The 72,089-nt window shown below is 45.7% G+C and overlaps 2 protein-coding genes across 2 annotated transcripts in view; both read right to left on the reverse strand.

Moving 5' to 3' along the window:
• Positions 1–2,219, reverse strand: part of LOC137540912 (keratin, type I cytoskeletal 47 kDa-like) — a 33,615-nt gene extending 31,396 nt beyond the window's left edge. Inside the window, exon 1 of the mRNA XM_068262093.1 lies at positions 1,965–2,219. Within this exon, the coding sequence (XP_068118194.1) occupies positions 1,965–2,219 (255 nt within the window). The remainder of the gene's footprint in view (positions 1–1,964) is intronic.
• A 26,098-nt stretch (positions 2,220–28,317) lies between these two features.
• LOC137540772 (keratin, type I cytoskeletal 47 kDa-like) lies at positions 28,318–55,543 on the reverse strand. Its single transcript, XM_068261925.1, has 8 exons — positions 54,972–55,543; positions 41,723–41,805; positions 38,297–38,453; positions 37,853–38,011; positions 37,359–37,484; positions 35,999–36,216; positions 29,625–29,680; positions 28,318–29,036 (listed from the first exon to the last, which is right to left on the reverse strand). The coding sequence occupies exons 1-8, from the start codon at positions 55,449–55,451 to the stop codon at positions 28,936–28,938; spliced, it is 1,380 nt and encodes a 459-aa protein (XP_068118026.1). The 5' UTR covers positions 55,452–55,543; the 3' UTR covers positions 28,318–28,935.
• Positions 55,544–72,089: the final 16,546 nt, after the last annotated feature.

Genomic DNA, 72,089 nt, shown 5'->3' on the forward strand with positions numbered 1-72,089 from the left:
GCATCCGAACACCCGATGCACGCACGCACTCGACCGCCCAGTGCACACGCGCGCCTGCCGCCAGCCACGCCCAGCTCCATGGCCCATCCTCCTGTCTGAACGGTTGACTGTACTGTGCACATGCGTAGTACAGAAAACCACAGACACACAGACAGGGAAGGATGATGACGCAGGGACAGTTAGGTTTTATTATAGAGGATTGCATACTTTTGTATGTTTGCAATGTAAATTCCAAGCAGGGAAAAGTACAGGAGCCCTTTCGCCGTCATAGTCATTTATTATAAGCCGCGATTAACAGTAGGAAAATCTGGGCACATGGGGGTGGAAGCTATTGGGCGCTGAAATGTACTTTCTTTTCTACAAATTGCGGCTTTTATAATGGCCGCGACATGCGGAAAACAAGGTTAAATTATGTTGCCCGATTAGCAGTAATGATAAGTAGGTACATTTCGGCACCCGGAGGTGCACACAATTACCGACATTCATTTTAAATATTGGCGCCAACACAGGATGTCTGCGGGGGACCGTTAGAAGCCCCGGGTAAGTTCAACTCATTTTCCCCCGACCCCCCCTACAGTATCCCTTTAAGCACTGTGTTGTGATAATGGGTTGTTATGAGGGAATGGAGACTTAGCGTAATATTCTATGCAGCAGTGCCCAGAGGGCCCTCACCCCCTCCCACGGCTGTAAACTGCCTCCAGATAATGTGAGTCCATGCCATCAGCTAGGTAGTCACAGTAGTACGCTGTCTCCTCTCAACCTCATTCCCCGCCAGTCTATTCAGCGTCCGCATTGTCCGGATCAGTGTTCCGTGATGTGGATGACGTCACCCCAGGCTCACTTTCGTAACTAGCATCACCCGCCCTTCGGGCTTCGTCAGACGGTCACTGGTGAGATGGATATGGAACTGCCATATTTTTTTCCTTTGAAACAATACCAGTTGCCTGGCATCTTGCTGATCTTACTGCTTCAGTGCAGGGGCGTAACAATAGACTCTGCAAGGGATGCAGCCGCAGGGGGGCCCAGAAGCCACAGGGGCCCCGTGTGGTGGGAAGTTTATTTTTCCCTGTCCTGAGAGACTGACAACTAGGGGTGTGCAGAGAAAAAGCTTTCTGCTCTCTGCACATCTGTTCTAATGACTGCATCTGCTCAGCCACTGATAAGGAATCATGCAAAGTTTTGTAGACACCGATTTGTAGACCGTCCCGATTTAGTGTGGAGAAGGGTCATGTGTACAGCTTCAAAACCCCAAACTCTCTACCCCTCCCCAAGTGCTCTGTACTGTAGTGATGCTGGAGAAGTCTGCAGAGCAAGTTCTGCTCCATCAGAGGTGGACAAGAGTGAATGTAATAAGACAAGACAAGTCAAGACAAATAACATTTATATTGCGCTTTTCTCCTTGCGGACTCAAAGCACCAGAGCAGAGCAGCAGCCACTAGGGCGCGCTCTATTGGCAGTAGCAGTGTAAGGGAGACTTGCCAAAGGTCTCCTACTGAATTAGTGCTGGCTTACTGAACAGGCAGAGCCGAGATTCGAACCCTGGTTTCCTGTGATAGAGGCAGAGCCCTTAACCATTACACCATCAGCCAACTGCTGATAATAAGCTGAGGCTGGAAGCAGAAAAATGCTAGTGACTATCTCTAGCTTTTTGCCACAGTGTTTTTTTTTTCCACGATTATTGCATTTTTTTACTGTACATTTTCATGATTTTTGAGCAATTGCAATTTGCATTTTAAAAACATTGCAATCTTGATCGGTCTAAAATCACAAAAAAATGCTGCATGTTTGCATTTACCGCGAACTGACGGCGATCGCGGCAGTGGGATCACTGCCATATTGTTTACATTACACTAGCACTTTATAAAGCGCTAGTGATTCCCAGCGATTGCGGTAAACGGCGCCTCATCGCCACAATGTTAATGGACCCTTAGTGTTGCCCCATCAAACTTAAAACAAAGTCGTACCTTCTTCTTTTCCTCCTTTATGATGACAAAGTAGCTGCCGTAGTCTTCGGTTTCTGGGTCAACAATACCCACCGCTTGCTTCTGAGACCACTCAGAGATTTTGTTCTCAAGGTCACATTTGGCTTCCTCAAGTTTTCTCACTTTTTCCAGGTAGACGGCCAGACGGCCATTAAGACCTTGCATGATCTTCTGATCATTTGCACCAAAGTAAGAAGGAAGCAAACCCATCTGTGGATTGGGCGAGTAGAACTCCATGGTGGATTTGCTGATGAAGTCACTCTCTGTCCGACAAATGGGAGGAAGGGAGAAACGGTGGAGTGAATGTGGACGATCACTGGTTTCAACTATTTATATATATAATCAGAATTGACGTGGGCGTTTTAAAGTAAAAAAAAAATTGTTGAGAGAAGCGGTGTACCCACTTGTGGGGCCTAAGTCAAAATAAGCAGTTCTTGCTTATGGCAAGTTATGTTTTCCTTAGGCTTATTCTACAGAAATGGGGAAGGGTAGCATTCTTCTTTTCATTTTTATGCTTTATTCTAAAAAATGTGTTGTATCTGTTGCTTTACCCTTGGCTTCCTTATATGCTGCAGATAGTATGACTGCCTCCTCCAGGCACTCTAGGCAATATATCACAAAAAGCCTTGGTTTGACATGCATGTTAGAGCATTGCATGTGCAGGTGACCACAGAGCATCAGAAGAGTGACAGCCAGGGCTGTTTTTCAGCAGCTGTAATGTGGATGTTTTTGACAAGTAATTTAGAAACCGTTTCGCTCTGGGCTTTCGAGTGTTTCTTGCTTGCCAAAACCGGATTTATTGTTTAGAAAAAGCTCAGCAATGTGTGACTGCAGCAAATAGCACACATTTTAGGCAGAAATTATGGGAAGGGCTTTGGACTAGAGTTGGGCCGAACCTCCGATTTTAGGTTCGCGAACTTCCGCGGAAGGTTCGGTTCGCGTTAAAGTTCACGAACCGCAATAGACTTCAATGGGGATGCGAACTTTGAAAAAAAAAAAAATTATGCTGGCCACAAAAGTGATGGAAAAGATGTTTCAAGGGGTCTAACACCTGGAGGGGGGTATGGCGGAGTGGGATACACGCCAAAAGTCCCCGGGAAAAATCTGGATTTGACGTTTTAAGGGCAGAAATCATATTGAATGCTAAATGACAGGCCTAAAGTGCTTTAAAACATCTTGCATGTGTATACATCAATCAGGTAGTGTAATTAAGGTACTGCTTCACACTGACACACCAAACTGTTCACTGAACAGAACAGGTATGCAGTGGCGGGTTCACTGAACAGAACAGGTATGCAGTGGCAGGTTCACTGAACAGAACAGGTATGCAGTGGTGGGTTCACTGAACAGAACAGGTATACAGTGGCGGGTTCACTGAACAGTACAGGTATGCAGTGGCGGGTTCACTGAACAGAACAGGTATGCAGTGGTGGGTTCACTGAACAGAACAGGTATACAGTGGCGGGTTCACTGAACAGTACAGGTATGCAGTGGTGGGTTCACAGTACAGGTATGCAGTGGTGGGTTCACAGAACAGGTATGCAGTGGTGGGTTCACTGAACAGGTATGCAGTGGTGGGTTCACTGAACAGGTATGCAGTGGTGGGTTCACAGTACAGGTATGCAGTGGTGGGTTCACAGAACAGGTATGCAGTGGTAGGTTCACAGAACAGGTATGCAGTGGTGTGTTCACAGTACAGGTATGCAGTGGTGGGTTCACAGGACAGGTATGCAGTGGTGGGTTCACAGAACAGGTATGCAGTGGTGGGTTCACAGAACAGGTATGCAGTGGCGGGTTCACAGAACAGGTATGCAGTGGTGGGTTCACAGAACAGGTATGCAGTAGGGGGTTCACTGAACAGGTATGCAGTGGTGGGTTCACAGAACAGGTATGCAGTGTTGGGTTCACAGAACAGGTATGCAGTGGTTAGTTCACAGAACAGGTATGCAGCCAGGGACAAGCTAAGCCTAACTAATCTTTCCCTATGAGAGAGAGTGTGCAGCAGCTCGCCCTACTCTCACTAATGCAGGCACACGAGTGACCGTAATGGTCGCCGCTGCCTGCCTTTTAGTAGGGGGGAGTGGCTCCAGGGGCTAGTGTAGCCTAATTGGCTACACTGTGCCTGCTGACTGTGATGTAGAGGGTCAAAGTTGACCCTCCATGGTGCATTATGGGGCGAACCGAACTTCCGCAAAGGTTCGCCTGCGGGAGGCGAACGCGAACCACGGAAGTTCGCATGGAACCGTTCGCAGGCGAACCGTTCGGCCCAACTCTACTTTGGACGAGAAAAGTCTATTTCTTACCCACTTGAATGAGGACCACAGTGTTAAACCCCCCAAAAGACCAGCCTGTTTTTTCTCTAATTGGCCACTGCAGCTTTAAGGCCAAGCTGCAGGACCGCACAACACAACACACGAGTGATCCCCCCCCCCCTTTTCCCCCCACCAACAGAGCTCTCTGTTGGTGGGGTTTGATCGCTCCACATTTGTTTATTTTTTTTAATATAAATATTTATTACCTTTGTTAAAAAATAAAAATGCCTTTTTTTTTAATTTGTTCTACCCTGCTCCCTCCCTCCCTCCGCCAGCAAATCAGGGTGATCAGCTGTCATAGGCTTCAGCCTATGACAGCCGATCACTGTGCAGCCTCAGGAGGGGACAGCCTGCTGCCGATCGCAGTGCTGTAGCATGTAAATAGACGGTGATCACGCCGTCTAACAGTCTCCCGAGCGGCAATTGCCGCTCGGAGGCTGAAGAGGGGGCGGAGCTCCTCCCTGAGCAGGAGGTGTGTGCGCAGCGTGCGCGCGATCTCAAGCAAAGTAGAGTCTCAGGACTTGACGCCAATTGGCGTTAGGCGGTCCAAGGGCTGCCGCCGCGTCCACGCCCATTGGCGGGGGGCGGTCTTTAGGTAGTTAAATAGATCTATTTTTATTTCCAAATGTTAATAAGACGGAAAACTAATGATGTTAGGAAGGACCAGTTTTAATGATAAAAACCACTTCTTTTGTTTAAAAATTCTTAATGGTATGTGTGACTAGGGGTGAAATTACGTGCATACCGCCCAGTGAGGGGATGTCATACCCACTCCTGGCGGTGCGGCAATGTCCAGGTCCTGCTTGCCCAAGTTCCTACCGTTTATTTAAAGCAGCCTCTGCAAACATCTTGAAGGCACACAAGGCTATTCCTGCCTCTTTGATAAGTAAGTTCTTTTCACCTTCTTATGGTGAGGACTCTAGCTCATTTTAGTTTATGGTGAAACATGCAGTCAGTCTACACTACCATTTTTTACCAATACATTATGCATGCATATACCATGTGGCTCAGCCCACCACTAGAGATGTAGGCGTACAGCTCGCAAGCTGCTCACTGCGAACTGCTGGCCCTGTACTACTTCCGGGTCGCAATGTCTCGGAGTAGTACGCATGCCCGGGCCTGGTGTTAGTACGCATGCCCTGGCCCGTCCTTGATTGCGTGTCTGTGGCCGGGTACACTTCGTGGAAATCCGGGACACACATCATCGGGCTACGGCCAGGGCTGTATTTAGGGTTGGGGCTCCCCTAGGCACCCCAAACCTATGGCGCCCCCTCAGGAGAATGTTGGCGGCGCGCGAAGCGCGCCGCGGCGAAAAATGGGCGTGGCCACAGAATGCAGTGGGCGTGTCCATAACACAGTGGGTGTGGCCAATTAAAATATCCTAGTAAGAGTGCAGCCCAAAGTCAGTGGGACCATGGTTTCTCCCTGGGTATAAGTAAAGTGACCTTAAAAAAGCAAGTAGGAAATGTTCCCCCCTCCCCAAACCCCCCCCACACCCACACACACACACACACACACACACACACACACACATTAGCCAGTGTTCTCTCGCACAAAATAGTGGTAGGTATTAGTGTGAGCTCCCCTGAGAAAAGTCAGTAACATGACTATGTTCTCTGCAAAGTGCTGCAGAAGATGCCAGTGCTATATAAATACATAATAATATGGTAGGACATTAGACTATGGGAGAATTAGATTGTAAGCTCCTCAGAGGATTGTTAGTGACATGACTACGTACTCCGTGAAGTACTGCTAAAGATGTAAGTGCAATATAGTACAGTGGTATGGCAGCATGATGGCGTAGTGGTTAGCACTCTCGCCTTGCAGCGCTGGGTTCCTGGTTCGAATCCTAGCCAGGTCAACATCTGCAAGGAGTTTGTATGTTCTCCCTTTGTCTGTGTGGGTTTCCTTAAGACACTCTGGTTTCCTCCCACATCCCAACAACATACGATACAGATAAGTATAATGTTAATTGGCTTCCCCTAAAAATTGGCCCTAGACTACGATACATACATAGACATATGACTATGGTAGGGATTAGATTGTGAGCCCCTCTGTGGGACAGTTATATGACAAACCAATACATACTCTGTACAGCGCTGCGTAATATGTTGGCGCTATATAAATAATTAGTATAAGTACAGTAGCCAGGTCTATAGGTGTCCAAATGTAGACATACTATAGGTGTCCCCAGTATAGATATCCAGGTCTATAGGTATCCCCAGTTTAGGTAGTAGTCAGGGGCGTAACTAGAAATCACTGGGCCCCCTTGCGAGAATTTGGATGCCCCCCCATAGGTGCCAAATAATCATAATGGGGCAGCGTTTCACCATAAAATAATCGTAATGTGTGCAGCATTTCAGCAGAGAATAATCACGAGTGCAACATTTCAGCAAAGAATAATCGCAATGTGGGCAACATTTCACCAGAAAATAATCGCAATGTGGGCAACATTTCACCAGAAAATAATCGCAATGTGGGCAACATTTCAGCAAAGAATAATCGCAATGATTGCAACATTTCAGCAAAGAATAATCGCAATGTGGGCAACATTTCACCAGAAAATAATCGCAATGAGTGCAACATTTCAGCAAAGAATAATCGCAATGTGGGCAACATTTCACCAGAAAATAATCGCAATGTGGGCAACATTTCAGCAAAGAATAATCGCAATGATTGCAACATTTCAGCAAAGAATAATCGCAATGTGGGCAACATTTCACCAGAAAATAATCGCAATGAGTGCAACATTTCAGCAAAGAATAATCGCAATGTGGGCAACATTTCACCAGAAAATAATCGCAATGTGGGCAACATTTCAGCAAAGAATAATCGCAATGATTGCAACATTTCAGCAAAGAATAATCGCAATGTGGGCAACATTTCACCAGAAAATAATCGCAATGAGTGCAACATTTCAGCAAAGAATAATCGCAATGTGGGCAACATTTCACCAGAAAATAATCGCAATGAGTGCAACATTTCAGAAAAGAATAATCGCAATGTGGGCAACATTTCACCAGAAAATAATCGCAATGAGTGCAACATTTCAGCAGAGAATAATTGCAATGTGGGCAACATTTCACCAGAAAATAATCGCAATGTGGGCAACATTGCACCAGAAAATAATCGCAATGAGTGCAACATTTCAGCAGAGAATAATTGCAATGTGGGCAACATTTCACCAGAAAATAATCGCAATGTGGGCAACATTGCACCAGAAAATAATCGCAATGTGGGCAACATTGCACCAGAAAATAATCGCAATGAGTGCAACATTTCAGCAGAGAATAATTGCAATGTGGGCAACATTTCACCAGAAAATAATCACAATGTGGGCAGCATTTCAGCAGTAAATCACACAGTGGGCAGCATAACACCAGTGGGCTGGCTGAGTACCTGGCTGGGTGAGCGGGTAGTGGGCTGGCTGGGTAGCTGGGTGAGCAAGCAGTGGGCTGGCTGAGTAATTAATTGCAGTATTTGTATAGCGCCTTTCTCCTGTTGGACTCAAAGCACTTGCGAGGCAGCCACTAGAGCGCACTCAGTAGGCAGTAGCAGTGTTAAGGAGACTTGCCCAAGAAACTTCTTACTGAATAGGTGCTGGCTTACTGAACAGGCAGAGCCGAGATTTGAACCAAGGTCTCCTGTGTCAGAGGCAGAGCCCTTAACCATTACACTTTCCAGCCACTGCCTGGCTAAGCGAGCGGGCAGTGGGCTGGGTACCTGGCTGGGCAGCGGGCTGGCTGGGTACTTGGCTGGGCATGCGGGCTGGCTGGGTACCTGGCTGGCCATGCGGGCTGGCTGGGTACCTGGCTGGCCATGCGGGCTGGCTGGGTACCTGGCTGGCCATGCGGGCTGGCTGGGTACCTGGCTGGCCATGCGGGCTGGCTGGGTACCTGGCTGGCCATGCGGGCTGGCTGGGTACCTGGCTGGCCATGCGGGCTGGCTGGGTACCTGGCTGGGCATGCGGGCTGGCTGGGTACCTGGCTGGGCATGCTGGCTGGCTGGGTACCTGGCTGGGCATGCGGGCTGGCTGGGTACCTGGCTGGGCATGCGGGCTGGCTGGGTACCTGGCTGGGCATGCGGGCTGGCTGGGTACCTGGCTGGGCATGCGGGCTGGCTGGGTACCTGGCTGGGCAGCGGGCTGGCTGGGTACCTGGCTAGGCAGCGGGCTGGCTGGGTACCTGGCTGGGCAGCGGGCTGGCTGGGTACCTGGCTGGGCAGCGGGCTGGCTGGGTACCTGGCTGGGCAGCGGGCTGGCTGGGTACCTGGCTGGGCATGCGGGCTGGCTGGGTACCTGGCTGGGCATGCTGGCTGGCTGGGTACCTGGCTGGGCATGCTGGCTGGCTGGGTACCTGGCTGGGCATGCGGGCTGGCTGGGTACCTGGCTGGGCCATGCGGGCTGGCTGGGTACCTGGCTGGCCATGCGGGCTGGCTGGGTACCTGGCTGGGCATGCGGGCTGGCTGGGTACCTGGCTGGGCATGCTGGCTGGCTGGGTACCTGGCTGGGCATGCGGGCTGGCTGGGTACCTGGCTGGGCATGCGGGCTGGCTGGGTACCTGGCTGGGCATGCGGGCTGGCTGGGTACCTGGCTGGGCATGCGGGCTGGCTGGGTACCTGGCTGGCCATGCGGGCTGGCTGGGTACCTGGCTGGCCATGCGGGCTGGCTGGGTACCTGGCTGGCCATGCGGGCTGGCTGGGTACCTGGCTGGCCATGCGGGCTGGCTGGGTACCTGGCTGGCCATGCGGGCTGGCTGGGTACCTGGCTGGGCATGCGGGCTGGCTGGGTACCTGGCTGGGCATGCGGGCTGGCTGGGTACCTGGCTGGGCATGCTGGCTGGCTGGGTACCTGGCTGGGCATGCGGGCTGGCTGGGTACCTGGCTGGGCATGCGGGCTGGCTGGGTACCTGGCTGGGCATGCGGGCTGGCTGGGTACCTGGCTGGGCATGCGGGCTGGCTGGGTACCTGGCTGGCCATGCGGGCTGGCTGGGTACCTGGCTGGCCATGCGGGCTGGCTGGGTACCTGGCTGGCCATGCGGGCTGGCTGGGTACCTGGCTGGCCATGCGGGCTGGCTGGGTACCTGGCTGGCCATGCGGGCTGGCTGGGTACCTGGCTGGGCATGCGGGCTGGCTGGGTACCTGGCTGGGCATGCGGGCTGGCTGGGTACCTGGCTGGGCATGCTGGCTGGCTGGGTACCTGGCTGGGCATGCGGGCTGGCTGGGTACCTGGCTGGGCATGCGGGCTGGCTGGGTACCTGGCTGGGCATGCGGGCTGGCTGGGTACCTGGCTGGGCATGCGGGCTGGCTGGGTACCTGGCTGGCCATGCGGGCTGGCTGGGTACCTGGCTGGCCATGCGGGCTGGCTGGGTACCTGGCTGGCCATGCGGGCTGGCTGGGTACCTGGCTGGCCATGCGGGCTGGCTGGGTACCTGGCTGGCCATGCGGGCTGGCTGGGTACCTGGCTGGCCATGCGGGCTGGCTGGGCAGCGTGCTGGCTGGGTACCTGGCTGGGCAGCGGGCTGGCTGGGTACCTGGCTGGGCATGCTGGCTGGCTGGGTACCTGGCTGGGCATGCTGGCTGGCTGGGTACCTGGCTGGGCATGCTGGCTGGCTGGGTACCTGGCTGGGCATGCTGGCTGGGTACCTGGCTGGGCATGCTGGCTGGCTGGGTACCTGGCTGGGCATGCTGGCTGGCTGGGTACCTGGCTGGGAAGCGGGCTGGCTGGGTACCTGGCTGGGCATGCGGGCTGGCTGGGTACCTGGCTGGGCAGCGGGCTGGCTGGATACCTGGCTGGGCAGCGGGCTGGCTGGGTACCTGGCTGGGCAGCGGGCTGGCTGGGTACCTGGCTGGGCAGCGGGCTGGCTGGGTACCTGGCTGGGCAGCGGGCTGGCTGGGTACCTGGCTGGGCAGCGGGCTGGCTGGGTACCTGGCTGGGCATGCGGGCTGGCTGGGTACCTGGCTGGGCATGCGGGCTGGCTGGGTACCTGGCTGGGCAGCGGGCTGGCTGGGTACCTGGCTGGGCATGCTGGCTGGCTGGGTACCTGGCTGGGCATGCTGGCTGGGTACCTGGCTGGGCATGCGGGCTGGCTGGGTACCTGGCTGGGCATGCGGGCTGGCTGGGTACCTGGCTGGGAAGCGGGCTGGCTGGGTACCTGGCTGGGCAGCAGGCTGGCTGGGTACCTGGCTGGGCATGCGGGCTGGCTGGGTACCTGGCTGGGAAGCAGGCTGGCTGGGTACCTGGCTGGGCAGCAGGCTGGCTGGGTACCTGGCTGGGCATGCAGGCTGGCTGGGTACCTGGCTGGGCATGCGGGCTGGCTGGGTACCTGGCTGGGCAGCGGGCTGGCTGGGTACCTGGCTGGGCATGCGGGCTGGCTGGGTACCTGGCTGGGCATGCGGGCTGGCTGGGTACCTACCTGGCTGGGCGAGCTGGCTCCTGGCTGGGTAGCTGGGCTGCAGTTGCCAGCGGCGCGTGTCTCCCGGGCTCCTGCCCTCCAGCAGAGTGGCAGCTGTTGGCCAGGCCCAGGACGAGATCCTTAACTCTGCATGCCCCCTCCTGGTCTAGTGACGTCACTAGACCAGGCGGCGGCATGCAGAGTTAAGGATTATGTCCTGGCCGGCCGCAGCCACTCTGCTGGAGGGCGGGGGTGAGCGAGCTCCCCTTATCTGTAAGTGCCCTCTCCGCCGCTCGCCTGCCCCCCCCCCCCCCCCCCCCGCTCAGCAAAAAAAAAAAAATTAAATTTTTTTTTTATGAATAGAAAAAAAAAAAAATAAAAAAAAAAAATAAATGAACTATAGGTGGCCGCCCCCCCCGAGGACCCGCCCATGGCACCGGCCCACGGGTGCCTCTTAGTAGATACGGCCCTGGCTACGGCATGCGTACTGTTCGCCAATATCTCTACCCACCACATATAGTTAATACACTTTCTGCAGTCCTGCACTCCTGATTACTGAGGCCCTGTCATTTGGATATTTTTGATATTTGCAAAACTTATTTTAAAACTTAGAAAAAATAATGAGGAGCGTCAGGAGGGACAGAGTGATTGTGTAGAGGCTTGGTGTTCCTCTTTAACCTCTTATGTGTCCGGCGCCAGTATATCTCTTTTTTTAGTTCGGTTTACAAACTCAGCACCCATTTATAACAGGGTGACTTCACAGCTCTGTTTTTTGTAAAAGGTGTGCGGACCTCTTTTGTAAAAAAAATCCAGTATCCAGTATCTATGCCCCTGAGACTTCATCTAAGCTCCCGGGGTCGAAGACATACATTGCCATGATCATTCTCGTTGCCGCCTGTTGGTACACGGATCCATGAATGGGATGTAATGATCTGGGGGCGATTTCCACAGTCAGCGCACACCAAGTGCGCTGAAGCAGATGGAAATCCCCACAATCACAGAAGCAGAGTACCCAGTATATATTTGTAGAGAGGAATTCCAACCAGCAGGTGGAGCAGAAGAGTACAGAGGAACAAGTCATCTGTACATCCACAGATGCCAGATTAAAATTGCACGATGAAGCAACACAGGGCAATATAAACAAGGTAGCAACTAAAAAGAGAATAAGAACAGAGACAGACTATATGAAGGTCTACCAATCTAGTCGCCACCCGGCGACGGTAGACATATCACAATAGAGCAGACCAGCAGGCCCGGCCCGCCCATGAGGCGGGGTGAAACTTTTGCCTCAGGCGGCACTTCTGGGGGGGGGGGGGGCGGCACCCACCCGTCCGTGGGTATGGGGGGCCGCCCGAGTTGGAGGGGATAGCGGGCAGGAAGGGGGTATTGGGCCTAGCGGCGGGGAGGGGGGACGGACCCCCCCTTCCTCGCCTGGGTCCCCCGTCCTCCGCTCCCCTCCAGCTTTAAAAAGTTACGTTGCTGCAGCTATTGTAAGAGGCACGGGCGGGGATCACTCACCTTTTCCGCGTTCCAACGTGCGCTTTACTGACGTCACTTCCTGCTACGCCGTCCACTCACAATACAGCGGGCGGCGTAGCAGGAAGTGACGTCAGTGGAGCGCACGCTGGAATGAGGAAGAGGTGAGTGATCCCCGCCCGTGCCTCTTACAATAGCTGCAGCAACGTAATTTTTTAAAGCTGGAGGGGAGCGGAGGATGGGAGACCCAGACGAGGGAGGGGGGGTCCGACCCCCTCCCCGCCGCTAGGCCCAATACCCCCTTCCTGCCTGCTATCCCCTCCAGCTCGGCGGCCCCTTACACACACGGCTTGGGGGGGGGGAGATTTCTGGGTAATGAAAGACACAGCAAACAACCACAATCCGAACGCCAAGGAAAATAAAACCACAACCACAATCTGGAAAAAAACAACGATTCCTCAGTATCAGGTTCACACAACCAAAGTTCTGTATCACCCTTTAACTCGGCTAACAATGTCGAATCAGGGGAGACAGAACGCAAAATTTGCGGATCCCACATCGCCTTCGGTTGTGGAGCTGAAGCTTCAAAAGAGCTGGATTCCGAAATCTGTGCACCAAATTGTGGAATGTCAAGGAAAGAAAAATTGGAACAATTTTCATCTGGCAGTGTGTTTTCACAGGTGTCCACAGAGTGAGGCATAGGTTTCTTTGCAGAAGAAGTTGAGACAGAAACACGAGGAAATTTATTTGGCACATTAACATTGTTCTTAAAGTTGCATCATTTAGGAATTTTCCCCATAGCAAGTTCATAAATGGAAGATCTTAAAAGAGTACTCGGGGGGGGGGGGGGGGGGGGGGGGGTAAGATCTGTTTTTATTTGACGAGGGGACCCATATATCTTTGGTAAAAATAACACATTAATTTTGATCATAATTTGCAGGAACACCTGAGATAAAGGCATCAGATCGCACAGATTCAAACTCCACACAAGCAGTTGCCATGGGAAACAGACTTTCAGAATTCACACATTCTTGTAATGATCTGCTCTGCTGTCTGTACAGGCAGGCAGCTTTTTGACCATTTTTCAGGTCTGTATGCTGCAGGTCCCTGGAAAGAAGACCTGTCTTCACTCTGCAAGTTTCAGACTTGCTGTTCTGGTGAGGGATTTGCATTCACTTATCTGGCTATTGATAGCTCTGCCTCTCTTGAAGGCTTGCAGTATAAATACCATTTCCTCCCAGAATTCCCTGCTGCTCATAAAGGTTTGGTTCTGCTGGACTTACCTTGAGTTTCAGCCCCTCTGCTGATTGTTTGCTAATATTGTTTTAGAGTAGTTATCCTTGGGAGTGCACTAGCATTCCTTGTAGTGCAGTCAGATTGTTAATTATTTGTATGTTCTGTCTTGTCTTATCTGTTGCGATTGCACTTTCTCCAACAGCGGCTGATAGTGAATCGCTCTGTCTGTTTGGATCGCATTCGCCCTAGCGGTAGAGGCGGTGGATCCTTCTAACCTATGTTCCTGGAGTGTGGGCCTGAGCTTTTGTCTGGTGTGAACGCTTGCTGTTGTCTGGTGTTAGGCAACCGATTAGCAAAGCGTTCTCGCCATCTGTTTGTCTTTTTGTTCTATGTTCAATAGTTAGTTAGGGTTGGTACGCTTTGTCGCTGTTGCGCTTAACGTCCGGCGACCGTGCCTTGAACGCGCTTTGTCGCTATTATGCTTAACGTGTGGTGACCACGTTTAGCTAGTCCTGTCAGTTCCTTCATGTTGGATTGCAGTTTGCTAATGGTTCTGTCTTTATTCATTGTATGTTCTGTCTTTACTCCGTCTTGTGTCTCTGCTAGCAATCGCCATTCTTGCGATTGCTTTCTCACTTTAGTCTTCACTGTTGTATGTCAACCGTCGCTGGGTGGTGACTAGATTGGTGGACATACATACATCCTGTTTCGGTGCTCACTCTCTCTTGAGAGGCTATCTTGCCTTGTATCGCTTCACTTCGTACAATTTCTATCTGGCATCTTTGGTTGTGCAGAGGGTTTATTCCTCTTCACTCCACAGCACCATCTGCCGGTTGAAATTCCTCTCTACAGGTGCATTTGCACCAAAGCTGGGTTTCCTTATCTAAACGCTTGTGGAGGGTTTCCGCAGTGTCGGCGCACATGTTGTGCGCTGACCACGGAGATAATTCCACATTCGTTACAATTCTGTTGCTTTGGGGAATGAAACACACTCAAAAGTTGCTTCAGGGAAATTGGAACAATCGCCCGCTGACGATGTGTTTTTACAGGAGTTAACTGATTGGTGTGTATGTAGTTCAGACAATATCGTTTGCCACACACAAATCACCGGATTCACCAAATGCTCCTCACACTCACCAGATTCAATCAAGGTGTGCATAGAGTCAATACAGGCATTCAAACACAGCTCATCTTTTCCAAAATAGAAATCACAAAACGACTTCCAATCAGTGTCAAACTCTTCAATCAGAGCCCCGATTTCCCAGGAAGCAAATGGAGGTTCCCACAAACTTGTATCCACAAAACACTCATACGGATTAGGGTCAGGAACATAAAGAGAATTTTTTACACCTTTAATATAGCAAATGACACTGCATATATTACATTAACCTTCCTGGCGGTAACACACTGATCGCCGCCGCCCCGCGCCCGATTGCCGCTATCCGTTGCGGCGCGCGCCCCCCCCCCCAGACCCCGTGCACTGCCTGGCCAATCAGTGCCAGGCAGCGCCGAGGGGTGGATCGGGACTCCCAATGACGTCACGACGTCGCTGACGTCGGAGACGTCATCCCGCCCCGTCGCCATGGCGACAGGGGAAGCCCTCCAGGAAATCCCGTTCTCTGAAAGGGATTTCCTGATCGGAGATCGCCGAAGGCGATCAAAGAGGGCGGGGGGATGCCGCTGAGCAGTGGCTATCATGTAGCGAGCCCTGGGCTCGCTACATGATTTAAAAAAAAGAAAAAAAAACCCGCGCTGCCTCCTGGCCGAATTTTTCATACCGCCAGGAGGGTTAAGATGTGTTGGTAAATTCCATCAGATTTTACTGGAGCAAACTTTTCACTTGTAACAGCTACAGGAAGCGTCTCTTTCAGGTGAGTACGTTTCTTAGACTTTTTCTTTTTACTCTTTACAGCTTTAGATTGCTGCTGGCCAGATGAAAAATAACCTTTGGAACTTTCTCTTGCAAACTGAATAGTTTTGCAGGAAATTACTGGATCAACAGATTGAGCCATTAACTCATTGGAATATGGTAATGACTGAGTGGTGCTGCATGAACCAATTGAATCAGCAGTTTGCACTGTAGGAAAAAACTCATTGAAATAGCGTGGCATTGGAATTTCAAGCTTACAAGAAAATAAATGAACAAGAAATCTGCGAGGGTTATGTATCAGATTCCAGTGTTTAGTCCATTTATCAGCCCACACAAACAGATCCCCTTGTAGAAGATTTTAAGCAATCTGAGCACCCCAAGTGGAGATTTTAGTAGCCTGAAATTCAGGATTCGCCAGAAATCTCGAACACTCTGCTATAAAATTGTCTCTGGTTTCAGAGTTCAGCGTCTTAAATCTTTTAAAGACACAAGAACCATAATGTACAAAATCGTACAATTCAGAGATTCCCTCTACACTGGGAATTTTGGTTTGGCTCGTCATAATGTAATAATCTGTGGGCGATTTCCACAGTCAGCGCACACCAAGTGCGCTGAAGCAGATGGAAATCCCCACAATCACAGAAGCAGAGTACCCAGTATATATTTGTAGAGGGGAATTCCAACCAGCAGATGGAGCTGTGAAGTACAGAGGAACAAGTCCTCTGTACATCCACAGATGCCAGATTGAAATTGCACGATGAAGCAACACATGGCAATATAAACAAGGTAGCAACTAAAAAGAGAATAAGAACAGAGACAGACTATGTGAATGTCTACCAATCTAGTCGCCACCCGGCGACAGTAGACATATCACAATAGAACAGACCAGAGTGAGAAAGCCAATCGCAACAGAGGCGATTGCTATCAGCAACACAAGACAGAGAAAAGACAGAGCATGAATGAGTAATGAAAGACACAGCAAACAACCACAATCCGAATGCCAAGGAAAATAACAAATGAACTAACTAAATGCGGTCAGCGCAAGTTATGCGCAACAGTGACAAGCGTGTTATTACCACGGTCACCACACGTTAAGCGCAACGGTGACAAAATGTACCAACCCTAACTAACAAATGAACATGGAGAACAAAGACAAAGAGATAGCGGGAATGCTTGCTAATCGGTTGTCTAACACCAGACAACAGCAAGCGTTCGTTCCAGACCAAACAGACTGAAGGAGCAACCAGTAGCAACCGCTGCCAAGGTTATACTCCAAGACACAGACAGGAAAGATCCACCACCTCTAGGGCTAGGGCGAATGCGATCTAGGAACAGGACTGAACGATTCACTTTCAGCCACCGCAGGACAAGCAGATTGCAAGATAAGTGGATGCAAATCAGTCACTACAGCAGCAAGCCTCCCGAATCTTGCAAACTGACAAAAAGGCCTCTTTTCCCTGGACTGAACTATGTAACCTGCATAGGAAAGCAACAAACTGTCCAGGGAATCAAGGCCAGCGGAGCGGATTCTGACATGGGAACACATGTTCCCATTCACCGATCAAAGTGCCTGTGATCAATGATCAATGATCACCAGCATCAGTGAGATGCCGGTGGTCAGTAGTGAAAGTAAAAACATGCACACAACACTTCCTGTGTACTGGAATAAAGACCCCTACATACTTTAAATTAAAGTAAAAAAATAAAAAAATAAAAAGTAGATACCCCATTAATTAACTCCATAGTTACCAAAATAAAAGTCTGTAAAAAAGAAAGTGACATAAAAAATACATAGTTACCTTAGGGACACAACTTTTTTATATGTATATCATGGGGTATATTACTGTTATTTTGGCTAATAAGGGCTTGCAATTAGTGTTATAGTGTACACGAACAACTGAAAATATACGCCTTTATTTCCCCGAAAAATATCATCACCATACATTGTACTAGCAATATAATTTACACTTTGTAATAGCTGGGACAAATGGGCAAATAAAATGTGTGGGTTATATCCACAGTAGCATGGTTTATTTTAAAACTATAATGGCTAAAAACACAAATATTTTAAAACACGAATGGCTAAAAAAAGAAATAATATTACCCCCCCCCCCCCCCTTACTCCCATTAAAATGCAATTAGAATAAAATAATTCTTATCAAAAAGTACCACCCAAAGAAAACCTAATTGGTGGTGAAAAAAAACTATATCTATATATATATATATATATATATATATATATATATATATATATATATATATGTGTGTGTATATATATAATTTTGGTGTGATAAGTAGTGGTAAAGTTATTAGCAAATGAATGGGAGGAACATTGAAAGGTAATCTATCTTAAAACAAATCACACAAATGGAACCCATCATGATAGGTCTAGCAGCCAGGACAAGCTCTCTTAGTTGACATGATTGGCTTTTATCATCATTAGTACTGTCCGCATTACATGCTGTCTCATTCCATATCGTGCAACAGTCTTTTAATTCAATGTGAACACAAGGAGATCACCATAAATAGCATGACACCCTTCAGGCTGCATTATGCTCTTCACATCAGTGTCACTTCTTAATTAAACCTAACCCTATGTGTCCCCTATGATTAACTTTTTAACCTCTAACTAGAGATGCTCATTCGGATTCAGCGGAATTGAAATTTCCGAATTTCCGATTGGAAATCCAAATTTCCGATCAGAACTCTGAAATCGGATTTCTGCAGAAATACTGCATGACCGCAATTCAGTAATTTTTAGCCCAATTAGAGAACTCGAAATCAATGGACCAATCAGAGAATGCAGAAATAACTAGGAAGTATTTGGCTAATCATAGATTGCAAAAAATGACCAAAAAAAAAACCTATTCGGAAATCAGAAATCCGAACTCGGAAATCGGATTTCTATAGAAATACTGCATTACCACAACTCGGAACTCGGAAGTATTTGGCCAATCAGAGAACGCAAAAAAATGACCCAAAACAACACTACTCGGGAATCCGAACTCGAAAAACCGGAAATCTGTGGAATCGGTAATTGTCATTGGCGGAAATCAGAATTTCTGCGGAATCGGAAATTGACATTTGACCATCCCTAGTAGCAATTTAGGAAAGTTAGAAGAGTGTAGCGCGGTAAGGGGGAAACAATCTTTACAACTGTAATGGAATCCCTGTGGCTCTTATCACTATAGATTCCAGGCCAGTGACCGTAAAGGCTCACTGACTATGAGCACGACTTTCCCATAAACGTAATTTTGCATAGTCATTCGCAATCAAGATGTGAAATTGTAGTTGCAAAATTTGGGGGAAAATTGTAAATAATTTTGTTTCAAACCGTAATCAGGAGCTGTGATTTTGCGTAATTTTTGCATAATTTTGTGCCGATGTTAGCTGTAATAGCAAAGCCCCCATACATGCTATCGTTCAAGAAAACCTGTAATGAAAAAAACTCTGCTGGGGGGTACTCACCTCGGGTGGGGGAAGCCTCCGGATCCTATTGAGGCTTCCCCCATCCTCCTCGGTCCCACGGCAGCGGAGAAAATCCTCCCGGAGCGGCGGTGTAACGATCGGTGTAACACAGAGAGGATCTGATTACCGGTGATCTGCAGTATCACCGAGAATACAGATATATACCCGATTATTGATGATCTGCAGTATCACCGATAATGAGATATATCTCTAACCTCTGGACACCTGAGTAATATGAGTGTTTGGTGCAACAGTAATACTTTGAGGAGGGTCCCCGTAAAGGGGATAGAAGGACAGGCTCCTTCCTCGGCCTGAGGCTCCAAAAAGGGGGGGAGTCAGGCTGAGTGAAGGAAGGACCAGAGTGTGAGTGACACCAAGGGTGGGGTGTCACTGACAGATCTGTGAACTATCTCTAAACAGAGGAGATAGTTCTCGAGGTCGGACAGACAGACAGATAAGGTACAAAGACAGAAGACTGATTCGGTATCCAAGACAGGCAGGATTTGGCAACGTGATATCAGATATGCGTGGTACCGAATCAGAAAGCAGAGGGATGGTCAGGAAAGCAGAAGGTCATAACAGATAATATACAATGCCTAGTCTCGTTGTGAGCTCCGTGATCATCAACACCCTGGAACTAGTCTGAACGGGCCGGCTGATTCCGCGTCCAACGCGGCGGTTTGCACGCATAGGCCTACATCCAGTAAGATGGCCGAACGCGGAGGAACCGCCGCATGCCGCATGCCGCGTCCAGCACGGCAGGTGATTTGCAACACATGTCTGGTGTGGCTGGGACTGATAGTCCACACAGGTTTAGAAAGACGCGCGAAAGGAACTAGTCTGAAGTATAACCGAGATATAACACAAGTTCCTAATCTGGGTGTGAGGTCCGTGATCATCAACACCCTGGAACTAGTCTGAAGTATAACAGAGATATAACACAAGATCTGACAAAAGGCCTGAGTGCTTCCACGTAGTGATCGCAACGAGACAACCAGAGAATGACCAGCACCCAGTATATATAGCAAAGCGCTCTCCAGCGCCTCCCCTAAGTGCTGGACCAATGAGAAGTGGTAGTGCCGTCAGCTGACCGGCTTGGTCAGCTGACTCCCTTCTGGCTGTCATATAAGTTCTGCCTCTCTGCGCGCGCCTTTCTGAACCTGTGTGGACTATCAGTCCAGCCACACCAGACATGTGTTGCAAATCACCTGCTGTGCTGGACGTGGAATCCGCCGCACCGCTATCAGGGCATGCGGCGGTTCCTCCACGTTCGGCCATCTTACTGGATGTAGGCCTATGCGTGCAAACCGCCGCATTGGACGCGGAATCAGCCGCCCCGTTCTGAGTACACGCAGCGGCTTTTCCGCGTTTCCTCACAGGCGGCAATGTAAATATTTACCTCTTGGCTCCAGCGCAGGCGCAGTATCCGCTCTTCCCATGGAGATAGGCGGAAATAGCCGGCTCCGTCGGGCCGCTTTACTGCGCAGGTGCAAGTCTCCTGCACCTGCGCAGTAGAGCGGACCCAACGGGGATCGGCTATTTCCACCTATCTCCGTCAGAAGAGCCGCAACAGCGCCGCCGCTGGAGCCAGAAAAGGTAAATATTGCACAGCGCGACAAATTGTCGCCTGTGCGTTCCGGGGGCTGCCGTGACCGCCGTGGGACACAGGAGGATGGGGAAGCCTCGATTGGGTCCAGAGGCTTCCCCCTACTGAGATGAGTACCCCCCAGGGGAACTTTTTTTCAGTACAGGTTTTCTTTAAAGCACACCCGAAGTGAAAATAAACTAATGAAATAAATGATTGTATCTATCTTCCTTCGCCTAAAAATGACTTTTTAAGATATTCCACAGTTTAATTTTATGTTTAAATCTACTTTTTAAGTTTTAACTGTTTTATTGTTTTTGCTCAATGACATATTCATTGAAGTATGCCAGAGCTAAAAAAAGCTATGAACTATTGATCCTTTTTATCTCTTTCCTGCTCTCAGAAGCCATTTTCTGCTAGGAAAGTATTTTATAGTTGGAATTTCTTATAAGTGAGGGTCACACTGTAGTCACTTCCTGTCAGGACTGAGTCAACCACTTACATACCTGATATTTAACTCTTTCAGGCAGAGAAAGAAAAAAAGGAACTCAGAATAGTTATTAGCGTGCTTGGCACTGTACAAGCCCATGTCTATTTCATCATGTCACATGTCACTTCAGGTATCCTTTAAGGGCAATAATGGAAACAAGTTAAAAAAAAAAGTATTTTTCATTAAGCCCATGTAGTTTCTGAGAAAATAGATTTAATTTTTAATGTATTTTTTTTATTTAATGCAAAGGGAAAATGCTTTGTAAAATGTTTGTGAGAAAAAAATTAACTTACTTGGGGTTTCTTGCAGCCCCCTGCAGTCATTGTGTGCCTGCGTCGGGGAACAGCCATTCAAATCAACATTTGGGTCATAAAATGTGATATTAACTCAGGCCACTATACTACACTGAACATCATGGAGTTGATTTACGGTACTTAAAGTGAACCTCCGGACTAAAAATCTACTCAGCAGAACTGAAAAGGCTTGGTGTTTCTTTAACAGTTTCACGGCATCAGAACTTTGTTTTTCTTACCAAAGCATCATTTTTAGCTGCATTTTTACCTAAGCTCCACCCATCAATGCTGTGCAGAGCATGATGGGATTTCCTATGTTGTTATTCATGTTGCCTAGCAACTGGGAGAGGTGCTCAGGACACAGGACATTTGGAACTGTGTCTCATACTCCCTGTCACCTCCTTTTAACCAAAAAGATGGCTGCCATCATGAAATCAAACATTTTCCTGTTCTTTTAAAACAGAGTGGGTAAGAGATTATATTACCTATCTGTTTTAATTAACATAACTCATGTAACTTAATTACAGTATGTTTGTTTAGGCTGAAGTTCCTCTTTAAAGTGAAACTTAAAGGGGAACTGTAGGGAAAATAACACAATGAACAAAATTGCTTAATTTTTTTTTCAATATTCATTTATAAATTGTTTAGTCAGTGTTTGCCCATTGTAAAATCTTTTCTCTCTCTGGTTTACATTCTGAAATGTATCACTGGTGGTGACATCTTTAGTTCTGCCAGATGATCTGTACGGAATGTTCGTTACTGAGAGTTCTATGCACAGAGAGAGATATTGCTTGCTTGGCAGTTTGGAAAAAGCTGTTATTTCCCACAATGCAACAAGGTTCACAGACAGAAAACTGTCAGGACCAAGGCCATGACATCACACTGTGGGAGGGGTTTCACCACACTATCAGCCATACAGAACATCCTTGTGATCTATTCGAGAAAAGTAATGTAAACAGTAAACAGAAAAAGAGTAGAACTTGACTAAAATTGTTAAAATTATAGAGAGAGATATAGAGAGAAGTACTGTCGGTTTTGACAATCACAGAAATTTTATTGACATACTCCAAAAACTGTGCAACACGTTTCACAGGTGTGACCCTGCTTCATCAGGCAATACAAAATGAGTATATAACTGTAGGGTAAGAGACAGTAGGCTATATGAGTTATAAAATGACCATATTCGAGAAAAGATAAAGATTTCTCATGGGAAAAAGGGGTATCAGTTACTGATTAGAATGAAGTTCAATCCTCGGTTACAGTTCCTCTTTCAATGAAAATATATTGATGAGATAAACAATTGAATCTCTTTTCCTACTTCAGCCAAATAGACCACCATAGCTGCCAGGCAACTGGTACTGTATAAAAGTAAATAAATATGGCAGCCTCCATATCCCTCTCACTTCAGTTTCCTTTTAAGCATTGTGCTAGCTAGAGTAACAACCAAAGCTTGTCAAGATGTCAGAATACTATAAGCAAATTAAGACTTGATATATCGCCATCTGGAGACTCCCCACCTGTTAATAATCAAATTGTAGTGGGTTTCTAAATTGCTAATCATTAGTTGAGCCCTGTCTCTATACCATATATTGGTTGATTTATTTCAGAAACAAGGTCCTAGCCTGTATTGGTAAAGATCCTTAGCTTCATAACAGATTTCTGTATTAGGAAGAAGTACTTACCAATGGTATTTACAATAGTTTAATCAAGCATTATTTTTCCTCCACCCTGGTGATGTTGTAGGTCATTTTTGTTGTTGTTTTTGTGTTAATTTTTGTAGTGTACCAGTCATTGTATAAAGTCCTTTACACATGCTCAACCAATCTGCTTGATTGTCGTCTGATTTTGTTCTGCTGGACAAACCATCAGACATATGTATATGTGTCAAATAGCTAGACCAGTGACTGATAACAGGCGGTTTGCCCGATCCATGCGGTGGAACAACTCACACGACTGGTGGGCTGATATTGTGCAGTTGGAGGAGTGTGTACAAATTTGTTTGAACGACATACTTGTTTTGAATGCAGCCATGTTGTGCAGTCCACTGTTTCACTTTTGTGTGCAATATGTAAATAAGTTGGTCTTTTAGTTGGATGGTGAGTGGAAAATACAACTTGTGTAAACAGTCTGTTGTGGTGTCGGTCATGTCGTGTTGTTGGTCGTGCACTTTGATGGATGTGGGTACAAGCTTTAGGGCCCGTTCAGACTATCTGCGTATGAAGAATGCGTTTAAAATCAAAGAAACGCAAGTTGAAAAACGCATGCGTTTTTCTTGCGTTCTAATGCGTATTCTATTGCGTTTTGCACACACACGTGACCCAGGGGAAAAAAAAAAGAATTATGGGAACCGCAGAGGAAAACGGACGCTAAAAACGCAATAGTACGCGTTTTTGATACGCGTCCATAGACTTTCATTGCGTCCGTTTCTATGCGTGACGCACAGAACTGCGTGCAGCAATGCGGATGAGAAACGTATGCGTCTCATACGCATACATGTGAACTAGCCCATTCAAAAGCATTAGGAGCCATTCCTATGCGTTTTTGGTACCCGTACGTGTTCCCTGAAAACGTCTAGGAACGTGCATAGTCTGAACAGGCCCTTAACCTCCTTGGTGATAATCCCGAGCTAGGGTCGAGGCGGAAAACCGCAGCTAAGAGCGGTAATCCCGACCTCTGCTCGGGTTACCCGCCAAAGGCTCTATGCAGAGCAATACGCGCAGCGGGAGCGTTTCTACATACCTCCCGGGGATCCCAATGTCGGCTGGCATTCTTCCGCTCCTCCGAGGCTCTGCTTCCTGCTGGCTCTGCTTTTACTTTAGAGTTGCAGCGCTACCCGGAGGATGGAGGGATAACTGCAGCGCTGGAGCCACGGAGGTGAGTGATTACTGGGCTGCTGCAGATCTCCCTGGCAGCATGATATTTTTTCCAGGTTTTAGGGTCTGAAAGGGTGCAAAAAATTGCACCACTTTTAGACCCTAAAATCCGGAAAGAATCATAACGCCAAGGGGGATAATAAAGACTTGTTTATTGACTATGCACAACTGTGATGCAGCCCTTTCTTAGGGACTGCTTCTTGGTCTGCTTGCAAGTGTCTCCCCTTCTCCGTGCACTTTGCACACCAGATTACTTGCAGAACTCCCACTGGTTTGTCATTAACCTCTTGAGGACTGCAGGGCTAAACCCCCCTAGTAACCAGGCAATTTTTAGTAAAAAAGGCCACTGCAGCTTTAAGGCCAACATAGCACACAAGTGATACCCCCCCCCCTTTCTCCCCACCAACAGAGCTCTCTGTTAGTGGGGTCTGATCGCTCCCCCCCCATGTTTATTTTTTTTAATCAATATTTTTGTTTGTGTTTTTTAAAAAAAAATAAACTGTTGCTTTAAACCCCTTCCCTCCCTCCCTCCCTCCCTCCCTCCCTCCAGCTAGCCAGCCAGCCAATCATGGTGATCAGCTCTCATAGGCTTCACTCTATGAGAGCCGGTCGCTCTCTTGTCCCCCAGGGGGACAGCCGTGTGACACGGCTGTCCCCAGTGCAGCGCTGCTGCTGATCGCAGCGCTGCACAGTGTAAATAGACGGCGTGATCGCCGTTTAACAGTCTCGCAAGCGGCAAAAGCCGCTCGGAGACTGAAGGCGGGGCGGAGCTCCGCCCCCCAAGCAGGAGATGCGCGCGCAGCCTGCACGCGATCTCCTGCAAAACAGAGCCCCAGGACTTTACCCAAATTGACGTCAGGCTGTCCTGGGGCTGCCGCCGCGGTCACGCCCATCGGCGTGACGCGGTCGGCAAGAGGTTAAAGATCACCTGAACTGAAAAATGTAATAGAAGTTACAAGCTTTCCTTAGAAGAGGGAATAGACCCTCTTGGGCAGCACGGTGGCGTAGTGGTTAGTGCTCTCGCCTTGCAGTGCTGGGTCCCCGGTTCGCATCCCAGCCAGATCAACATCTGCAAGGAGTTTGTATGTTCTCCCCGTGTTTGTGTGGGTTTCCTCCAGGCACATCCCAAAAACATACAGATAAATTGGTTCCCCCTCCTAAAAATTGGCCCTAGACTACAATACATACACTACACAATACATACACTACAATACATACACTACATATGACTATGGTAGGGACTAGATTGTAAACTAAGGGCAGCACGGTGGCGTAGTGGTTAGCTCTCTTGCCTTGCAGCGCTGGGTCCCTGGTTCGAATCCCAGCCAGGGCACTATCTGCAAAGAGTTTGTATGCTCTCTCCGTGTCTGCGTGGGTTTCCTCCAGGTACTCCGGTTTCCTCCCACATTCCAAAAACATACGGATAAGTTAATTGGCTCCCCCTAAAATTGGCCCTAGACTACAGTATTTACACTACATAACATAGACATATGGCAATGGTAGGGATTAGATTGTGAGCTCCTTTGAGGGACAGTTAGTGACAAGACAATATATATATACATACACTGTACAGCACTGCGTAATATGTCGGCGCTATATAAATACTAAATAATAATAATAATAAACTCCTTTGAGGGACAATTAGTGACAAGACCATATATACTCTGTACAGCACTGTGGGAGATGTCAGGCTATATAAATACTAAATAATAATAATAGTCCATAGTCCTCCCCTATCCTCCTTGAACCCACCGGTCCAGTGCTGGAACACTCCAAACATAATTCGACAAGGGCTTGTCAAATATGTAAAGAAATGACACCAAGAGCCCAATATAGTGTACGAGGTGCTGGAAATATGGAAAATGTAAAGAGTTTCAAGATTATATACTTACAAACTAGCAGTGGCATAGCTAGGGAGCTGTGGGCCCTGATGCAAGTTTTCCATTGGGGCCCCCCAAGCACTCTATACATAACAATTGATACGGCGCACCAAAATCTGCCAATGGCAACTACAGTGTCAGAGGTGCAAGAAGGGGATGAGGAACAGTTTGTTAATGATTACCACTATACAAAGCATTTATAGAAGTGATTATTATGAGCACAGGAACAATAGAGAGCGAATTCTGTGTTTGGGGGGTGGGCCCCCCGGGGCCCCTCTGGTCCAAGGGCCCCGATGCGGTCGCAACCTCTGCAACCTCTATTGCTACGCCCCTGCAAACTAGGGTTACCTCCAAGGCAACCACTGTGTAGGCAGGTGGGGAGATTATCCTGTTCCCACTCAGGGTTAAGAAGCCGCTCTTTGTAGATAGGAAAAAAGGGGGGATCCCCCCTCCACCCAGGGTGGATGCAAAATCAAGATGAAGACAGGCTTTAAAATTGTTAAAATTGCTTGGGAGGCAGTGGTGGACTTACCTCCTATAAACAGACATTAGAAGCTGTCAATTAATGAAACAAATGATTTATTGGCATACTCCACAATAGGTTGCAACGCGTTTTGCAGGTAATCTCCTGCTTCCTAAGGCACGGTTCACATAAGCGTTTTTTTCGCGGAGCCAGTCGTACTGATCCGGCCATCAGGATCAGGAAAAACTGTCAGTTTTTACAGCCAGTGTGTGTCAGAGGAACGGACCACGGAACCGTACAGCCGATTCCTTTGGCAAATGCAGATGTAAACCGGGCCTAATGCAATTAAAAGTAGGGGAGCATACAACTGTGAACAGAGGCATAACGGGGGTGGGTGGGAGGGGGGGAGGGGGGATGGGGGGGGGGGCATATGCATCAGATCCATATAATGTGCAACATAACTGATACTTCATTTTTCAAAATCTTCACAACCAGCTGATTAAAAGTTAAATATACATATATGTATAATTGTTACTGTGTCCATGGTAAGGGGTGTGGGGTGGAAATGTAAGATAGGCACCTCTACTAATAGGTATGGCCCAGTGTTAATAAATGACGTGTGTGCTGAGAGGGGGGGGGGGGAGGACTGGGGAAACTACCTAGTGCGCACTATAAGTGTGCATGGTAAGTGAGATGGTAGCAACTTATAGGTATTATAACAATTGTAGGTGCTCATAAATTGACATAGTGTAAACCAATACATCACGTAGTTTGTGCAATAAGTATATATACAAAAATAGGAGTAACATGAAATATTGCTGGGCTCAAAGAACCAAATGCAACAGCTGAGGGCACAAATGAAGAGGGAATGTATTAAACTGTCCATGTTTTGATTTCAGTGAATTCTATATAGTAATTAAAGAAAAACCTGTTCCAGGCATTTTCCATCTTTACTGCCTCTGACTGAAGCCAATCCTTAAGTCATTTCCTCCCTTACTCTTTTTTTCCTCCTAGATACTGCACTGTCATATCTAGCTTGCTTTGTAAACACATGTAAACTTAGCATAGATCGTATTTCAACAGCTTCTGCAGAGGAGTGAGGTGTATTTCGCATTTCAGCCCCCTGTCACACTAAAGTGCCCTCAGCCAGTCAGTGGGGAGCAGGAATGCGAGAGGGGAAATAACAAGCTTCCGTCTCCTCAGCAATGTACCCAATGGAGCCAGGCTGACTGAGATAAGATGTATTACAGCAAAAACATTTATGATTGTATTGGAATGCTTGCAATGCAGGGTCAGGTTGTAGACTGCATAATGAACACAGAACAGTGGGTAAATGGAATTAGATTTTATGGCTGACAATACAGCTTTAACACATAGTAATAATAATAAACACACTGGATACAAAGGAGCTAAGGCGAAGCAATGCTTTATTGAGAGAGATGAACACAGGTACAGGTGACAGGCCAACCCACATTTCCTCAAACCCCCCTAAGGATGTATATTTCCCTTCTTGCAGCTTATTTCTGATTATCACATAATATATGGCAGGATTAAGTAGAAAGCACAGTCGTTATGTGTATACAGCTTAAAGCGGAATATAACCCAGCATTTTAACTTTGCTCTAAAACATTATTTACAGCATATTATATGCAACCAGCATTTTTTTTACTAGACCAGCATTGGAAGGGTTACACACAGAGCTTTAAAGTTCCGTGGAGAGAAATGCAGATGCATCGGAAATTTAGATAGATAAATTTAAGTAAACACAATGTAGCAAGTGGTGAATTTGACTCACTCTCTGACTGTGCAGGAGCTTCCTGACACTGAGAGAGAGTGAGTCACATTCCTCACTTGTTACATTGTGTTTACTTAAATGTATCTATCTAAACTTCCGATGCGTCGGCATTTCTCTCCATGGAACTTTAAAGCTCTGTGTGTAACCCTTCCAATGCTGGTCTAGTAAAAAAAAATGCTGGTTGCATATAATATGCTGTAAATAATGTTTTAGAGCAAAGTTAAAATGCTGGGTTATATTCCGCTTTAATATAACATTGCACAATATTTATGATTATATTATAAGTCATATAGTTGTATGCTTAGTTACAGCTGGCTTTTCTTACATATTTGCACTGTACATTCCATCCATTTAATGACCTCAATTCCCTAAGCTTATCCCCTGTCTTTAATAACGTTTCTAGAGTTATCACCATGGTGATAAGGCATGTAGTATTCAGGAAACATTTTACCTCAGGCAAACCTAAAGTTAACTCTTCTGTCTTTAAGTTAACTCTTCAATCCTTAAAATAACTCTAGAATTCTAAAGTTAAAGACAGGCTGTTAATTAACTGAGCGTGAAAATAACTACAGAGGAGGTAACTTAACTACAGAGGAGGTAACTTAACTACAGAGGAGGTAACTTAACTACAGAGGAGGTAACTTAAGGAATGGAGAGATAAGATAACTCTCTCACTACGTGGTGGCAAGTTTACTTTTGCCTTTATTATCTCCAGCATGATCTTAGTGAATTGAGGCCAATGTTGTTAACCCCTGCACGCACAATATCTATTTTATGTAAGTTACAGCCCGATGTTCTTGTGTTATCACTGCTGCATACTTCAATTCATCTTCTCTTCAAATTCATTTGTCTCGCTGGAGACTTTTTTGCCATCCACGTAATCTTCAATGATGGTCTTCACCTTTCTGGTCTTGGTGGGATCTAAAATACGTAAAGAGATAGAACTGTGAAGGAACGGTCAACGTCTGTTTCTAACAGTTATTTGCAATACACATGTCGCTTGCATTAAAAAAGGACACCGTGAAAAAACGGGCCCGGCTGGATAATGAAATGGCGCCGGTGGATAACGAAATCTGATGACGATAAACATCGTTGTCAAACTTGGTTAACAATAAATAAACGTTAAAACATACAGGAAATAATAACAAAAATATATTAACGTTAAAAATCGTTACGTAATTCAACAATACAGCTTAGCCCACCCTTACCTTCACACAGAACCCTCCACTGGTGGTACCTAAAACGAACCACTCCCCTGGTGGCACCTAACCTTAACCACCCCATGGTGGTGCCTAACCCTAATCCACGTCCAGGATATTCAATTAGAATTTTCTAGCCCTTTCTGTGTGTGCTAAAGTATAATGATGCTAACAGTTAGTGTACAAGTGTACATAAAGTTATAGGACTGTCAGTTGCCATAGGGACCAGTCACACTGCATCCTTTTTGTTGTAACAGAGCCTGGATCCTTTGTTCTTGGCTGACCCAACACAACTCAAAAAGTAGTTTACCTTTTTTGGAGTCGACTGATGATGTCTCGGATTTGGTTGTTTGCACAGTGATAGTCCTGGTAATATAAAAAAATATTTAATATAACTTGCACAGATAAACTCACATATCAGCTTTTTTTAACCACGTGTGTTGTGTATCATTGTGTATACTGACCAGAAAGGATTATTCTCCTTAAAGTGGGATAAAACTCTGACATAACATTCAACAAAAATGTGTTACTTTTCATTACCCACACAGTTGTCATATTTGCGTTTGTGCACAAGTAATATTGTCTGTTTACAAATTACAAGTTCCCAAAATACAGTTCAACAATTTTGAAAGCGTCCATTGGATTTTATTCATAGCTGCTGCATTTATATATTAACCACTTCACCACTGAGGGGTTTTACCCCCTGAGCACCAGAGCAATTTTCACCTTTCAGCGCTCCTTCCATTCATTCGTCTATAACTTTATTATTACTTATCGCAATGAAATGAACTATATCTTGTTTTTTTCGCCACCAATTAGGCTTTCTTTAGGTGGGACATTATGCCGAGAAATATTTTTTTCTAAATGTGTTTTAATGGGAAAATAGGAAAAATGTGGGGAAAAAAATAATTATTTTTCAGTTTTCGGCCATTATAGTTTTTAAATAATGCATGCTACTTTAATTAAAACCCATGAAACGTATTTGCCCTTTTGTCCCGGTTATAAAACCATTTAAATTATGTCCCTATCACAATGTTTGGCGCCAATATTTTATTTGGAAATAAAGGTGCATTTTTTTCAGTTTTGCGTCCATCCCTAATTACAAGCCCATAGTTTATAAAGTAACAGTGTTATACCCTCTTGACATAAATATTTAAAAAGTTCAGTCCCTAAGGTAACTATTTATGTATTTTTTTTAATTGTAAATTTTTTAATTTTTTTTTAATTACAAAAAAAAAAAATGGGGAGTGTGGGAGGTAATGAGTTAATTTTATGTGTAAAAGTCATTTATTTGTATGTGAAAAATGTGTAGGGTGTAGTTTACTATTTGGCCACAAGATGGCCACAGTAACTTTTTGTTTTAATGCGACCTCCAAGCTTCCTTCCGGAAGCTTGGAGGAAGAATAAGGAGGCTGGACACGTGAGTTTTTTCTCACAATGATCGCGCTGCCCATAGGAGAGCAGCTGATCATTGCGGGGCTTAGATCAACGAACGGGAATGGATTTTCCCGTTCATTGATCTCTGGGCGAGCGGGCGGCGGCGTGTTTACTAGCGGCGGGCGGCGTGTTTACGAGCGGGAGCGCGGGCAGCGTCGGGAACGCGGAAAGTACGTGTTTCTCCGTCCCTGGTTTTTAAAGGATGGAAAAGGGGCGGAGAAATACGTACGCGCGGGGGTAAAGTGGTTAAAATCTATCTAGTGATCGTTTCTCACCTCGCTCTACTTCTCAGCTCAGTGCAGCTCAGTTTCAGCTGGCTGCTGGCTATATACTAACTGTAGCAACAGAGAGAGGAATGTTAATAAAATATTATGTTGCCACCTCTTTTGACGTGGCCAGAAACTTATGGAGCTTTCCACCGAAGAACGGAAGTGCTGTGTTTAACTGTTTGAATGCTGTTCTGCTACACTTTTTTGTGGTACTAGATTTTGTGTTGTTATCTTTTAGAACAAAGAGGACATGCTGAGTTTCATATCACTTTAATTAAAATCGATTTAAATAGCTTAAAGAAAACCTGTACTGAAAATAAAATTCAAAATAGGCATACACAAGTCATACTTACCTTCCATGTAGTCTACTCCTCAGTGTCTTTCTCCTGTCCTGCGTCCTATTTGTTCACTATGATCAAGGGAATTTTCCGTCCTCCATTTTGAAAATAGCCATTACCCATAACAGCTTTCTGGTCAGCACACAGTTAAACTGTAACATCGCCCACTTGAGCCATAGGGAAACATGGACATTGCCTGGTACATCCGTTTTCCTCTCAGCTATAACTGACAGCAACTGATATTTTACTGACAGCAACTGATATATTTCAGATCTGACAAAATATTGTCAGAACTGGAAGGGATTATTGTCAGAAGAAAATGGTGAGCTTCTGAGAGGAACTGACGGTGAGGTAACTCTGTAATTTTTATTTGAAGTTACCTCATGTGTTTATTTTAAATATTTTTACTCAGTACAGGTTCTCTTTAAGCTGAGAGTAGCTAACCCCCGTCATCAGCAGTTTTAGATTTTTTTAGGCATTGACCAGGAATCCTCATCCCTCTTAGAGTGTCTCAGACTGATGAGAAAATTCTTAAAGGGGAACTGAAGAGAGAGGTATATGGAAGCTGCCATGTTTATTTCCTTTTTAGCAATGCCAGTTTCCTGGCAGCCCTGCTGATCCTCTGCTAATACTATTAGCCATAGCCCCTGAACAAGCATGCAGCAGATCAGGTGTTTCAGACTTTAAAGTTAGATCTGACAAGACTAGCTGCATACTTGTTTCTGGTGTTATTCAGATACTATTGCAGAGAAATAGACCAGCAGGGCTGCCAGGCAACTGGTATTGATTAAAAGGAAATAAATATGGCAGCCTCTGTATACCTCTTACTTCAGTTCCCCTTTAACCATTTCAGCCCGTGGGGATTTTTCACCTTATGCATCGGAGCATTCTTCACCTCCCATTCATTCGCTAATAACTTTATCACTACTTATCACAATTTATCGATCTATATCTTGTTTTTTCCGCCACTAATAGGGCTGTCTGTGAGTGGTACATTTTGCTAAGAGCAACTTTACTGTAAATGCATTTTAACAGGATTAATAAGAAAAAAATGGAAACAATTCATTATTTCTCAGATTTTGGCCATTACAGCTTTAAAAGAATCCACGCCACCATAATTAAAACCTATGTATTTTATTTGCCCATATGCCTCGGTTATTATACCATTTAAATTTTGTCCCTATCACAATGTATGGCGCCAATATTTTATTTGGAAATAAAGGTGCATTGTTTCCGTTTTGCGCCCATCACTATTTACAAGCTTATAATTTTAAAAAAATGTTGTAGTATACCCCCTTCAAATGCATATTTAAAAAGTTCAGACCCTTAGGTAACTATTTGTCTTTTTTTTTTTAATTGTAATTTTTTTTTTATTAAAAAATTTATTTGGGGAATATTTTGGTTTGGGACATAAACAGCAAATTTTTAATGTTGCTACATGTGTAAATTGTAGTGTAAAAAATGTGTACCTGTAGTTTTACTATTTGGCCACAAGATGGCCACCTTCATTTTTGTTTTCCCTCCTTGTACTTCTCGCTAAGCGGAAGTACAAGTAGCGGACGTACAAGGGGGATGCTGAAATTTTTCCGGGCAAAAGAGCCGAAGCCTCACGGGTGAGCACTTCGGTTTTTCTGCGGGGGACAGGGATCGGTGATCGGGAAGCATGTTCCCTTTCAATGATCCCAGGGCTACCGGGGGACACTGTGGGGACACGGGGATCAAGCGCAGGAGCGCGCAGGAGCGGGGGAGCGCAGCAGAGCAGCCGCCCGGATGTGAGCTTCACGTCTGGGCGGCTGAAGTGGTTAATATAATTATGGTGAACAGTAGAAATTATTAGCATGCAGTTCAGGTACAGAACTTAGTAAGCTCAAAATAAATTTGGTAGCTGTGCTTACCTATCTGTTTGCCTAGCTATGCACCTATCCATACAGATTTAGAGGAACTTTAACCCAGGGTACTTCAACCTACCAATCAGTAGCTCATACCCTCTTTGCCACGGGAAATCTTTATCTTTTCTCAAATAGATCATCAGGGGGGTCTGTGTGGCAGATATTGTGATAAAACCCCTCCCACAGTGTGATGTCATGACCATGGTCCTAACAGTTTCCTGTCTGTGAACCTTCTTGCATTGTGTAAGATCACGGCAGCCAGCTGCCAAGAAAGCAGTATCTCTCTCTGTATGTACATATATACAGTATATAAATTCAACTTTTAGCCTATCACATTTTAGTGGGTGTGCTTATAGATAAGGTCATAGGTCAATGTTTTTTTTTTTCATGTCTGCCAGCAATACAGATGATGACCTGCATGTGCCTGGTGGATCAAACAACATGAATGTATTACATGGAAAGTATCAATCATTTACTGATCTATCTTCTATTTTTTAACTTCTCACTTTGCAATGTCTTCTTCCTTTCTGACTGTTTCTTTAACCACTTCCACACCATGACATTTTATGCTGATCTGTGCAGCGTGGGCTCTCCAGCCCACAGCACAGATCAGCTAGCAGCCAGGGCGATCAGACTTCCCCCCTTTTTTCCCCACTAGGGGGATGTCCTGCTGGGGGGGTCTGATCGCCGCCGGCTGCTTGCGCTTGCGGGGGGGGCTCTTCAAAGCCCCCCTCCGCAGCGCTTCCTGGCCTCCTTCCCCTTCCCTCCCTCTCCCTCCCCCTGTGAGCGGCGCAGGGCGGATTTCCGTCCTGCGCCTGATGGGATAGGCTTTAGCCTATCAGATGCCGGTGATCCCCGGCCAATCAGAGGCCGGGGATCGCCGATCTCCTCTACGGCGCTGCTGCGCAGCAGCGCCGTATACATGTAAACACCGGGGAAGATCTTCCCCGTGTGTTTACATTTACCCTGCGAGCCGCCGATTGGCTCGCAGGGTGTTCACGGAGACACCCTCCGTGAGCTGACATGGAACGGCCGCTCATACGAGCGGCCGTTTCCATGGTATACACTTCTGGATTCAGGGGCGTGTATATACGCTCCGAGAATCCGGAAGTGGTTAATGTGTTAAAGCTCCAGAAAGCAGCAGCCAAATCCATTGGAGCTCAGATAAGCTCTTTTGCATGGATAACAACTGAAGTCTCTTAACTCTTCCTGTACTGAAAACCATATCTGTACTGCTAATGTTCTATTTCTTAGCTGTACTACACATACTAAATGATTATATTATAAGTTTATTTTCACTTCAGATTCCCTTTAAAGGACACCTGAAGTGAGAGGGATATGGAGAATGTCTTTCAAGAAAACCTGTAACGAAAAAAAAAAGCTCCCCTGGGGGTACTCATCTTGGGTGGGGGAAGCCTCCGGATCCTATTGAGGCTTCCCCGTCCTCCTCGGTCCCACGGCGGCGGAGATAAATCTCCCCGAACAGCGTAAATATTTACCTTCCCGGCTCCAGCGCAGGCGCAGTATGGGCTCTCCGCTCGGAGATAGGCGAAAATAGCCGATCGCTGTCGGGCCGCTCTACTGCGCAGGCGCAAGTCTCCTGCACAGTAGAGCGGACCCGACAGAGATTGGCTATTTCCGCCTATCTCCGCGCTGAGAGCGGCAACAGTGCCCCCGCTGGAGCCAGGAAAGGTAAATAAATCAGCGCTTGTCAGGCTTGTCGAGGGAGGATTCCGGAACACTTTGGGGGAGCCAGCGCAGGACTGCCTGCAGCTACAGGGGTGGGGGAAGCCTCATTGGGACCCGGAGGCTTCCCCCTCCCGAGGTGAGTACTACCCAGGGGAACCTTTTTTTGTTACAGGTTCTCTTTAAGGTGTCTTTTAAGATATCAAACATATGGTACAGATATTTTTTTTTTTTGCTTTAACAAACCGATGCTTGGTTGAGTTAGACAGTGGCACAAGGTGCAGCGATGCTTGTTTGTGGCCTAGGAACATGTGAAATGCAATGTATTCTTACAATAAGAGTGTAATATTGAACAAGTGAAAACAGCATTTGACATTAGGTTACATACTTTGAAATAATTAACATTTTTTTTTTTTTTTTTTGCTGTGCCCTTGTATGACCACATTCACTGTTTGCAGTACAGTACTACATGCATTGCATATTTCTTGTCTGTTAAGCACTAAGAAATTGTGATCCTGGTCTTCTGCAATCCTAGCAATGCTCTAAAGGAAGACCTGTTTACGTTGCAGAAGTAGTTGCTTTTGTTGCCTAAGAACAGTTTTAAGTTGTTCTTTTTTTTTTTTTTTTAGCAATAAATTAATTTGACCCCCTTACATAATTTTCCCTTTAATTTGAGTGACCACAGTTAATGTGGGCTATTTGAGAACACTTTCCATCAGTGGCGTCACTAGGGGGGTGCGGTAGGTGCCTACCGCACAAGGTGTCACCCTTAGGGGAGGTGACACTCAGCTCTAAGCTAAGAGAGAGTGGAGTAAGGCTATGTAAATACAGACCAGGCATGATTTACTTCTCCCTCTTGCTCTTCCGGTTGCTCTGTATTGAGCTGATAACAGAGTTCAGAAGCCACCAAGGCCACATTGTGATCATCTTAACACCCCCCTATAACAAGCAATGTTTCTACTTGGTGAGGTTGGAGGTTTATGGGCTAAGATTGGGTGACACTAAGAGTTTCCACATTGGGTGACACCAACACAAGTGACTCCTCTGCTTCCCATCTCTCCTTACCCTATTTCACCCTCCAGCAGACGTCTGTAGGTCTCGATCTCCATCTCCAATCTGGTCTTGATGTCCAGAAGCCTTGCATATTCTGCCTTCTGTCTCTCCATGTCTGACCTGAGTTGTTGCAGCTGTTCTTCAATGCTGGTGATCTGGATTTGTAACTGGCTCAACTGTAGGCAGTACCGACCTTCTGTTTCTCCTAGCGTTTGCTCCAGAGAAGCTTTCTAGGGTCGAGGAACATGAAAAATAAATATTACTTTTATGCAGATAATTTCAATATGGTTATTTGAATGCCACTGTACATGCTTTATTATTGTACATGTGCGTTTATATTAAGAATATTCACTGATACTATATAACTGCTTGACTGAGCACATGAATGTAACTACAGGGGAGTCCAGAGCTGTAGGGCGGCCCCAACCACTACTTCACTCCCTCTGATAAAGGAGTCCATCGTTCAGATGGGGTGTTTTGTGGCTACACTTGTTATGGTTGTGAAGACCATGATGGCCACACACACGACCCTTGCAAGATGGGCCCTCAGGCTGTGAGGGTGACAAGGGTAAGCAGGGAAAAGGAACATGGGGGAGCTCCATCAAAGTTTTTCTGTGGGGCCTCATGATTTATAGAAACCTGTTTTGGGAGTGTAGCGACCCAGATGTGGGGAAAACATTTGAACTCCATCTGTGTGTTTGACCTTGATGTTTGGTCTACAACTAGAAGAAGCTACTAGGAAAAGGGATCATTCCAAATGGAACTCTCACAGTTTTCCGCCCAAGACAATCTTCTTGCATCATAGTTTGACAACCCCAATAAACTTCCAAAGCTGTTTTCAATATCTAGAGAAAGTCCATAGTATCTACTATGGAGATGTATTGAGCTATTTTGTCCGCTGCTCTACACAGAACATTTGTAACAACATTAGCCTGTCTTGTGGGAATATGATGAAGCTTGTAAGGATAAGGTCAACTACTGTGGTGAGAGGAGGGTCAGAGTTAAACTATTTGCTACCAAATGTAAAATTTCTGGTGCTTCCTCCCTCTCCTTTGTGCTGCCACCCATTCAGTCTATAGCAGCCCCTTCTTCTCCGCAGCCTCCCCATGTGTAGAATCAGCTCCTCCCATAATGTGATGCCCCCTTTCCTGTGTGCAACCTCCATGTTCAGCCTCTCTTTTCTATGTGCAGCTGTCTCTATTTTCAGTGCTCAACCTTTAAGCAGCAGGTCCTATATAAGGCAGAAGTCCGGCTGTGATGCCAAGGGAACATCTTTCATTTTGAGTGAAGTATTGAAGATGAAGTAAAACCTGGACAGTAACAATTTAAAGTTATATGAAGAATAACTATTAAAAAAAAGTGTTAAACTTACCATGCTGAGCTGAGCCTGTAGTTCAATCTCCAGATTTTGCAATGTGCGCTTGAGTTCTGAGACCTCAGTGCGGCTACTTTGGACTTCATGGACACCAACAGAAATTTCCTTTTTCAACTCGTTGCTCTGAAATGGCAAAAAAAGAAAAAATAGGCTTTTTACAGACGTGCCCACTTAGGTTGCCTCTAGGCATCACGAATGCTAAGCAATAAGGTAAGAGATGCATGGAGTCAGGGGGTGAAATGGGAAGGGGGGTCAGCTTCTGCAACTGCAAGGGGACCCAGAGGTGTGTGTACGGGTTAGGGGGGGCAACAAATTACCTTCCCTGTTTTTGGGGCTTCACCTGTTATGGGTATGAAAATTCTGGTGGTCGCACTTGTCACCAAGAAGAGGCAAAGGAGGGGTTGTGACCATTAAGAGGCCTCATCAACATTTTGCCAAGGACCCCATGAAGGATTTGTAGTTATGCCCCTGCCAGGAATGTGACGACTAACCTTCTTGAGGTACCATTCTTCAGCATCTTTGCGGTTCTTTTCTGCCAGAAGTTCATATTCGGTTCTCATCTCATTCAGGTATCTGGTTAGGTCCACACCTGGAGCAGCATCCATCTCAACACTTACATGGCCGGTTCCACCCTTGAGGGCATTCATCTCCTGTACCAATGAAACAAAGATGTTTACTACCAGATGGAACAAATAATTTTTTTAGTGTGTTATAAAATGTATCCATGTATAATTCTTGTAAAAAAAAAATACCCAGGACGAAAACGTGATTGTTCACAAATGTTTTATCTATCACCTGTCCATTGGCCATTAATGCATAGAGAAGTCAATGGAGAAGGGAAGGAGAAGACTTCTCATAGTGCTTGAGGTAGGTAGCACAATATTAATCAACCAATAAAGCATCCAGTAGGACCAATCCCACTTTTTTCAAGTTACCTCCTGATGGTTCTTCTTCAGGAAAGCCAGCTCCTCAGTCAGTGACTCAAGTTGTAGCTCAAGGTCAGACCTGGCAAGTGTGAGTTCATCCAAGACACGTCGTAGGCCGTTGATGTCACCTTCTACACTTTGGCGGAGAGCCAGTTCATTTTCATACCTGACACAGACGTAGGTATATTAGTGATAAAGCAACAACTATCTTATATTTATATCATATATTTATAATGTATAGTATATGGCTTGCTTCTGTTTGGGTGGCTTGCTTTTAGCTACAACCTAACCTTGAGCAAGGGCTGGACTTCCAAACTGCCTGACCTTTAGCAGGGGCTGGACTTCCCAATCACCTGACCGTAAGTAGAGGCCACACTTCCTTATTGCCTGTTCTAGAGCAGGGGCTGGAACTCCTAAATGCCTGGCCAAGAGAACAGGCCAGACTTCCTCATGGCCTGGCCTTCAGCAGGAAGCTGGACTTTGTAATTGTCTGCGCATCACTGGGACCTTCTCTGGGTTTTGGCTACATTATAACCTTAGTTCAGCAAATCTGATGTTCCTACATGCTTTAAAGAGACACTGAAGCGAAAAAAAATATATATGATATAATGAATTGGTTGTGTACTATGAATAATTACTAGAAGATTAGCAGCAAAGAAAATATTCTCATGTTTTTATTTTCAGGTATATAGTGTTTTTTCTAACATTGCATCATTCTATAATATGTGCAGATTACACAACACTCAGCATTCAAAATGATTCTTTCAGAGCAGTCTGTGAACTAATGACCTCTCCTCTGCCAGAGAAAAAGAAAATAGTTAAAGAACAGTTGAGATAATAAAAGTCAAAAAACAGCCCTCTCCACTTTGAAAGTCGTAGAGATTAATGGCTTTTTTGTATAGAGATAACAACTGGAGTTTCTTAACTCTTCCTGTACTGGAAACAATTAGACTGATGTATCTGATCTTAATGTTTTATTTCTTAGCTGTACTACACATACAAATCATAATATCATAATTTTTTTTTCGCTTCAGCGTCTCTTTAAATCAGGTACACTGAACATATATAGCAGAGCTAAAGGCTAAATGTATTAAGGCGCTTCAGGGGTCGACTGTAGAAAACAGTGAAGTACATACGGTAAGTGATCAGGCAATTACTGGTTGGAGGTGTTTTTTTTTTTTTTGTAAAGAAATGTGTGCGATTAGGCATCAAAGGTTTCCAATTCTCAGGTGGGTCATCAGACTATCAGACTGACAGACAGATACTGCATATCACTAGGAAACATGAATTGTACTACTGTAGTCATAACCATGAAAACGCAGCACAAGCTTTAGTGTCATTTCCAAGAAAGCATGGATTCATGTAAAAAGTTAAGGTGTCACTGCAAGTGCATGCCTGTGACTGCAGGAACGCAACTGTCTGCAAGTTTACAGACCTTTCATCAACCCCAGTGTCTTCACATAAGTTAGAGGTAGCCCCCATAATGCATCACTTCAGGTCAAAAGTAGCTAAGAGTTATTGGGAGCAGTTTTCTTATTTAGTCCCCATTACAGGTGTAATACAAGCCTCACTGGGGGCATGAGCTCCTTGCTCCCACTTTGCAGAGTAGTGCAGAGAGTAGTGTCATATTTACTTCTTCTATGCTAAATTGGCTATCATTCATAAAAGCAGTGCGGTAAAAAAAAACATCTGTGCGGGAAAATACCACATTCGGTAGTTTAATGTTTACAGTTGCGATACAAGTTCGGTATTTTCCCTGAACTAGGCAGGCGGTAGTCTGGCCATATGTTTATAAAACATGAGAAGCTGCTACATTTTCTCCTACAGAGACAGCGTTACTATAGAAGATGCAGCCCCAGCATCCCTTTACATGTGCATTTTTTTAAAACTGCCTCAGTTTGCACTGAATCTGCGCTGAATCTGTCTATTAGTCTTTCTAAACAATCTATTTAATTGGCAGCTTAGAAGAACTTCAAAAAAATGTTACACATGCCAGGCTTACTGATGTGAAATTTATCTGAAAACAGGTACCCAAGGGGTTAAAAAAACACAGCCTTGGTATTCGGAATGCCTTGTATCCTCTGCTCTCTCTGCAGCTGCTGCTTGGGAGGTCTGTCTCATTAGCTTAGCTGTTCTCCGCATGGTTATCTCTACTTCAAAGGGAGCGGTAATCTCCGTGCTGACACCGCTTGCTCTAATCTTTATGAATTGATTTATGGTGACATTTGTTAACATAATCATTGCACAAGGTGGTAATTTATCGCTCTGCTCGGGAATGTCACCTTTTCATGCGGAAACAGCCTTTATGAATAAAAACTGTGCTAAGTGCTCGGTAAATTCAGCTGTTTTAAGAATTTACGCATGCGGAAATGCTTTATGAATGATAGCCATTGTGTCATCTTCCTCCAGCTCCTGATGCATGTCATGTGATTAGGAGCCAATTATCCAAGGTGTGTGGGGGGGAGGGAGCAAGCGGTAGAATTACTGGCCACTACATGCAGAAGAGGGGGGGGGGCAACAAGGGTGTAAAGGGGCCCATAATAATTTCAAGGCCCAGTAGCTGTTGTTACACCCTTTGGTCTTCATGGAGAGGTTTTTCGACAAAACATGGCTTAGAATCTAAGCGCCAAACTTTATCTACTGCCTCAGCTTTTTCTGCCACACCACCGGCTTGCTAGCTGCAGTCGGTGGCAGCAACCTGTAGGTTTAGCAGGTCATTCTGTAAGAAGGACTCATAGTTCTTAAAGAACAAGCGACACTCATGCTAACCTAGAAATAAAAAACACATATATAAGTAGATAAATACTACTTCTACTTACATAACAGATGTATTGTGCTGTCCACATAATGATTTCTGTGAATTTTATAAAGGAAAAGCAGAAAATGCTATTCTAGGCAGTGGCCTTCTTGCTAAGCTAACACTGACATCATATCCTCCCTGACTCTTGCCCCCCCCCCCCTCCCTTCTCTTGCTCATTGTGTATTCAATTGGCTGCCCTCCCCCCAGTCTTCAGACACTCCCACTGAGGTGTATACTAGGAACTGCACTGTCTTTTTTGCTTTTCGCCTCCAATCGCTGAGTCACCTCAACCTTGCTTGTAAACATAAGTGAGCAGAGGATCATGTTTCAGATAGGCTAGGCAGGGAAATAAATGGAATAGGAGGAATATATTATTGATAAAAAGAACCCCCAGCATTCAACTGTTTGGCACTGACTACTAAAGGGCCAGCGCTCCTTAAGTATGTGATAACTCCAAATCATAACAGCAGAAAAAGTTTTGTATGCAGGATTAGCATCTTTATCACTTAATACACTCATAGCAGTTGCTGTTGAAATTTGATTTTTATGGTGACAATACGGCTTTAAGAAACTTAATAAGTGACAATTGCATAATTTCTTTCTTAATAATTCCACAAGTTTTGAAGAATTCTTACTTCATTCTGAAGTCATCGGCAGCCAGACGGGCATTGTCAATCTGGAGGACAATTCTAGAGTTGTCACTCGTTGCATGGAGAATCTGTGAAAGACAAAGCATAAAGACATCATTGGCTTTTGATCATGATAGAACTCAAGCATTTCATGACAGGTTTGCCTTCCACAACTAGTGTTGGGCGAACAGTGTTCGCCACTGTTCGGGTTCTGCAGAACATCACCCTGTTCGGGTGATGTTCGGGTTCGGCCGAACACCTGATGGTGTTCGGCCAAACTGTTCGGCCATATGGCCGAACTAAGAGCGCATGGCCGAACGTTACCCGAACGTTCGGCTAGCGCTGTGATTGGCCGAACGGGTCACGTGTAGTGTTGGGCGAACATCTAGATGTTCGGGTTCGGGCCGAACATGGCCGAACTCCGAACATAATGGAAGTCAATGGGGACCCGAACTTTCGTGCTTTGTAAAGCCTCCTTACATGCTACATACCCCAAATTTACAGGGTATGTGCACCTTGGGAGTGGGTACAAGAGGGAAAATTTTTTTAGCAAAAAGAGCTTATAGTTTTTGAGAAAATCGATTTTAAAGTTTCAAAGGGAAAACTGTCTTTTAAATGCGGGAAATGTCTGTTTTCTTTGCACAGGTAACATGCTTTTTGTCGGCATGCAGTCATAAATGTAATACATATAAGAGGTTCCAGGAAAAGGGACCGGTAACGCTAACCCAGCAGCAGCACACGTGATGGAACAAGAGGAGGGTGGCGCAGGAGGAGAAGGCCACGCTTTGAGACACAACAACCCAGGCCTTGCATGAGGACAAGAAGCGTGCGGATAGCAATTTGCATTTTGTCGCCATGCAGTCATAAATGTAATACAGATGAGAGGTTCAATAAACAGGGACCGGAAACGCTAACCCATCACAGATGTTCATTGTTCATGTTACTTGGTTGGGGTCCGGGAGTGTTGCGTAGTCGTTTCCAATCCAGGATTGATTCATTTTAATTTGAGTCAGACGGTCTGCATTTTCTGTGGAGAGGCGGATACGCCGCCGATCTGTGACGATGCCTCCGGCAGCACTGAAACAGCGTTCCGACATAACGCTGGCTGCCGGGCAAGCCAGCACCTCTATTGCGTACATTGCCAGTTTGTGCCAGGTGTCTAGCTTCGATACCCAATAGTTGAAGGGTGCAGATGGATTGTTCAACACAGCTACGCCATCTGACATGTAGTCCTTGACCATCTTCTCCAGGCGATCGGTGTTGGAGGTGGATCTGCACGCTTGCTGTTCTGTGTGCTGCTGCATGGGTGTCAGAAAATTTTCCCACTCCAAGGACACTGCCGATACCATTCCCTTTTGGGCACTAGCTGCGGCTTGTGTTGTTTGCTGCCCTCCTGGTCGTCCTGGGTTTGCGGAAGTCAGTCTGTCGGCGTACAACTGGCTAGAGGAGGGGGAGGATGTCAATCTCCTCTCTAAAGTCTCCACAAGGGCCTGCTGGTATTCTTCCATTTTGACCTGTCTGGCTCTTTCTTCAAGCAGTTTTGGAACATTGTGTTTGTACCATGGATCCAGAAGGGTATAAACCCAGTAATTGGTGTTGTCCAGAATGCGCACAATGCGTGGGTCGCGTTCAATGCAGTCCTAGGCCGAAGAGGTCATAGCCTAGGGTCACAAAAACCTGTTTATTGGGGCTATTTCAATGGTAGTGATGGTGACGTACATAAATCACAGCAATGGCCGTTAGCAAAGTCTGAATCTCACGAAATGTCTCATGCAGGTAGAAGACATATTGTTAGACTTGGATTCCAAAGATGGGGTCCCTACATCTCTGCAAACCAGAGTTACAGGGGTCCAAAATTGGTAAAATCCCCCATAGGATTTCATTGGCTCCCTATTTCACTTTCCAAAATCTCACATCTTTTCAAAGGGCAATGGCTCAGCAGTACCAAATTTTCTAGCATTGTAGGGACCCTTAGGGGGAACATGACTGGTGAGTTTCGGGCCCCTAGGCCGAAGAGGTCATAGCCTAGGGTCACAAAAACCTGTTTATTGGGGCTATTTCAATGGTAGTGATGGTGACGTACATAAATCGCAGCAATGGCCGTTAGCAAAGTCTGAATCTCACGAAATGTCTCATGCAGGTAGAAGACATATTGTTAGACTTGGATTCCAAAGATGGGGTCCCTACATCTCTGCAAACCAGAGTTACAGGGGTCCAAAATTGGTAAAATCCCCCATAGGATTTCATTGGCTCCCTATTTCACTTTCCAAAATCTCACATCTTTTCAAAGGGCAATGGCTCAGCAGTACCAAATTTTCTAGCATTGTAGGGACCCTTAGGGGGAACATGACTGGTGAGTTTCGGGCCCCTAGGCCGAAGAGGTCATAGCCTAGGGTCACAAAAACCTGTTTATTGGGGCTATTTCAATGGTAGTGATGGTGACGTACATAAATCGCAGCAATGGCCGTTAGCAAAGTCTGAATCTCACGAAATGTCTCATGCAGGTAGAAGACATATTGTTAGACTTGGATTCCAAAGATGGGGTCCCTACATCTCTGCAAACCAGAGTTACAGGGGTCCAAAATTGGTAAAATCCCCCATAGGATTTCATTGGCTCCCTATTTCACTTTCCAAAATCTCACATCTTTTCAAAGGGCAATGGCTCAGCAGTACCACATTTTCTAGCATTGTAGGGACCCTTAGGGGGAACATGACTGGTGAGTTTCGGGCCCCTAGGCCGAAGAGGTCATAGCCTAGGGTCACAAAAACCTGTTTATTGGGGCTATTTCAATGGTAGTGATGGTGACGTACATAAATCGCAGCAATGGCCGTTAGCAAAGTCTGAATCTCACGAAATGTCTCATGCAGGTAGAAGACATATTGTTAGACTTGGATTCCAAAGATGGGGTCCCTACATCTCTGCAAACCAGAGTTACAGGGGTCCAAAATTGGTAAAATCCCCCATAGGATTTCATTGGCTCCCTATTTCACTTTCCAAAATCTCACATCTTTTCAAAGGGCAATGGCTCAGCAGTACCACATTTTCTAGCATTGTAGGGACCCTTAGGGGGAACATGACTGGTGAGTTTCGGGCCCCTAGGCCGAAGAGGTCATAGCCTAGGGTCACAAAAACCTGTTTATTGGGGCTATTTCAATGGTAGTGATGGTGACGTACATAAATCGCAGCAATGGCCGTTAGCAAAGTCTGAATCTCACGAAATGTCTCATGCAGGTAGAAGACATATTGTTAGACTTGGATTCCAAAGATGGGGTCCCTACATCTCTGCAAACCAGAGTTACAGGGGTCCAAAATTGGTAAAATCCCCCATAGGATTTCATTGGCTCCCTATTTCACTTTCCAAAATCTCACATCTTTTCAAAGGGCAATGGCTCAGCAGTACCAAATTTTCTAGCATTGTAGGGCCATTGCTGCGATTTATGTACGTCACCATCACTACCATTGAAATAGCCCCAATAAACAGGTTTTTGTGACCCTAGGCTATGACCTCTTCGGCCTAGGGGCCCGAAACTCACCAGTCATGTTCCTCCTAAGGGTCCCTACAATGCTAGAAAATTTGGTACTGCTGAGCCATTGCCCTTTGAAAAGATGTGAGATTTTGGAAAGTGAAATAGGGAGCCAATGAAATCCTATGGGGGATTTTACCAATTTTGGACCCCTGTAACTCTGGTTTGCAGAGATGTAGGGACCCCATCTTTGGAATCCAAGTCTAACAATATGTCTTCTACCTGCATGAGACATTTCGTGAGATTCAGACTTTGCTAACGGCCATTGCTGCGATTTATGTACGTCACCATCACTACCATTGAAATAGCCCCAATAAACAGGTTTTTGTGACCCTAGGCTATGACCTCTTCGGCCTAGGACTGCATTGAACGCGACCCACGCATTGTGCGCATTCTGGACAACACCAATTACTGGGTTTATACCCTTCTGGATCCATGGTACAAACACAATGTTCCAAAACTGCTTGAAGAAAGAGCCAGACAGGTCAAAATGGAAGAATACCAGCAGGCCCTTGTGGAGACTTTAGAGAGGAGATTGACATCCTCCCCCTCCTCTAGCCAGTTGTACGCCGACAGACTGACTTCCGCAAACCCAGGACGACCAGGAGGGCAGCAAACAACACAAGCCGCAGCTAGTGCCCAAAAGGGAATGGTATCGGCAGTGTCCTTGGAGTGGGAAAGTTTTCTGACACCCATGCAGCAGCACACAGAACAGCAAGCGTGCAGATCCACCTCCAACACCGATCGCCTGGAGAAGATGGTCAAGGACTACATGTCAGATGGCGTAGCTGTGTTGAACAATCCATCTGCACCCTTCAACTATTGGGTATCGAAGCTAGACACCTGGCACAAACTGGCAATGTACGCAATAGAGGTGCTGGCTTGCCCGGCAGCCAGCGTTATGTCGGAACGCTGTTTCAGTGCTGCCGGAGGCATCGTCACAGATCGGCGGCGTATCCGCCTCTCCACAGAAAATGCAGACCGTCTGACTCAAATTAAAATGAATCAATCCTGGATTGGAAACGACTACGCAACACTCCCGGACCCCAACCAAGTAACATGAACAATGAACATCTGTGATGGGTTAGCGTTTCCGGTCCCTGTTTATTAAACCTCTCATCTGTATTACATTTATGACTGCATGGCGACAAAATGCAAATTGCTATCCGCACGCTTCTTGTCCTCATGCAAGGCCTGGGTTGTTGTGTCTCAAAGCGTGGCCTTCTCCTCCTGCGCTACCCTCCTCTTGTTCCATCACGTGTGCTGCTGCTGGGTTAGCGTTACCGGTCCCTTTTCCTGGAACCTCTTATATGTATTACATTTATGACTGCATGCCGACAAAAAGCATGTTACCTGTGCAAAGAAAACAGACATTTCCCGCATTTAAAAGACAGTTTTCCCTTTGAAACTTTAAAATCGATTTTCTCAAAAACTATAAGCTCTTTTTGCTAAAAAAATTTTCCCTCTTGTACCCACTCCCAAGGTGCACATACCCTGTAAATTTGGGATATGTAGCATGTAAGGAGGCTTTACAAAGCACAAAAGTTCGGGTCCCCATTGACTTCCATTATGTTCGGAGTTCGGGTCGAACACCCGAACATCGCGGCCATGTTCGGCCTGTTCGGCCCGAACCCGAACATCTAGATGTTCGCCCAACACTATCCACAACATGTTACTGCGTGTGGCTGAAAGACAGTCATTAGCTTGTCATCAGCCAGAAGGACCGGAAATGACTTATAAAGATGACATTCCAATAAATCCTTCACGGCACACGTCAGAAGGTGCAGTAATCACCTGTACACCTTACGGCATTATAATCCTTCTCCAAGACTACATACTATTTGGAGGTAGAGGATAAGGATGAATTTCAATTCTGGCTTACCATGACAATTTCTATGGACATGAAATTGAGGTAGTCGAGACCCTCGAAGTTGCTGATTAGTTAATTAGCCAGCTAGATTGGCTCTGTTTCAGCCTGTCAGTGTACATTTCCATTACATTCCCACTCAATTTGCATGAATGACTAGAATTCACTTCGGGTTCCCTTTCAGGTAGTTCAATACATTGGCTAATTATACCAATTAGTAAAGGCAAGATATTCCTGAAACGTTGACGGCTTATTCTTTGTTGATACGGAACTGAATCTGAGAGGCACATACTGTACTTGTACAAGGTACAAAGAAAAAATGCAAATGTGGTATCCTCAGCCTCTCGGACTTGGTTCCCAATCAACCTCTAAAGAAGAACCTCAACATGTTGAAAGCTTGCCATTTCCAGTTAGACAATAACTGGTAGCCTTACATTTTCGTACAACGGGAGAAATTGGCAGCACTTCTAAATACAGGCTGCACCAGATTGACTAGCTGCATAGATGTGCAGTGCATAAGCAAATTACACAACTTTCATTCAAATCAGATGTAGCAAATGGAGGACATTCGCTTCCAAAAATAGTTTGCGCGCAGATTGTCCAGTACTAGACTCTTCCATGATGTTCATATGCCCTCATAGAAGAGAGATAACCACTAACAATTAAAATATAGTGTAAACCTGGGGCTGCTAGCCACAAATGGTCTACACATTTTCTAAAGAACAGCAAAAATTTAGCAGTGCTCCTAATCAGACTGCAACTGAAAGGAACCCAACAGAGCTGTGCAGCGCCCCCTGGAGACTTAAATACTCACCTTGAATGCAAATCAGATGCAAATTATGCACTAAACCCTAATCTAGATCAATTGAATGCAAGTTGATGCACATAAATGCAGCTAGCTGCAAGTAGACTTGTGGCTAGCTGACCCAGGTTTACTGGTAGCACTCAAAACCAAAAGTGGTTATGGTACAAAACTCTGCTTAAATTAATGCTATAAAATATTACTGGAGATATCATTTTTGTTATTGAAACTATGTGTATCATGGAGTAAATTTAAGTGGGCTTTCAAAAGCCTTTTCCACATCACCTGTCATCAGGACCGTTTCTTAGGCAGAACGGGTAGGGTGACCGCCCTGGGCGCAGACCAGCACGTAGAAGAAGTATGGCACAGGCAGAAGGACATAACCGCTAGTGAGCTGGTGACATGTGGTGCAGCCAAATGTAAGATTACCAGCTCGATCACCTTCCTTGACTCCTCCTAGGCTGCCTTCGTCAGACGTCAAGTCATCATCAAGTCACCACCGCGTGATGACACCTGATGTCCAGTAGTGGTACTGCAGGCTGTCAGTACGCAGTGCCCATGGAGGAGTCGGCTTTCGGGGCTCTCTTCGCCTGTGTGTTTTCCTGGTCCCTGCTTCCTCCTGGATGAGTGGCTGGTCACTAGTAAGTAAGCAGATCTACTTGTGACCTGTGGCTTGTGTGACTGAAGAGTAAGGGTTTGCAAGTCCACAGGGGTGGGGGAAACGGGATGCAATTTTTACACCCTCGCCCTAGGTGTAATTTTGCCTAGAAACTGCCCTGCCTGTCGTGTTGCTAACGGCAAGCAGCTCATGCCGGGCATTGTATAGTGTTTAACGATAAGGTATTTTTCTCTGTTGTCTCAGTCAAGCAGGTGAGGCAGACAGCTGGCCAGAGAGACTGGCTTCAGAGAGGGCTTCAGCACATGGGGGGGGGGGGGGGGGTGTTGGTGCTCTTGGAAGAGGGGAACAGTTGCAAGTGGGTCACGGGTGCCTGATCTGAGAACAGGGCGGTTCCCACACATTTGGAAGAGCGGGAAGACATCTGGCCTAGGAGAGTAAAATGTGTCGATCCAGCCTGGGCAGGAATTAATATAGAAGGAAGAAGCTACATGTAGTCTCATGTTAATGCCACATTTATTGTCAAACGTGTTTTTCTTATACATAATTACGGATAATGATATTAAATGAATGCCAATTTTCTCTAATCGGCATTTGTATTTTATGTTACATTGATGCCTCTGTGATGTTGATATTGCTTTTGCTTCGTATCAGCCCTTTGATTGTGTTTTGTACGTTGCACAAAAACAGATGCATTGTTTGCTTTGTGAGGAACAATGTTGTTATTATCCGTCAGTGTACATTGGACATGACAGAACAGACAGCCTTTCATCGTTGCTGGGTGCCTGCAGGCAGCAGATGTATGTAAACAGTGGAAGTGCTTGCTAGTAATTTCCAAGGCGTTGTGACTAATTTACAACAGTAGTCATATTATCATTCTCTCGTCTTCAGCGTAACCAAGACACACCAAATGACTGTACAAAGGGATGCCGTGTATCTAGAGATGAGACATTAGGATCATCCATGAGGCAACCTAGGCTGGTGCTTGGGGCTTAGTCGGTGTCAAGGGGCCCAACTGCCACCTTCTCTGACCCCTCTCCAACCCGGATTACTAAAATGACAATAAGAAGGAGCCAAAGCTATGACCTTGCCTATGTCCTTTATTTCATCTTAACCACTTAAGGACCACAGGCTTACACCCCCCTACTGACCAGGCTATTTTTTACAATTCAGTGCTGTGCAGCTTTAACAGCTCGCTGCAGAGCCATACAACTTAGCACACACATGAATCTCCCACCCTTTTCTGCCCACCAACAGAGCTTTCTGTTGGTGGGCTCTGATTACTGCTGGAGGCTTTTTTTAAATTATTAATTTATTTGTTTTTTGTTTTGTTTTTAAATTTTTTCTCCTCCCTCCCCCCGAAAGCCAATCAGGGCGATCCTCTCTCGCAGACATCAGCCTATTAGAGGGGATCACGTTCAGAGCCGTTCCAGGGGACAGCCAAGTGACAGGGCTGTCCCCAGTACAGAGCTGCAGTAGATCACAGCTTTGTACATAGTAAATAAAGGGCCATTTCTTTTGTATACAGCAGCGATCATCGCTCCGTCACTCACCTGGGGATGCGCGCGCATCCACGCTTATCCACTTTCCCCAGGACTTGACGCCTTTCGGCGTTAGGCAGTCCTGGGGGAGACACTCTGCGGCTGCCAATCGGCGGTCGTAGAGTGGTTAATCCATCTCTGGACAACAAGTATCTTGTGGATGAGATTTGCTTGATATGGCTCTTGACATGGCATTGCGGAGGGATCATCCCACCCAGGGTACCTTGAACGTTGTTGGTTTATTCAAAAATCATGACACAGATCCAATCGCATAACCAACAAACGTTTCGGGGTCCCAAGGAGTTCGCTTTGTCAAGGTAACAAACACAGAATTGTTTGTTACCTTGACAAAGGGGTCTTTACTGGAGTGTGTGGACTCTCTGGACTGTTCTATGTGATATTGGTCCAGCACCTCGGGAATGGTGTGCAACTTCTCCTCTGCTACTACTTAAACGTTGCTGGATCCTTCCCTCAAAGATACAAGCAAAAAATTGTCATGGACCCTCCTGGAATGTAAAATCGGGACGCGGTGCCTCCCGTGAGATATTTAGCTGCTTTCACAGCTGCAGGTTTCCTCTGTGCTTCTTGGCAGCCACTCAGGCTATGCTGCCATTCTCTGGCTCCCTATCACGTGACTGGCATTGGTCATGTAATTGGGAGCCAGTAAAGGGCAACCATGTTTGTGCAGCTGTAAAGCATGGAGGAGACCCGCAACGCTGAAGCAGGTAAGTATGAGCAGGTAAATATGCCACGACTCCTTGCACTACTTTGCATGCATGTGGAGAGAGGGAGGAAGAGCAGTCCCCCACAGCCCCGCCCCCTCAATCATGGGGGACAGACAGCCCTCTTGTTGTAATGGCGCCATTAACATGCACTCACCACATGCGAAGTCAGCAGCTCTGATCTATCTCCGTGCCACCGAGCCTTCCACTTCTAAACTGATCTCCCGTGCCCCCCCCCCAATCAAGTGACCCCAGAAAGCAGAACTGATGCAGTGCCCCAGCCAGCTGCTCAATGTCAAGGAGAGAGAAGAAGAATCTATATGGCAAACACATACCAAAGAGGCCCTTGGCTTAGTCCTAGACCTGCATTGCTGTATACTCCATCTCTATTGTCTGATGAAGCAGGGTCATTTCTGCGAGACGCGTTGTACCGAATCTTAGCATGTATAAATAAATGATTTTGTTGATACAACATTCTTACTATTTTGTGTCTCCTTGGAGGCGGTAAATCCACCTCCACCTCCTCTATTTATAAACATTTTAGCTTTTTTTTTATCCTAATGCTGCCTCTGTTTACCTTTAGCAAATGGAGGAAGGTTGGGACCCTCAGACCCAGAGACCCCCGGTGGGATTGGCTTCTCTGGATACAGTACTGTCACTGTGTATTGAAGAGTGATATTACACAGTTTTAATAATTCACAGTACATACTCCGTTCTATGGACCCGTATGGAAAATAGCTTCTAGGCGTCAATGTCACATTGCATCAACAGACGAGAATCACGAGGTGTTAAATTCACTAAGACGGTATGAGTAGCTCACACCAGACAGGTGATGGAAGTTCAGTAACTGGATACCTCCTCAGCTCATACACCTGACTCAACACCCATCCTTTACTATTCAGTACGTGGAGGTTAGTGTGTATATTTATATATTTCTTGTATGTGTTAGGGCGGACACACTAGAATCATCAGAACTCAGAAAATGATTAATATCTGCCAAAGTATAAAGCCAAAGTAAAGAGGACCTGAACTCAGAAACTTCCTCTCTGCTCTTAAAGGGGAACTGAAGAGAGAGGTATATGGAGGCTGTCATGTTTATTTCCTTTTAGACAATACCAGTTGCCTGGCAGCCCTGCTGATCCTCTGCCTCTAATACTATTAGCCATAGCCCCTGAACAAGCATGCAGCAGATCAGGTGTTTCAGTGGTTCAGACTTATAAGTCTGATCTGACAAGACTAGCTGCATGCTTGTTTCTGGTTTTAATCAGATACTACTGCAGAGAAATAGACCAGCAGTGCTGCCAGGCAACTGGTATTGATTAAAAGGAAATAAACAGGACAGCCTCCATATACCTCTCTCTTCAGTTCCCCTTTAAAGATACAAGACAGCATAATGACCTTTCATGAAAACATTTCTTTGTTACAGCTGATACAAATCCTGCAATAAGTCTGCAGTGTGACTACTTCCTGCTTTCACGGAAGCAGACATAGGGTTAACATCCTGTGTTTACAAATTAGCTGCTCTGCTGAAGCAGCCAGGTGACACAGTTGAGAAATCAAATTACACATCTGATTAGTTACATATATAAATACTAAATAATAATAATAATAATAATAATATGAGGGGGATGAGACAGGCTAAACTCTCTAAATACATACAGGATGCATTTCTCTGTTGTCTTTCTGTTCTGCGCAAAGAGTTCAAGTCCACCTTAAAAGGAACCTGAAATGGGAGGAGCCATTGTTGACTTTATTTTTAAAATCCACAACAGAAATGACTGGGTCTCCACCTGGATTTCAGGCCGATTGGCCAGTTTATTGCAAGTAACACAGTGCATTACACCCCCCCCCCACGCACACACACACACACTACCCCAGGTGGATAAGGGTGGTGGCTGGTCAACTCCCTGGTTCTGGATAATATTGGGTTGCAGCATGGAGATCTCTTGCAGGACTTTATTATTAAATTGCCAGTTGCCTGGCTGTTGCACTGATCCCATAATACATTATGAGCTAAAAACGCAGAATGAGCATGAGGATCAGTTACTCCATTGGCTGCATGATTGTTCCAGGCGTATAGCATATAAGGCTGAAATCAAAGCAGGACATGACAGCCGGACAACTGGCATTTTTAAAACGCTAATAAAGATGGCTACCGTATATATTACCGTGTGCATGCTCCTGTAAGCCTTGCTCAGATGGACAACTGACAATAGTGAATTAACCGAAACAGGAAATTATAATGGGTAAAGCCACTATTAGCGGCAGTGTAGGGAAACTTTGGCACCCGAGACTACGACGACCAGTAGCAATGATGGGTACCTGAGGCCACAAATAGTGGCAATCAGAAGAAATGTAGGCGCCCGAGGCTGCCTATAAAATAGCAGGCATTGGATCTAACCGCTATGCACCTTACAGCTATTATAGCAAGTTTGAAGCACAGTTTGCATAGCGGGTAGCCCCCTGCACCTGCTTTTTTTTTATTGGTAGGCTTGGGCACCCAAATGTATCTTTATTGCTACTAATCATGGCTTTTAACGGGGTGGGGGGGGGGGGTGGAAACATTAGGCGCCACGGGAGTAGTTAGGGGGTAGGTCCAGCAGGGTAGGGTTAAGGTTTAGACATCACTGGAGGGGAGGGGAGGGGGGGGGGGGTGGAAACATTAGGCGCCACGGGAGTAGTTAGGGGGTAGGTCCAGCAGGGTAGGGTTAAGGTTTAGACATCACTGGAGGGGAGGGGAGGGGGGGGGGGGTTAAGGGTTCTTTTTTTCTTTTTTATATTGACAGATTGCCCATGAATGAGTGGTTAAATGCCTGGCATTGAACATACTCAGCATGCTCTGTGTTTTACTGCAATTGAATTTAATAGGACACATCTAAGGTTGATACAGTGTATACAGTTCATTAGCCATCCACTTGTATACCACCCTTTATTATTAAGTCTAGCGATTCAATTGATTTGTATGCTCTTTTGACAAATAAAATATGTATCTTTTTTTTTCCTATACCTGAGAGCTATGACATCATTGGACAATATACACATCAAGGCTTATGTAGTCTAATATTTTTGGAGTACTCCTAAGTCATTCACCATCCTATTTAAATTTTAACTGAACTTTATCTGTGTAATACATTAAGCACTATGATCCAAACTCCAGCGCTACTTCATCTGATATGATGATGTTCAGGTTTTCTTAAAACGATATGTAAAAGTATAGGATTGATATAGACAATAAGAAATGATAGACATGTTTATATACAGGTGGTCCCCTTCTTGCAAACAGGTTCTCTTTCTGGCAAAAGTTGAGTCATGTGTTATCCCAGGCAGGGCAGTATCTGCATGAAGTTTGTATGTCCTCATTGTGTCTATCTGTGTTTCCTCCGGGCACTCCTGTTTCCTTTCACATCTCAAAAAAACCCTAAAGATTGGTTTTCCCCCAAAAAAGGAAAAATAGCTTGAGACTACAATGGACACATGACTATGGTTGGGATAAGATTGTGTGCTCCTCTGAGGGACAGTTAGTGACAAAACCATATATACTGCGTAAAGTGCTGCAGAAGATGTCAGCGCTATATAAATACTAAATAATAATAATGGATAAAAAATGTACTTTCAGACAACTCATGATTTGCACATATATTATATTCTATGATTGTGTTCTTTTAAAGTGTTTAATCTACTTATAACAGTTTATACAATATTGTAACATTTAACAAACAAAAATATCTAATAAAATCGTATTGTATATTTTGTACACGAAGACAACTTTGTATCTCCGAAACGCTGCGACTCTAATTGTTTGTATGCAGGGGACTGTGCGCACTGATGCTATTACACCCTGTGCAAAAACTGACACCTGAATAGCATTTTGTAATTCAATTTCTTTTTTTCTAAAGTTATGGATTTAATTGTGAGTATAAGGTCATTTTTGTAAAAACAATAAAAATAGTTGGCAAAATGAAAAATCGTCTCTCTGCACTCTTCATTTTTGTGCAGATTGTTATCAGTTCGTCCGTAGATAAACACACAAAGTAAGGTTACTGTTTACAATGGAACTAACTCATGACAAATAAGGGTGGCAGCCTTGCATCTTAGCACTGCAGTTAAATGAAAAACACAAAAGCTTAGCTACTGATCTACGTCTCAAAAGTATGAGTCCAGTAACACTTTAAATGATCTCACCTTGGTCTTCAGATCTTCGATGATTTGGAAGTACTTGGAGTAGTCATGGCTTGTGATGCTGATGGAGCTGTGCTGTTCGTACCATTCCTTGATCTTCTTCTCCAGGTCAGAGTTGGCCAGTTCCAGGGCTCGCACTTTCTCTAGGTAGGAGGCCAGGCGGTCATTGAGATTTTGCATGGTTTGCTTCTCGCCTCCATGCAGAAGAACTTCGGAACTGCCATAGCTCGCACTGCCACCAAAACCAAGGCCGTTACCGAAGCCAAAGCTACCACCGAAACCAGCGCCGTTACCAATGCCAAAGTTGCCACCATAACCAGCGCTGTTATGATTCAAGATGGCACTTTGGGATGACAATCCTCCCCCAAACCCTCCAGACATGGAGGCACTGGAGAAGCCTCCATAGGCACTGCCTCTGCTGCTACTTTTCCCTGACCTGCTGGAGGATTTGACCTGGTAGCTACTACTGCTTAAAACGGACATGGTGCAGGCAGTACCAATGCACAAGCAAGAGGGTTTCCTAATGTGAGGCTGATGGAGAGAGGATGCAGGAGGCAGTGTTCGGTACCTGCCTGTGTCATCTATATATGGGAGAGTGGGTGTGTCTCCGGGTGTGCAGTGTGCACATTCCTCCCTAAGCATTTTTTTATGGTCTGTTTACCTGTAGTGCTGTGCCCACCTGCTTAGAACAACAGATGTAACATGCATCTCTTGTCAAACATGCCTGGAGCGTTTGTGGTCCATTACAATAGAACAGAGGCGGGGTGAGATTTAGACTTTTTTTATGAGAATGCTTTTCCTGTTACGCTGATATTACTAAGGTCCTTCGGTTTCTTCATTGCTTTAAAACAACTTTTCATGCCTAAGGTCCTAAGGGAGGCAATTATAGGTGTCTGGCGCAACTGATACTCTTGTCTTAGCTGATGAGCATTATATCATAGGTGGCACTTCTGTCTCGCTGGTTCAGAGTGTTATTGCTTTTCGTTATGATTCATCATTTGTCTGATATGTTGCGGAACAAGAATATTGCTGCATGAATTGACTAGGCTGTGTGTAACACTATGCTATGTACTCAGAATACAGTCATCATTTCCCATAATCATTATGTTATCTTCCCACGATGTCCTCCATAGATAGCATCGTGATTCTTGAGGCTGCCCTCCCCTTTTCCCCTTCTTCTCTTCTTGTGAAATCTGTTCTTATAATGGTTTTAACCTCCTTAGCAGTATGCCCGACACTGTGTCGGGCATACCACTCTTTGGCCCCAGGAGACTCCCATAATAAAATGTTTGTCCCAAATGAGTGTAAATCCTTTAACTAGCACTAGGATAGCTAGTTCAAGTGTCGGGAACCCGCCGCTCCTCTGCGATCCCCCCCCCTATCCCCCGTTTACACGTTACCCCTCCCCCCCTGGATCCAGCAATCGCACAGCCTCCCGGCACAGCTCTGGTCTTTCTATGGGGAGGATCGGGTTTGCACATGATGTCATGACGTCATATGCGATTCTCCCCCCAAAAAAAAATGTTTTAATCGAATGTGTTTCAGGTATATCATGGCCGAGTGCTGCTAGCCAAATGGATCAGTCTGCAATATAATTCAACTCCACCAATTCCGCCGGCGACGGCAAACTTTTCCGAAAGTTTGATTTGCCCCATAATGCTCCATTGAGCAGAACTTTGACCCTCTACATCACAGTCAGCAGGCACATTGTCACCAATCAAACTACAGTCACTCTTGGAGCCCCCCCCCCCCCCCCTTATAAAAGGCAAGGTTCTCCTGTCGTTTTACTCACTCGTCTGCCTACAGTAATTAGTTAAGGGACAGCTGCTGACAGAATCTGCTAGGGAGAGTTTAGTTAGACTCTTGTTCCTAGCTGATTGTTATTCTTTATATTACCCTCACTCCCTCTTTCCCTTCTCCCTCACTCCCTCCGCCCGGAGGGAGGAGGGTCTCATCTTCCAGGGAATTGTAGTATTTCAAAAGCCAGCTTACATACCGTGGCTGGGAATTGAACCCAGGTCTGCGTGTATGGTAGGCAGCTCATTTCACCACTATACTACCAACACTACATGCTGAAGCCAGCCTAGCATGTACCATTATGATCAATCCAAGAGAAAAAATAGCTTGCTTAAGGATTTGTAGCATGTCAAAACCCAACTCACATTGGCTGGGAATAGAACCCAGGTCTGAGTGTGTGGTAGGTAACTCACTTAACCACTATACCACCACAAACACTACATGCTGAAGTAAGCCTAGCATGTACCATTATGATCAATCCAAGAGAAAAATTAGCTTGCTTAAGGATGTGTAGCATGTTAAAAGCCAACTCACATTGGCTGGGAATAGAACCCAGGTCTGAGTGTGTGGTAGGTAACTCACTTAACCACTATACCACCACAAACACTACATGCTGAAGCCAGCCTAGCATGTACCATTATGATCAATCCAAGAGAAAAATAAGCTTGCTTAAGGATTTGTAGGACTTGCCTAAGGTCTCCTACTGAATAGGTGCTGGCTTACTGAACAGACAGAGACGAGATATCTCTCTCTCTCTCTCTCTCTCTCTCTCTAGTAGGGATGGTCACCGCTTTCCGCGGAATTGTATTTTGAGCATAAATGGATTGAGCATAAATGGTACATGCTAGGCTGGCTTCAGCATGTAGTGTTGGTGAGAGAGAGAGAGAGAAAGAGAGAGAGAGAGAGAGAGAGAGAGAGAGAAAGAGAGATAAATCTACCTGGCTACCTGGGGTTCTCTTTGGACAACTGTTGAACACAAAATACAAGGTCATGTCTGGCTACATGTCTGTAAGCAGTGGCTGCATGGTGTAATGGTGAATGGCTCTGCCTCTGACACAGGAGACCAGAGTTCGAATCTCGTCTCTGTCTGTTCAGTAAGCCAGCACCTATTCAGTAGGAGACCTTAGGCAAGTCTTCCTAACACTGCTATCTTGTCTAATTTTTCTCGTGACAACTGTTGAACACAAAATACAAGGCCATGTCTGGCTACATATCTGTGCTACTGCCTATAGAGTGTGCCCTAGTGGCTGCAGCTCTGGTGCTTTGAGTCTGCCAGGAGAAAAGTGTGATATAAATGTTATTTGTCTTGTCTAATTTTTCTCTTGCATTAAGCATAAATGGTACATGCTAGGCTACTTTCAGCTACTTTCAGCTACTTTCAGCTAGTAGTGTTGGTGGTACAATGGATATGTTAGTTGCCTACCATACACTGAGGCCTGGGTTCAAATCCCTATCATGGTATATAAGCTGGTTTTTGAAATACTGGAATTCCCTGGCAGATGAGACCCTCCTCCCTCCGGTAGGAGGGAATAGGTAGAAGGGAGGAGGGAGGTATCCACAAACAGGCTAATTAAAATCTCCCTAGCAGAGTGTGTAGCAGCTGTCCCTTAACCTCCTTGGCGGTTAATTTTTTTTTTCATAATTTAAAAAAATCCTTTTTTTTTAAATTTTTTTGTTTTGTTTCATGTAAAGCTACCAGAGTGGTAGCTACATGAAACACCACTAGAGGGCGCATGTGGCCCTCTAGTCCGATCGTCGCCGGCATCTATAGCAAACAGGGGAACGCGTATATAACGCGTTCCCCTGTTTGGCTTCTCCTGTCGCCATGGCGACGATCGGGATGACGTCATGGACGTCAGCCAACGTCCTGACGTCAGGCACACCCGATCCAGCCCATAGCGCTGCCCGGAACTCATTGATCCGGGCAGCGCAGGGCTCTGGCGGGGGGGGGGGCCCTCTTCAGCCGCTGCGTGCGGCCGATCGCCGCAGAGCGGCGGCGATCAAGCTGTGCGCGCGGCTAGCAAAGTGCTGGCTGCGCGCACAGCAATTTACAGCGCACAAATCGCCCCACCAGGGGCTGAGATCTCCCCCTGCGCGGCATAGCCCGAGCTCAGCTCGGGCTTACCGCCAGGGAGGTTAACTAATTAGTGTAGGCAGTATAAGGACCTTACTTGGAGGAGGAGGAGGAGGAGGAGGAGGAGGAGGGGTCGGGCCTCAAGCATTGAGAGCAGTGTGTATAGCAATAATGTGTCTGCTGGCTGTAGAATAAAGAGTCAAAGTCTTGCTCAATAGAGTTTTATGGGGCGAATCGAACTTCCGGGAAAGTTCGCGTTTGGTAGGCGAACGCGAACCCCCGAAGTTCGCCTGGAACCGGTCGCCGGCGAACAGTTCGCGACATCTCTAATCCTAAGCAAGCTAATTTTTCTCTTGGATTGATCATAATGGTACATGCTAGGCTGGCTTCAGCATGTAGCGTTTGTTGGTGGTGGTATAGTGGTTAAGTGAGTTACCTACCACACACTCAGACCTGGGTTTAATTCCCAGCCACGGTGTGTAGGCTGGCTTTTGAAATACTACAATTCCCTGGAAGATGAGACCCTCCGGAGGGAGAGAGGGATTCCTGATGTCATAAAGCAGTGTAGGCCTGCAATGGAACATTCAATGAGGTTTCTGAACTTAAAACACTGCTCAGTATTAAATCCAGATTTTTTTCTGGGACTTTTGATGTGTATTTCACTCAACCATGTCTTCCTCCAGGTATTAGACCCCTTGAAACATCTTTTCTATCATTTTTCCAGTCAGCAGAAATTTTTCAAAATTTTTAAGTTCGCCTCCCCATTGAAGTCTATTGCGGTTTGTGAAACGGGGTTCGCGAGCCAAAAACTGGAGGTTCGCGACATCTTTATTCATCAGAGGGCAATATAAAAGCTCGGGAGATTAGCTTTTTGTCCCTAGGCCTTCTCAAAGGACTAGAGGACATGATCTGCGCATGGAGGAAAAAACGTTTTAGCCATTTATTTATGAAAGAGTTCTTTACAGTAAGAGTGATTAAGATGTGGATTCCATTGCCACAGGAAGTAGTTATGGCAAACTCTATACCTGCATTTAAAACCAGAAAAATGATACCAAGCGCTATGTACTATATAGTGGATTGCAAACACCCTAAATAGGGGAGCCTCACAGTGGTAATACAGAACCACAGCAAACAAATGATCCACTGAAGTTTCAAAAAAGCAATCACTTTATTAAATACTGCGTACAAATCCCCCAGATAACCCCACTAAAAAGAGCAGCCTGTGATATACCACTACGCCAAATACACAGCTGGCATGTGTCACCAGGGATGCTCAAATTCGGCTTCGGGAGATATCCGGATTTTTGCTATCCGGATATCTCCCAGTAATGCTGTGCGGGCTGGGCGGGGGGTCAAGCTTACCTCTCTGACGTCTTCTTCGGTCGTCCCTCGGCGCCTCCTACGATGCGCTCCAAGCGGCGGTCACCTGATTACAAACACTTCCTCCTTCCGGGTTGAAGGAGGAAGTGTTTGTAATCACGTGATGCGCGTGGAGTGCATCATGGGAGGCGCCGAGGGACGACCGAAGAAGACGTCAGAGAGGTAAGCTTGACCCCCCCGCCCAGCCCGCACAGCATTACTGGGAGATATCCGGATAGCAAAAATCCGGATATCTCCCAAAGCCGAATTTGAGCATCCCTGTGTGTCACTCAACAATGCACACAAACCATGCACCCTTGCATAACGTCCATTTAACTCCCGGGAGTAATGAAAAAAATAATCCTATTCCAAAGGGCAAAAATTGGTATGCCGGGCACTGTACTCTCGAGGTGAGCTCTTCAATGAGATAGACTAGTCCAAAACCTGACGCTTCTGTCAGATTTCTACTACCTACTGTAAGTGACAGTAACATAGGAGAAAAATCATTTATGGCTCAATTTACTCTGGAGAAAACATACTTCTTATTTTGTATATGTTTGCACATATTTTAAAGTGGTAACGTCCATTTTATTTTTAAAGTAAATTAAAGTAAATTAACACTATACATGAATTAGTTTAGCTTTCTGCCTGCAACCAACTGCAAATGATGACAATCATGAAACCCCTGCAACATACCCTATGGTCTTCTTTGCTTCCGGCAAAACTTGTAAGATCTTCACACCTAACTGTGGATGACTATTAATAAATAGATTTCTGGATCGCCTATGTTCTATGATGATCAGTCTAGGAAAACCTTAGTAAATGAGGTTGTACCTGAACAACAGTGGTTGATATGCTCTAGAACAGGCCTGGGCGGACTTTATGTGGGCTGGGCCTGGTGAGGAGCATAATGACCTAATTACGATTACGCAAAATTTCGTGTAATTCATGAAATTACGATGATGGCCATAATCGAAATTTTGCGACTTTCACAGAATTTTGTGTTAATAGGGAATTTCGTAATTACTATAGTTTTTCATAATTACGATCATTTACGTAACACAAACACATCAAATTTCGTGTTTAACACGCAAATTCGTGCATTCTCGAAATTGTGTTCCAGTCCAGAGCCTGCTGATTTAAAGCAACAGCATGTGCAGGGGCCTTTGCAGTATCAGTAATTGCAATCAATGAGTGACTTTCCTGAGTTTAGTCATTACCTAAATGTGCATAATTACTATTAGAAACGAAATTACATAAATTTTCATAATTAAAACAACTGTTTCTATAGAAAACACAACATTACGAAATTTTGCTTTAAAACGTGAATTTGAGCCGAAGCGCAAAATTAAGAAGCCTAAATTTCGCTTATGGACTTACGAATTACAGTTTGTATGGCAATTGCGAAATTACGAATTTGTGTCATATCAGCAGCAAAATTCGCATCCGTAATTAAGAAATGCGAAATTACGAAAAATTTCGGCTCAACACTAGCCGGGCCACATTGTGAGGACCGCAGGCCACATTCCTTAAATTCCAACCCCCATTCCTTTCTGCAAAGTTGCAAGCGGGCACCCAAGGAATTTGAAACTCACCTCGCTCACCAATGTCCCATGTCCCATCTCCATGGCAACAGGGTGTCACAGGATGTGCCATCAGGACGTGCCAGCATATTACATGCTGGCAGCCAACATGTAATATGCTGGCGCGTCCTGACGTCATGTCATGTGATGTCTTAATGCCATGGAAACGCGACATGGGACATTGGTGAGCAAGCTGAGTTTCAAATCTCCCAGTGCCTGCTTGCAGGTAGGGAGGGGGAAGGAGGTGAATCTGGCCAGCTGTCGGCGGGGCAGAGAAGCAGCTCACGCATCCGGCCCGCGGGTCATAGTTTGCCCAGCACTGCTCTAGATTGTTTTATACAGTGGTGCTCGGATACCCCTTTTTAAAATCTGAATAGATTCGGATACCCAGATATCCAGATCCGAATCGGACATCCAAATCTGAACTTTTGGGTATCCGAGTAGAATCGGATATCCGAACCCAATATCCGGTCGGAATTCAGATATCTGGATTGAAAACCAGAAGTGGCCTTTAAAATGCTTCCAAAACGGTTTGGAAGGTAAAACATATCTCTCTCTCTCTCTCTCCCTCTCCCTCCCTCTCTCTCTCTCTCTCTCTCTCTCTCTCTCTCTCTCTCTCTCTCTCTCTCTCTCTCCCTGACTGCCATCAAAAGGGATTTTTGCCACTGAAGGTGATTATGGCTTCTGCTCGGATATCTGAACTAACTATCCGCCCGAATTTCGGATTTTAGATGGAAAATCAGAGTTTGCTCGGATAGTCTATTCGGATTTTTAAAAAAATTCGGATAGTGGAAAAAGTTCGGATTATCTGGGTAACTCGGATATCCAAAATCTTGCTGAGCAGCACTGGTTTTATATTATGAACCTGTACTTCAGTTTTATTTATATCCTAATTTCTGTTTTAATCGCTGTCATGCTCAGCAGCCTTTTTCATGGCTATTGAGGTGAGTTCTGTCTCCTGTGACATGATTCATCATTGACCGCAATCAATTTCTGAGAACTACAAATGCAGCTGAGACCTAGGAAGACTGATGCCTGGTCCACAGGTCCAATTTTGATTGGCCAATTTCACCACTTCCATGTAGTACGAGAGCTTACCTTCATAACCTGCTGTTCATAGTATCTAAAGTCTGTCGGCCTCAAACTACAGGGAAAATACTGGGATAATTAGCCAAGGTTTGGCCAATCAAAACTGAATGTGTGTACGCACCCTTAGCTTGAGAAAATGTTGACAGAGGAGTGTCTAGGGCAGGCATGGGCAAACTTGGCCCTCCAGCTGTTGAGGAACTACAAGTCCCACAATGCATTGCAGGAGTCTGACAGCCACAGTCATGACTCATAAAGGCAAATGCATTGTGAGATTTGTAGTTCCTTAACCGCTGGAGAGCCAAGTTTGCCCATGCCTGGTCTAGGGAAAACGTGCCTATGGCAAACACTGAAATCCGCCCCCGGGGAAAGGGGTGCACCTTCCAAATATTTAGTTTTGGTTGAATTGCTTTTGTCCAAGACTAATTTAGTTGTGTCCAAGATGAGGTGAAGCATGATCTGTAAGAATGGAGCATTGCAGTAGGCCAGCCTATGTACGTATCTGGGCAGATGCAATATCTCTCCCGCATTGATCCTTATTTGATGCAGACATCTGAGCATAAAGGCTCATTTATCGCAAAGCAAGAGCTTTCCAAGGTGCTGATTAGGCTGGGCAATGCATAGTCTGCAATGAAGATTTTTTTTTTTAATTTTAACTATTAAGAAAAACAAAAACAAAAAAAAAACTCTCTCCAGAAAGTACTTTATCTATAGCTTATAGGCATGTCAGTTCTATGGACACCTCCATTGCCCTTTGCAGGGTATCAATGAGCTTGTATCAATGAGCTTGTGGGGAAATCATATAACCACCATTGCTCCAGCCAATGGACAAGTAGTCTTCCACCATTACACTTACTCACTGGCCAGTGCTGTAACAAGTAAAACACTCACTAAAGGTTGTAAATTCCAGCAATGTGACCATCTGCCAAAGTCCAGTAATTATTAAAGCTAATGGGAATCCCGATGTAAATAATTAAAAGTCAGATACTCACCTAAGGAGAGGGAAGGCTCGGTCCTAATGAGCTTTCCCTCTCCTCTCCCGGTGCCCCCGGTGCTGCGCTGGCTCCCCTGTTCACATCCCCCGCCAAGGGGACTTCGGAAGTCTTCGGGTGCGCTCGCGCGTGCGTAATGTAGTGCGGCCCATCTTCGGGAGCACTTAGGCTCCCAAAGCATTTCCGAAGCCTCCCTTCTGCTGGGAAACAGCGGTATTTGGCCAAAACTGTTGAATACCGCTACGGGGGAGCCAGGACAACAGCGGGGACTGGGAGAGGAGAGGGGACGCTCTATGGGACCCAGAGCCTCCCTTTCCTTAGGTAAGTATCTGACTTTAAAAAAAAACAAAACAGGTTCCCATTCACTTTAAGTACGGCAGTGGGACCACACGCCATCATTTACGCCCATTGTCGCTAAATACCATTAGTGCCTATCGTGGCACGATTTCTACTGTTGCTGCTCCTGGGCCGTTTTTGCCTGTCTCGCCATGCATTTTCCAGTTTTCGGTCGGTATGTAGGATACTTAGTTCATTGGAACAAGACGCTTTTACTCTCGCTACGGGACACCACTTCATGTTCTTCTAAATGAGATAAACTCCAAAATATGCACATTCGTCTGGGGTGTACCCTCAAATGATTTAAAAGATGCTGAAATAAGCAGCTTTCTTATGTGTGATGTATGTATGGATCTGGCATTTAGCAATGTTGACAGTAATCCTGATTTGTGCATCCAGGGTGCGGCCTTAACAATGTACACCTGCCATTCCTTTAATGCTTCATCACCTCTCTACGTTCCCCTCTTATGATTTCATGTTGTGAAACCACGGCACTTTCCATGCAGGTAGAAGGAGAGAGATAACCATTATGTGCAAGGGCGGGTAGCCTTGTCCTAACAGCATAGTTTCTCGGTATGTTTTGGCTTTGCTTCTCAAAACATCCCAGGAGAGTGATGATTTATCGGAGCCAGGGGTGAGGCTCTGTGTTATTGCAGCTTTTCAGGGCAGCTGCCAGAAACCAGTTCTCTCCTTGATGACATGATCCCCTATTAAGAGTCAGACACCCATGTAGGCAGAGACAATGCAACAAGGTGTATCTGATAAATGGACTGTCTGGGGCTGTCCATGTGTAGGACACTTCAGCAAGTAATTCTCATATATTTCAAGTGCTCACCTTGTTGACAGGTTTATTGCCTTAGAAGACTCACTGTAATAGTGGCCAAGGGGGCAGGCAGAATGACCTATGGAAGTTATAGAGTACTCCTTAAAGAGAACCCGAGGTGGGTTTGTGAAATCATATTAGGACACAGAGGCACAGAGGCCAGGCTAGCGACATGCAGATTGTTGCCTCTACCCCGCCTCCTGTATAGTGCGGCTCCCCGCCTCTGTCCCTTCCCTCCCCGCCTCCGTAAGCTTCCTCCAATCGGCTTATGGAAGGTGGGGCGTTAAGGGACAGAGGCGGGGGGAGCCACGCTATACAGGAGGCGGGGGAGCGGTGGTGACTGACAGTCAAAGGTAAATAACAGGCTAGCGGCAATCTGAGTGTCGCTAGTCTGGCGCTTTTTTAAATGGGGTACAGTAGAGCCCGGGGGGAGCCTGGAGGCACACTGTAAGGACACAGAGGCTGGGCATTGTATACAGAATGTGCCTCTGTGTCCGGATATGATTTCACAAACCCACCTCTGGTTCTCTTTAACCACTTAAGTACCAGCGAACTTTGCCCCCTTAAAGACCAGAGATCGCTGGTACAAGAATGACAGAATCCCAGCGAATCGCCGCGCATACCCGCCGCAACTGCCGTCACTGCCGCATCCCGGGATCCTCAGGACATAGACTCTGACATCTCTATGACAACAGAGTCATGTGAGCCGGTCAGAAGCCACTTTCATTGGCTCCTGACCGTGTCTATCAATGTAAGCCAATGGGAGCAGCTTACATTGATAGACACGGCCAGGAGCCAATGAAATCGGCTCCTGACCGGCTCACATGACTCTGCCGTCATAGAGACAGGCAGAGTAAGGGAGCCGTGGTGAGAAATGTCGGTTTGAGCGGCGCGATCGGCGGGGAGCGACGGAAACGGCAAATGTGCGCTGCGGATGGTGATTGAAATCTACGTCGGGCCAGCCAGGAGCCCACCAAAACAGGGCGTAGATTTCAATCACCATGGTCCTAAAGTAGTTAAGGACACATCCTTTGACATTGAAGACTAGGGTCCGAGTTCAACCAGTACCTACCTATCCAGTAAGAAGTCCTTGGGCAAGATTCTCTAATGCCTAACCGGGTGACTTAAAGTGTACCTGAGATCATGAATATCCGTGTATTTCTACTTACCTGGGGCATCCTCTCTGTCTGCTCCGTTATCTTCTTATCGCTGCCAGTGATCTGGGCAGTCGTGGGCTTCTGCATATGCATGGCCCGCAGAATGCTCCCAGCTGTGGAAGCGCAGCAGGGGGCGTGCAGCCGAGCTGCGCAAGGTCAGAAGAGCGCAGCTGGCCGGAGTACCGGCAGCGATAAGAAGAGAACGTAGCAGGCAGAGAGGAGGGCGAGGGAGTCCACACGCACCTCATGAGGCTGGAGAAGGACCCAGGTAACTATATATACATGGAAATTCTTGATGTCAGGTTTCCTTTAATTAGTGTTCTCTAAATGGCTGCAGCTCTCCTTAGCTGCCCATGTACCACGTGAGTCCCACAGGATTAAAGCGCTTTACACATGCTAGCATTTCATTTCAAAGTGACACATGACAGCAAGAGTGTCACCAGGTTCGCTGTCATGTTTCGTGACAACGTATATCATTACAGCAAGAAAGACATTTCAGTAAAGGCCAAACGCCCTGTAGTCTGAGAAATATGCTGCGCATGGAGAATAGAAGACATAAGTACATACAATTAGAATTTTTTTTAACATATGTGAGGTACAGACTAACCAGCAAGCTCATGGTAAAGTAGAACTCATTGGAGTGTGTGAGGGGCTACAATGGTCCTAAAAGCCCCCTTACTAAAATGCTAAGAAAAACAAAAGTTTGCTTTCTTAAAACAGAAAGAATTTGCGATAATTCAGGTTGGAGTGAGCTCGAGATGTCTCCCAGGCACCACTGCTGAATATATGCAAATTAACCATTGTACCCTTAGAAGCTAAACGCACCTCCAGAACCGCTGGAATGCAATGATGTGTCAGCTTGTTAATTTGTACAGAGCCAGAAAAATCCAACATGCATACAGACTGTTCCGGATTGTTTGATCCTCATCAGTGCATGGCATGGATTAATTTGGCTCTAATGGAGTAGGGCTTGTAAATCCGAGAGGCACAGACTAACCAGCAAGCTCATGGTGAACTCATTGGAGTGTGTAAGGGACTACAATGGTCCTAAAAGCCCCCTTACTAAAATGCTAAGAAAAAAAAAAGTTTGCTTTATTAAAACAGAAAGAATTTGCGATAATTCAGGTTGGAGTGAGCTTGAGTCTGTATGCATGTTGGATTATTATGGCTCTGTACAAATTAACAAGCTGACACATCATTGCATTCCAGCGGTTCTGGAGGTGTGTTTAGCTTCTAAGGGTAACAATGGTTATTTAACATATGTGAACATATTAAAATAAAATCATCATCAAATATTAACATAAACATAACAAGTATGTAAATGGGAAAAAATACTGCTTTCTCCTTGGTATCATTTATTCAGCAGAAAATTAAAGATGTGCCATTCAATTGAATGGTCAATGCCTAAAGGGGAGCACTGCGTCGGGCGGTAAACTACTTGTGAACCAACCTTTATACTCATGTGGGTGAAAAGTGCAAAACATGAGCAATGTGAAGCATATTTATTATACTCATAGGGGTTTATTCTTGTTCTGCTTGGAAATAGAGCTGCATCCAATAACATTTCCCCTAGAACACTTTTAACAGGTGGGTCCCTTTCAGTCAAAGATGTATCAAAATCAGAGGCGTAGCTGGGCTTTCACAGCGCCCAGGGAAAAAGACTTTTAACGCACCCTCTAAGGAGGGACCTGCGGCACATGTAGCGCGCCGCACCAAAGACGGGGGCGTGGTCACGCAACAGAATGTGGGAGTGGTAATGGGTGGGACCAAATATACATGACCTTAGCAGTGGTGTGAAAGGTCTGCGAGGGAAGTTTGAGCTCTGCTATATTGTTTTCCACCAAAATACATGTAATCTGACAGTATTTCACCAAAAATACATGTAATTTGGCAAAGGTTCCTCAAAATATATATAATATTATTATTATTGATTTATAAAGCGCCAACATATTCCGTGGCGCTGTACAAAGTAAGAAACAAACATGGGGTACATAATAATACAGACAATGGTGTACACCAATATACAAGATACATAATTAGTGACAAAATACGAGTGATAAAAGTAACATGATGAATAAAATGTATAATGATTTCCAAGACACAAAAGGGGGAGAGAGCCCTGCCCTTGTGAGCTTACAATCTAAAGGAAATGGGGGGAAACAAGAGGAGGGGTAGTATACAACAAATATATAGAGGCAGTGTGTTTTAGGATACCTAGTAGGAGTGCAATTTGGTCTTAGGACAAAGGGAAGTGGCCTAAGGTAGCGCATATGCTTGTCGGAACAAATGTGTTTTTAGAGAGCGTTTAAAGGTAACAAAGGTTGGCGAGTGACGGATGTGTTGTGGGAGGGCATTCCAGAGGAGGGGTGAAGCGCATGCAAAATCTTGTAGGCGTGAATGTGAGGAGGTGATTCTAGAGGAGGACAACAGAAGATCATGTGCCGATCTGAGTTTGCGATTGGGTTTGTATCTGGATATTAGTGAGGATATGTACTGGGGAGAGAGATTGTGGAGAGCTTTGTAGGTTAGGGTTAGGAGTTTGAACTGAATCCTCTGGTTAATTGGCAGCCAGTGAAGAGCTTGACAAAGAGGGTCGGCAGAGGAAGATCGAGAAGAAAGATGTATGAGATGAGCAGCTGAGTTGGGTACCGACTGGAGTGGGGCCAGTCTGTTAGAAGGTAGTCCACAAAGTATGTTGCAGTAGACCAGACGAGATATTATACGAGCATGTATTAACATTTTAGTTGTGTCTTGAGTGAGAAAAGGACGGATGTGAGATATGTTTTTGAGTTGGAGATGGCAGGAGCTGGTTATGGAGTGAACATGAGGAATAAAAGAGAGAGATGAGTCGAATATTTCCCCCAAGCACCGAGCTTTGGGAACTGAAGCTATGGGAGTGTTATTAACATTTATTTTTACTTCAGGCAGAGAGGTGGACAGAGACAGTGGAAAAGTTATTAGTTCTTCTGTTTTACTCATATTAAGTTTTAGGAAGCGAGAAAACATGAAGGAGGATATAGCAGACAAGCAGTCAGGAACACGTTTGGGGCAGAGAGGTACAGTTGTGTATTGTCTGCATACAGGTGGTATTGAAACCCGAATAAGTTGATTAAGTCACCAAGACCGTGCATGTAGATGGAAAAGAGGAGGGGACCAAGGACAGCAGAGCCTTGGGGAACCCGGACAGAAAAAGCATGAGGAGAAGAGATCTGATCTGAGTAGGAGATTGTGTAGGACCTTCCAGAGAGGTAGTAAGATAACCATGTGAGAGCAAGGCCCTTTATTCCTACATTTGAAAGTATTTGTAGGAGTAAGGTGTGGTCGACAGTATCAAATGCTGATGACAGGTCAAGAAGGATGAGTATGGAAAATTGACCTTTGGATTTGGCTGTAAGAAGGTCATTGGCCACTTTGGTAAGGGCTGTTTCCATGGAGTGGTTAGCACGAAAGCCAGACTGGAACTGGTCAAGTAGGGAGTTAACAGATAAATAATGGCTTAATTCTGCAAGTAGTTTGGATGCAAATGGGAGAAGTGACCCTGGGCGGTAGTTGGCAAGTGTGGTAGGATCTAGAGATGGTTTTTTAAGTAGTGGTGTGTCACAACAGCCTTTTTGAGTAGGGATGGTCGGAATGCCAATTTCCGATTCCACGGTAAATCCGCATTCCAGCATTGCCAAATTACCGATTCCGCCTTCCGCTACCAATTTCCACATTCCAATGCGGAATTTCCGCCGGAAATCGTGGAAATTCCTCCCGACTTTAACATTGATTTTCTCAAAAACTATAAGGTCTTTTTGAAAACTTTTTTTTGCATCTTGTTCAGAAAATTCTGTTTAATAAACCCTGCAAATTTGGTGTTTCTAGGACTTACGAGGGCTTTGCTATTAACCGTTAAACTCGGCGGATTTTTACTGTAATGTAAAATGCAGAAAATAGGCAGATGCAGATTTTTTGCATTTTACATTACAGTAAAAATCCACCGACTTTAGCGGTTAATAGAAAAGCCCCCTTAAGTCCTAGAAACACCAAATTTTATAGGTCTTTCAGGGTTTATTAAACAGAATCTTGTGAACAAGATGCAAAAAAAAGTTATTTAAAAAGACCTTACAGTTTTTGAGAAAATCGATGTTAAAGTCGGGTGGAATTTCCACGATTTCCAGTGGAAATTTCAGCGATTTCCGGCGGAAATCCGCCTACCGCACTAGAATTACCGATTTCCGCATTCCGATGCGGAAATGCAATTTCCGATCGGAATTTCGGAAATTGCATTTCCGCGGAATCCGAATGAGCATCCCTATTTTTGAGTGGGGACGGAAAGATGCCAGTGGAGAGGGACAGGTTAAATAGTGATGTTAATGCAGGCATGAGAGATGAGGATAGCTGTGGAATGAAATGGGATGGAATATGATCCAAAGAGCAGGTTGTTAGGTGAGCTTTGGATATTATAGAGGAGAGAGAATGTTCAGAGAGTGGAGAGAAGGCAGTTAGAGAGCAGTCAATGAGAGGTGTGGAGGTGGGATTTGAGGGCTGCATGGAGAATTCACTTCGGTTTTTGTCAATTTTATCAGTGAAGTATGTTGCAAATTCTTCAGCTGATAAGCAAGATGAAGCAGGAGGAGGAGGGGGAAGGCAGTGGTTCCCCAAAAATAGACATAACCTGGCAGCAGCGGTTCCCCCAACATACATATAATCTGGTAGTTGTTCCCCAAAATACACTTAATCTGGCAGCAGCAGTTACCCAAAAATACAGTTAATCTGGCAGCAGTTCCCCCAAAATAGGTGCCCCCAGTGTAGGAAACCAGGTCTATAGGTGTCCCCAGTGGAAGTAACCAGGGCAATAGGTGTCCCCAGAATAGGTAGCCAGGTCTATAGTAGTCCCCAGAATAGGAAGCCAGGTCTATAGTAGTCCCCAGAATAGGTAAACAGGTCTATAGGTGTCCTCAGTGGAAGTAGCCAGGCCTATATGTGTCCCCGGAATAGGAAGCCGGGTGTATAGATGTCTCCAGAATAGGTAGCCAGGCGTATAGATGTCCCCAGAACAGGTAGCCAGGGGTATAATGTCCCCAGAATAGGTAACCAGGGTATATTAGTTCCCAGAATAGGTAGCCAGGTCTATAGTAGTCCCCAGAATAGGTAACCAGGTCTATAGGTGTCCCCAGTGGAAGTAGCCAGGCCTATAGGTGTCCCCGGAATAGGAAGCCGGGTGTATAATGTCCCTAGAATAGGTAGCCAGGGGTATAATGTCCCCAGAATAGGTAACCAGGGTATATTAGTTCCCAGAATAGGTAGCCAGGTCTATAGGTGTCCCCAGTATATGTAGCCAGGTCTATAGATGTCCCCAGAATAGGTAGCCAGGACTTACCGTTCCCCCAGTATAGGTAGCCAGGTGTATAGATGTCCCCAGGAGGTGTGACAGCACAGTGAAGGGGGAGCGATGGGCACAGTGGTGGGGAAGGGGGGATGTCTTCCCCCTTCCCTCACTTTGGGGCTCCCCATCCTCACTCCCCCTCCAGATATGAGCGGCTGGCAGCAGGCGACGGTAGAACACTTCTTATTCCTGGTGCTAAGAAGATCTGTGCACCGATGCTCTGGTCTAGTGATGTCACCAGAGAGGCAGCGCACAGATCTCCTATTCCGTGCCGGAATTAGGAAGTGTTCAGCCGCCTGCTGCCAGCCACTCATATCTGGAGGGTGGAGCGAGGAAGGGGGAGCCCCAAGGTGAGCGAAGAGGGCACATGTCCTACCCCGCCCCTGCCTTGATCAAAATAAATAAATATTTAAATAAAATCCCTAGATGTATTCTGAATTCTGCTGCATTAAATTGTCCTGGCTTGTAGACCCAGGAGCACCAAAGCCACCGTCCGAGAAAACAAAAGCGCCTTACAAATGTTTGTTGTTGTTGGTTGAATCCATA

This window comes from Hyperolius riggenbachi, chromosome 12 (assembly GCF_040937935.1).
Source record: "Hyperolius riggenbachi isolate aHypRig1 chromosome 12, aHypRig1.pri, whole genome shotgun sequence".
NCBI lineage: Eukaryota > Metazoa > Chordata > Amphibia > Anura > Hyperoliidae > Hyperolius > Hyperolius riggenbachi.

What these genes read in the sequence shown, in the direction of transcription:
- LOC137540772 (XM_068261925.1), bottom strand. Translation starts at nt 55,451, where the DNA reads ATGTCCGTTTTAAGCAGTAGTAGCTACCAGGTCAAATCCTCCAGCAGG. An exon ending in TGAAGAAGAACCATCAGGAG is followed by an intron (nt 38,012 to 38,296) that starts GTAACTTGAAAA and finishes TCATTGGTACAG; the next exon opens with GAGATGAATGCCCTCAAGGG. An exon ending in TACAGGCTCAGCTCAGCATG is followed by an intron (nt 36,217 to 37,358) that starts GTAAGTTTAACA and finishes CCTCGACCCTAG; the next exon opens with AAAGCTTCTCTGGAGCAAAC.